The sequence below is a fragment of the Lontra canadensis genome, unplaced genomic scaffold (assembly GCF_010015895.1).
Source record: "Lontra canadensis isolate GAN:19392208 unplaced genomic scaffold, GSC_riverotter_1.0 scaffold42, whole genome shotgun sequence".
NCBI lineage: Eukaryota > Metazoa > Chordata > Mammalia > Carnivora > Mustelidae > Lontra > Lontra canadensis.
In genome coordinates this window covers 1,674,124-1,745,666 of record NW_022631036.1, presented here as the reverse complement: position 1 = coordinate 1,745,666, position 71,543 = coordinate 1,674,124, and the positions used below count along the sequence as shown (strand labels likewise).

Sequence of the window (71,543 nt, the reverse complement as noted above, 5' to 3'; positions counted from 1 at the left end):
TTACAAATGTGTTATAATTCAAAAAATATTTGATAAATAACTTTTAGAAGAGTTTTGAATGAATTTCTGAAGGAGTGTGAGCACTTCTCCTGGGATTCCCTTTCTTCTATCTCATCTTTTTTGTCATATATCAGAATTTGGGAGGCACTTCTTATATTCTTGTTCTTGTATTTTGGAATTCTACTTTCCATATGCTATTATGATGTTAACCTGACTTTACACCACTTACTCTGTCTCTGTTAGAGATCCCGCCTACTTTCCCTTTAAACCTTGCAGTACATTTCCAATGCCATTGTTTTTTATAATGTTCTCTGGAGCTGTCTTCCAGGTGAATTTCCCTACATTCTGTATGTTTTCAAATATTTTTTTCCCTCACTTTAAGAAGAAGATAGCTTGCTAGAAAAATAAAGTTGCTGGCAGAATCCTCTTTCTTTAGGTATTCAGTGAACAGTTCCCTAGGCTCCAGAAGATGTTTAAGTTTCAGAGGCACAGGTCATTCACACCATAATTTCTTTTTTCAAAGAAGAAATCAAAAGAAATTTTATTTTATTAAAAAATGTTTAATTAGTGTCAGGGATAGAATTTAGTGATTCATCAGTTGCATATAACACCCAGTCCTCGTTACATCAAGTGCCCTCCTTCATGCCTACCACCCAGTTACCCCACCCACCCACCTCCCCTCCCCTGTTTCTGAAGTTAAGAATCTCTTATGGTTTGCCTCCCTCTCAATATTCACCTTATTTTATTTTTCTTTCTCTTCCCCATGTTCATTTGTTTTGTTTCTTAATTTCCACATATGAGTGAAATCATATGATATTTGTCTTTCTTTAACTGACTTATAATACTTAGCCTAACACCCTTTAGTTCTATCCAATGCATTGCAAATGGCAAGATTTCATTCTTGATGACTGAGTAATATTGCACTGTATATATACACCACATCTTCTTTATCCATTCATCTGTTAGTGGACATCTGGGCTCTTTCCATAGTTTGGCTATCATGGACATTGCTGCTATAAACATTGGGGTGCATGTGCCCCTTCAAATCACTATGTTTGCATCAATTGCTGGGTAGTTCCACTTTTAACTTTTTGAGGAACCTCCATACTGTTTTCCAGAGTGGCTATACCAGTTTGCATTCCCATCACAATTTCTTTTAAATTAAGCTGTTCCTACTTTTGGTCATGCTAGAAGAAACTGACTATAGGGATTCTTCTCTTCATGGTTTGGAAATTTGAGAATGGAAAGACTGAGTACACTATTTGGCGGGGAGAGGTGGCTAAGCATAAAGGGCGAGAAGTGTACTAGAGGCCAAATTAGCCATTATGACTATGCAGAAGCTAAGGTTTCAAGGAACATGTCAGTGTGGTAGATATTGCCAATGCCTAGCAATCTGTAGGTATCTCATCCTTCCTGGGTACATGGGAGACTCTGCATCCCAACCCTTTGTTGTTGGGAAGACTTTGTAACCAGTTCTGGACAAAGAAATGTGTACAGAGGTGATGTGTGTTACTTCCAGATGGAGTCAGTGAAAAGCCCCTGCTTTTCACTGTTATGGAAAATGTGTTGAGATTTTGCAGAACCGTAAGATCAAAGCTGCCCAGATGACTGAATCACGACATGGGAAGACAGCTATCAGATTTGTTTCACTGCCTGGCGAACAATGGAGGAAAAATTAATTTTTGTTACTTTAAAGCCAGAGGTGTGAGAGCGGTGTGTTACTGTACCATAGCATGGCCTAACCTGACTGATACAGTATGGTAAAGGGAGATGAGTGGAAGACACAGGCAGAGACACAGCCCTTGAAAGAGACAAAACAGCTACACTGCTTATCTCATTACAGTTCCCATTAGGCCTGGCATTGCTTTGGTTTCTTTATTACTTTATCTGCTCACAAACCTAACAGTATCTTTATAATATACTTAACTTTTCTTGGGTAAAAGGGTGCCTGTTTTCCTGGCATTCAAAAGACCAAAATCAAATTATTCAGTTAGTCACATTTTAATTGCTTACATATTCAGATCTTCACTGTGGCAGATGTTGCTGGTGCGCTTCGTATGTACCTCTTTGTGCTGAAGGCAGCTTTGCGCAACAATCTGTGAGTTTTTGAAGGCTTTATCTCTATGAGGGAGCATGCTCAGTCAAGACACAGGGCAAACCAGAGTTGCTAGAGTCAATGCCCTTGGAAGCTGCCCCAACAAATGATGCTGGGTAGATGAAGGTTTTGGCATTTAAATACCTAAGTTCCTAACATCTCTTAGTTGGGATCATTTTGAGGCATATTCCCACGTTGTTTCCCAGAGTCCTCAGGTGATCAGCTCAAGATACCCAACATGGCTTGATAGCTTCTTGTCTTTCATTATTCACTTCCTTAATTGTGTTCCTTGGGATCATCCCCCAAATAAGGTATTTACACTTAAATTCATGTCCTTGGGTATGTTTCTCAGAGGACTCCAAACCAAGATAACTATTTTGAATGCATAAGTAGACCATGAAGGGAAGCTTCATCTCATGAAATTGTCATTTATTCCTCCATTTTTAGTGATGCGCTGCCTATTCTGCCTTTTATACCACTTAATTTCAGCTCCAGAATTTGCCCTTGGTTCTTTTTAGTTTCTATCTAGTTGTTTGTATTTTCATTTTGTTCATGCATCATATTTTTGTTGTTTCTTTTTTTTAAGATTTTTTTAAAAAATTTATTTATTTGACAGAGATCACAAGTAGTCAGAGAGGCAGGCAGAGAGAGAGAGAGGAGGAAGCAGGCTCCCTGCTGAGCAGAGAACCCAATGTGGAGCTCGATCCCAGGACCCTGGGATCATGACCTGAGCCAAAAGCAGAGGCTTTAACCCACTGAGCCACCCAGGTGCCTCTTTTTTTTTTTTTTTTTTTTTTTTTAAGATTATTTATTTATTTATTTGACAGACAGAGATCACAAGTAGGCAGAGAGGCAGGCAGAGAGAGAGGAAGGGAAGCAGGCTCCCTGCTGAGCAGAGAGCCCAATGCGGGGCTCTATCCCAGGACCCTGGGACCACGACCTGAGCCGAAGGCAGAGGCTTTAATCCAATGAGCCACCCAGGTGCCCCTATTTTTGTTGTTTCATTTAGTTATCTGTGTTTTAAGCACACTTGAACTTCTCTAAGACACTTATTTTGGTAGCACTTAGGTGGCTCAGTTGGTTAAGCGTCCAGCTCTTGATTTCAGCTCAGGTTTTGATCTCAGGGTCATGAGTTCAGGCCCCACATTGGGGTCCACACTGGGCATGGAGCCTACTTATTAAAAAAAAAAGGCACCTATTTTGAATTCTCTGTTAAGTAATTCACAGATCCATTTCTTTATGGTCAACTTCTGCAGCTTTCTGATGTTATTGTTCCTTTGATTAGGCCCTGTTTCCCTGAAAACTGCCACCTCTTCAAGTCTTTATGGGAAGTTCTGTGTAGAGGAAGACCTTCCCCAGTAAGACTAGCCAGAGATTCTGGGGACCTCTGAAACTTCTTCTGGGATGTGTCTTTTCTGTTGTGCACATAATTTCCCAATTAGAAAGGTTTGCTGGTTTGTTTTTTAGGAGCATATACTCTCTTGCTCCTTCTGGTCTGTTTGTGGAACCGCAGGTTCTCTGGGGCAGCAACAAGCCCCAGTACCCTCTCTTGTTCTCTGGCCCCTGCATCCAAAGTTTGCTGGTTTCATCATCACTCCAAATCAGGCAAGACAGAAATCAGTCTCTTGGGCAGCTGGAATATTTCATGCACATTCCACTCTTCTCTCTGTTCTAAGGGAGAAGTCCTGAGTTGGGCTTTTTCTCCTCTAGGGGTGGGGAGGGGCAACAACAGATAGAATGCTGGAGGGGAGATGGGGTAACTGGGTGATAGACATTAAGGAGGGCATGTGATGTAATGAACACTGTGTTATATAAAATGAATCACTGACCTCTATCTCTGAAACTCATAATACACTGTATGTTAATTAATTGAATTTAAGTTAAGAAAATAATTCGAAGGCTTTCCTAGACTCTTAACTATACAGAACAAACTAGTGGTTACTGGAGGGGAGGTCGGTGGAGGGATGGGTTAAATAGGTGATGGGTATTAAGGAGGACACTTGCTCTGATGAGCACCGGGTCTTGTATGTAAGTGACGAATCACTAAATTCTACACCTGAAACTAATATTGCACTATAAATGAACTAGCTGGAATTTAAATGAACACTCGGGAAAAAGCCTTATATCTACTGAAACAACATGTTATTTAAAAGAAGGTTTAGATACAGTGTAGTTCCAATGAGTGAAGCATTCGGCCATTCCCATATGATTCTACACATACATTTACTAAGACTTGTATTTTATTGAAAGCAGAAGTTAGCTCAAGGACACATTACATGCAGTGTAGTTGCAATGAGTTCAGCACACATTCTCATATGCTTCTACACATATATTTAGAAACACTTACATCCTAATGAGAGAAGATGTTAGTTGCAGGATGCATTGTACACAGTGTACTTTCAGTGAGTTAAGCCTACAGTTATTCCTTTATGTTTCTGCACGTAACTTACAAAACACTGGTAGCATAAAGAAAGAAGATGGTAACTGACTCATTGTACAGAAAGCAGCATTGTTTCAGTAAAATAAGCCTGTGGTTATTGGCTCCGCACCCACCGAATAAATGCAATGGCTTTTCTTACCCATTTTAACACAAGCTGTTCTTGGCTTTGCACTCGAAAAGTATCATGACTTAACCAGCTTCTAGAGTTCTCATAAAGGCATTTTGGTCCATATATTGTTGTTAAGTCAGTGTCTTTGTGGGGAACTAGGGCTAGAGCTTCCAATTCTGTTATCCTTCTGACATTATTCTTATCTTCTATTTTTAAATGGAATTTAGTTTATTGTGTTTCCAACCCATATAATGTAATTTTGTCTTTTAAATTTTAAAAACCTTTCAGGAGATCACAGAATATATAACAAAAGTGACTGTGTTCATTCAGAACTGTATAACTTATAGAAAATATTCACATTTATTACCTTCTTTGTTAAAACTCTGCAAAATAATTAAGGCAGGCATCTTAGTTTTACAGGTACAGAAATTGGGACTCAAAGAAGTCTATTGACTTCTCTAAGGTCACCAAGTAATGATTAGAGCCAGGCTTTCAGGCCAAAACTTCTGATGTCTAGTCCAATTCTCTTTTCCCTATGGTGAGCTAGAAGAGAAGCAAGAATAATGCTGTTATTTATATGTTTCTTAATATTGGCAAGGTAAGAGAATTTGTAAAGATCATGGACTTGAATGTGAAGACTTGAATGGACTGATTCTTTCAATCTGATTGCTCCTTGAAGATGGAAAGCCCAGATTCCAGTTCCAAAGTTAGATTTCTAAAGATGGTATGAGTTATATGATCTTGAGTGGGTCCTGTTCAGGTCCTCTACCTTGTGGATCCTAAGTTTCTAAGTCTTAAGAATGCCTAAATGGTTCCTTGGGTCCTTTGAAGCTCTAGAAAATTCTGGCTTTAACATCCACAGTCTATTTCTGGGAAGAAGGAGGAAAAAGAGAAGGAGGTGGGGAAGGAATAGGAGGAGAAGGAGAAAGAAGCAAATCTGCTCTGTAGTCTCCAAGGAAAAAAGTTATAGATCATTTTTCCCTACACTGATGATAATGAGGATAGTACTTAAAGCACCCTGTACAAGTTCCTGTAATACGTGAAGGTCAAAACCACTTGCTACATGATCTAAATAGGATAAATTAAAGCCCAAACTCATTTGGGAGAGGAAAACCACTCCAAGATAGCTGTAGTGCTACTAGTCATTTTATTACTAATTCCTATTCTTTGATATGAATTTTTATTTAATTTCTCAAGCAGAAAATACCTATTAATGCCTGTAAGTAAAAGTTAAATGTAACAAACATATTAGTTTAACCTGATTTTTCACTTTTATGTATTTGAGGTTGTTAGGTTCTCATGATCCTGGTGAGTAAATGACTTTATCTTTACAAAAGCAGAGGTTCTGAGAGGTTATGTAGGGTCCCCTTGGTCATGAGGGTGTCATTGGAGTAGAACTCAGGTCCTACATATGGGTAACCAAAGCAGCTCATAACAGAACGTTTTGTCATAATTTATAGAAGTAGCATTCTCCTGTGCAATGTTGTCTCAGGTTCAATGATATTTATAGGGTAGTTACAGAGAAAAATGAGACACCAATTTTTATGAAATGGCTAATACTTATTGCTTCATATTTCTTTTCCTTGATGCTGCCAATGGATACTATATTAGAACACCTTCATGCAGATTTTGGAATAATCTCTCTTATTTCTGGTTTTTGAGCCCTAGGTTTTTCAATTTTACTGAACTACTTCTGATAAGAGCCTGAATGAGCAAGATCATTTTTCTTGCCCCAAACTCATGATTCAAATCCCTTTGAATTGTATAATCACCTCTTAATTGATTGATAAATTATTTTTATAAGACTTCACAAGTTTGGGTGTACATTAGTTCTTCAGTGCAACCTTCAGTTCTCCTGGAATAATTCCTTATGCAGTGTAAATGACAAATAATTATTTATGGATTGAATGAAAAATCCTCTTTTATGTTCTTATAGATTCAAATTAACTGTAACATGGGGCTTTTATCTGAGAGGCATGTTTCCTTGTGGTTTTGAAAGTAGCTGGTTCTCTAAAATGGCAGTTTAAAAAATCTGAGTAGAGATAATTATTGGCTTAATTATAAAGAATAACACAATCAATTAAAAGTGTTTTTGCTGATTTGTTGATTATCAGAGACTTGAGAAAAGCATCCCTGCCCTCTCAGAGTTAATCTTTTGTTAGAGAATAAGACAAAAGTCACTCATGATTACAGTATAAGGCCATAAATACCAGAAAAGTGTTCCAGAGTGTCATGGGGTGGGGGGATCAGAGGAGGTAGGCAGCATTTGTGGGTGAGGTCATGAAGCTTCTATTGGTAGGATTTCAAAAGAAAGAGCTAGGGTAGAAAATAACATTCAGTAGAGTACATAGTAAACAGAGAAGTTGGAGTGTGGGGTTTTGAAGACATAATTTGTAGTAAAGGGAAATCAGTCCTGAATTATTATTTTACTGTAGAGGACACAACAGCATATGGATGATGGAAACAGCTGGACTTTTTCCAAAAGGGCAGACACATGTCTATGAGTCTTAGCATCCTCTGAAAAACTCAAAATACTTCCTTCTAACGAAAATCTCATATTCCCCAGAGTCTAGACAGGAGAAGGGAACTTAACAATATATTTGTTAGTGGAAAAAAAAAGAGTTCATTATTTTAAAAAGTTGACACAATTTAGAACCAAGAATTGAAATTTACTTTTTGGGTACTCTCCCTTAGCACCATATAACATGTATTCCGATTACTAAAATATTGCAGTCTTCTCTCTCTGATTTCTTCCGTTCCAGTTGCCATGTGCAGCGAAAAGAGCATGAATATTCGGATGTGACAGATCTGTATGTAAATCTGCTGACTAGCCAGAAGGACATAAATGCCATGAGGACCTTGTTTTGCTTACTGTTATATATCCCCTGCATCTAGAACAGTGCCTGGAATATAATGAGTACTAAAGCCACAGGGGTGGCTCAGTCAGTTAAGCGTCTGCCTTCAGCTCTGGTCATGATCCCAGGATCCTGGGATGGAGCCCCACATCGGGTTCCCTGCTCGGCAAGAAGCCTGCTTCTCCTTCTCCCTCTGTCTCCTGCTCCCCCTACTTGTGCTCTCTCTCTCTTTCTCCCACTCTCTCTCTGTGTCAAATAAATAAATAAAATTAAAAATATATATAAATATTTGTGAAGTGAATTAATGACCCTTTTTGAACCTCAGTTTCCTCAGGTTTCCAATAAAGTGGAAAATGTAATACCTAAATCTAAGAGTTGTACTGAGAAATTACACAGGAAAATGCTAAGGATAAAAACCATTGGATCATATACTTTATTTATTTATTTATTTATTTAAAGATTTTTTTATTTATTTGACAGAGAGAGATCACAACTAGGCAGAGAGGCAGGCAGAGAGAGAGAGGGGGAAGCAAGCTCCTTGCTGAGCAGAGAGCCCGATGTGGGGCTCGATCCCAGGATCCTGAGATCATGACCTGAGCCAAAGGCAGAGGCTTAACCCACTGAGCCACCTAGGCACCCCTGGATCATATACTTTAAATTGAAAATTTTATATGTAATTTATATCTAAATTAAAATCTGTTAAAAATATTTCATAGTTTAAAATTTAAAAGTTACTGTTTTGAGAATTTATTGATAGTGATTGTAGGAAGAAAAGATAATTTATGAAGCTAGTGCAATAGGTCACGTAAATTACTAATATCAATTGAGATAACAATGTAGTAGGAAAAATTATATAATACCCAGTTTGGGTGGGGCCTCCATTAGGAAATTAACCTCTTTTATTGTTGTAAAATGTTGATGATGAAATAGTAAGTAAGAATAGTTTGGGAGTATGTCACAGAAGTCTCAAAATATAAATGTTTGACCAAAGAGAACCAATTAAATAAATGTATACTAAAAAAGAAAAGAAAAAAAAAGAAAGGAAAAGAAAAGAAAAGTAAATGCTAAGGAAAATAGTACAGTCCCTTTCACATACTAGGTTTCTAAAAACATGACATTCTTTATATTCTCAGATCAAGGTGCACCAAACTATAGCTTTCATTAATTAATTCCTTTTTTATTTTTATGACTATATAACTGGTTTTTAAGAATATGTGGCTTACAATTTGGAGAACAGTGTGGAGATTCCTCAAGAAATTAAAAATAGAGCTTCCCTATGACCCTGCAATTGCACTATTGGGTATTTACCCCAAAGATACAGATGTCGTGAAAAGAAGGGCCATCTGTACCCCAATGTTCATAGCAGCAATGGTCACAGTCACCAAACTGTGGAAAGAACCAAGATGCCCTTCAACGGACGAATGGATAAGATGTGGTCCATATACACCATGGAGTATTATGACTCCATCAGAAAGGATGAATACCCAACTTTTGTATCAACATGGAAGGGACTGGAAGAGATTATGTTGAGTTAAATAAGTCAAGCAGAGAGAGTCAATTATCATACAGTTTCACTTATTTGTGGAACATAAGAAATAACATGGAGGACATGGGGAGATGGAGAGAAGGGAGTTGAGGGAAATTGGAGGGGGAGATGAACCATGAGAAACTATGGACTCTGAAAAACAATCTGAGGGTTTTGAAGGGGCCGGGGGTGGTAAGTTGGGTCAGCCTGGTGGTGGGTATTATGGAGGGCATGTATTGCAGGGAGCACTGGGTGTGGTGCATGAACAATGAACTCTGGTACACTGAAAAGAAATTTAAAAAATTAAAAATTAAAAAAAAAAAGAATATGTGGCTTAATTTCAGTAGGTCTAAGAACATCATGAAAATGTGACTTTACATGGATTGGGAAAACAAACCATTTATTGGCTTTGATGCTTTTTGCTGGCCTAGCCAAGCAACTACATTGAAAGAAATGGAGACGACGCTCAGAACGACATTGGGATGAATCAGTGCTTCTCTCCACTGTAGGCCTGTGAGAATACCAGTGGGTTCAACTGTTTTCAGTGACAGGATCAACCAATTTAGTTTAATAAAAATGAAAGCAGGCTAGTTGAACCAGACTTTTTCCACGGGTGGAGATCAAGTGAGAAGTAAGTCACTTAAGGGCTTGCTGCCTTTATTGAATATAGATAAAACTCCTATATTGATAATTCCATTGAATTTTATGAATATTCAATCCAATAAAATGTGTGTTAAGAGCTAGCTAGATGCTAGGGATACAAAAGTGAATAAAAAACTTAATTCTACTTTTATATTCAGAAAAAGATTTGCAAGTGACAAAGACGATATAGCGAAGCTTTGCCTTGTATATATCACTTGACTTTTGAGAGTAGTTCAGTTACGCCATCAAAAGTGGCTACTCTTAGGCCCATGGCAGGATAGATGTTTAAGTCACAGAGGTTGGCTCAATCTCAAAAATTAAAATCTCCACCTGCCACCATACCCTAGATGGCCAGTCTAATCTCTGGCTCAAGAGAAAGGAACAGTTCCTTTCTCATCCTCATTGCAAGTCCCATCTGTATTCCTGTTCAAAGATGACTGGCAATGGGCTGTCCTCTTCTGTCCCCAGAGTTAGACAGGGGAAACCTCTATTCCCCTTAGGAGTAAATCAATATCAGTCACAGCTTCTGGCCCCAGGTCTAGAGAGCCCAAATAGTTGATGGTATCTTTCCTAAAATCTGGCCTATTTAGTTTTTTAAAAGTACTAGAATAAGTAAACTTTTCAAAGACAGTAGTGTCTAGGGCCAAACGTAGGTAAACATTTTCTTCTACAAGGGCAAAAATAGAGTCAACACATTTTTTTTTTAAAGATTTTGTTTATTTATTTGACAGAGATCACAAGTAGGCAGAGAGGCAGGCAGAGAGAGAGAGAGGAAGAAGCAGGCTCCCTGCTAAGCATCGAGGCCGATGCGGGGCTCAATCCCAGGACCATGGGACCGTGACCCTAGCCTAAGGCAGAGGCTTTCACCCACTGAGGCACCCAGGCGCCCTGAGTCAACACATTGTTAAACAGAAGACCAAACATCTCTATTGAAAGTATGTGAATTTCAGTTCATGTTGACAAGGCAGAGTTTGATGTCAAACAATAGGTATGTATTAGCTTCATTTGGAGATCTTAAGACAGAGAGAAGTTCCATCGATGTTGCCACTACTAAAGATGAAAGAAGCTTCCCCTTTAAAAAAAATTTTTTTTAATTTATTTTAGAGAGAGACAGAGAGAGCACACACATGGTAGAAGGGAGAGGCAGAGTCTGCTTTAAGACTCTGTCTTGAGCCCGATACAGGGCTTGATCTCAAGATCCTGAGATCAAGAATTGAGCCGAAAACTGAGAGTAGGATGCTTAGCAGACTGCACCACCAAGGTGCTCCAAGAAGCTTTCTCTTTTAAGTGACACTTGCCTCGTTCAAGTTCTCCCCATCACCTGGGGCAGGGGATGGTGAAGTCTTGCATCCTGAGTATCTGCAGCTGGTCAGTGACTGCATTTTCTGAAGGTGGGCACCAAGTCACATTTTGGTACCTTCTTTGTCTCTTAATCTGTTAACGAGTATCTACTACATGTTTATAAGGAGCATTGCATTATATTTGCTGCTCTTAATGTCATTTTTAACCTCTGCTTTTATTCCTTTAGTTACTATTCTGGGAATTCTGTGACTATGCTAGTCAAAATTGCATGCTCCAGTGGTTTCTTTCCCATGTACAATAGAATAGATCTGCCTGTGAAAGCATGAGAAGATTTTACCATCTGCAAGAGATGTCCCCGATGCTCACAGAAGCTGCCACATCCAGCAGTATCAATCCAAATTCCTCCATGAATTCAGATGATTGCAACATTATCAGCTTCTGTCTTCTCTCATCAGTATAGCCTAAAAGAATTTTTAAAATAAAACACACTGGTCGATAAAATTGATTGACAAATTACAATGTGATGAAAGAGACAGCCAGTAGAGTCAGGTCAGATACAAAATCAGTGATGTGGGGAATTGGTGAATCAAAGACTAGTGGAGAGCACTTGCAAAGCTAGTTTACCCATGAATAACAAAGCTAGCCTATGGAGTGAGGTCACCTGAACCGGCAGAAAAGCTGGGAGATGGAAGGAGACTACACAAAGGAAATAAGTGTGGCCCTGTCTACCACCTCCATGATTTACCATGAGCTGTGAGCACAGAGAAGCTAAGCTGAATAAATCTATTGATTTATCATTACTTAAGAAAAGCATAAAAAAATTTAGTTTTCTGCTGGGCCCAGCAATTTCGTGAGCAAAAATACATGTGCAAAGACGTTTCCATTATACCATGTATAATAACCACAAGGCAGTCTTTCTTTTCTCCTCTGCTGGACAATGGGAAGGTGCCACCCTAACAGACGCTTAGAGAACACGTCCCTGTGGTAATTTCTGTGCTGATGGAGATGCTGAGAAACAGTTTTCTGCAAGTCTTGTGTACATAGCCATTCATAACAGAGAATTTCACTTCAATTCAAAGGAAGTTATCTTGCTCTTATTCTTCTTGAAGAGGAAATCAACTGTAAAAGAAGCCCAAAAAAATCACGGGTCATGTGGGTGACTGAGTTGGTTAAGTGTCCGATTCTTGATTTTGGCTCGGGCCATGATCTCAGGGTCGTGAGATTGAGACCTACATTGGGCTCCACACTTAGATCCACACACAAGATCGTGGAGCTTGCTTAAGATTCTCTCTCTCCCTCTGCCCCTGCCTCCCCCCAAAATGCATATACTCTCTAAAAATAAATAAATAAATAAATGAATATTAAAAAAGAAGTCCAAAAAAAATCAAACTTTTGTCTATTTTTCTTTTGTTAGGCTACTTCTCCAAAGATTTTAATGTGTATTTATTTGGGTCAATTCTAGATTTGGGGAGGTTTAGATTGACAATCTAATGATATACTCTTAACAGCTATGCTGCAGGAACTCCCCAGAGGCCTGATACAAGAGTGGGACCAAGGTCTCCCCCTCCTCTCAGCTTTTCTGCTCAGGATTTCTTGAGTTGTGATCAGCCATATTGCACCAGAAATAGGTAAGAGATAGATAATTGAGAAGAGGAGGGTGTGGTGGGCTTTGGGCACCAGAGAGTGGAGGAGAGGGCCTAGCAACAGGAACAAGGGGGACAGACTCGAAAATACAGCTGCAGGGCTGGTAACATGGGCTTAAGATAAGTGAATGGAGAAATTTCTTGCCATAGTTGGGGTAGAAAGACAAAGAGGGGACAGCTCACTGATGCTAGGAAGGAACAGCCTGGGATAGAGTGTGCACATGGGGAATGAAACTCAGAAGGAAGGTTATATCAGTTTTATATTTTGGTGTTCTGTACCTGGCTGGTTCAATTTCAGCCTTACTTCCACTAATTGCTAAAATCTTGGGGAAAGCATTCAAAAATGCAGTTGATGCTATTGTGCTTGCTTCTAAAATCCTAGAACCCAGAGGTCCAAAGAGGTTCTATTCCTGCTTGCTGGTATAATGCAAGGCAACTTGACACATTTGTATTGACTATGGAGAATGCTTTGTGGGTAAATATTTTGAGTGATCTGTTTTAGAAACTTTTTGTGAAACTGTAGGGTAAGGGATATGGTATTAGTTTTACTGAGGTCTTCCCTTCCAAGTTTTGATTGCTAGAGAAGCCATATATACTAAAAGTACTTCAAATGTCAAAATTCATAATGTTTTTTTGAAATTTAATGTGTCTGGGAGCACCTGGGTGGATCAGTTGGTTGAACATCTGACTTTTGATTTCAGATCAGGTGATGAGCTCAGGGTCCTGGATCATCCCCAGGATGGGCTCCACGCTCACTGGGGAGTCTGCTTCTCCCTCTCCCTCTGCCCCTCCACACTGCTCATGTTCTCACTCTCTCAAATAAATAAATACATCTTAAAAAAATAAAAAGAAATTTAATGTGTCTGACCTGAAACAATAATTATCACATAAATATTCTACAAGTCAAGACACTTATCTGAGAACCTACATTTAAGAGGCTTTCTCCGAAAGTTATTTAGAAACAAGTTCCTTCCTTATTAGTATTAATCATTTAATAAACAATTTGTCTAACCATAATCACTGATAGTTCTATACATTTAAAATTTATTTCATTTGTTGGTGCAGACTCTTCTCACCTCCTTTAGTGCAGGGTGGACTTTGCTTATATTTTTACACAATTCTTATCTACATTTTGAAGATCAAGGCCACCTGTAGCTTACAATGCCATTTGTAAGGGAATTAAGGGCCACTTAGAAGTGAGAAGCCACCAGGGCAGTGTGATCCAGGATATAAATATTCAGTAAGTGTTTGCAATAGTGTAAAGACAAGTGATGGTATAAAAGTACAAATCTCATCCATCTATATCCAGTTAAAATTCCAGTATAAAAGTAGTAATAGTGATGATAATAATACTTGATGAAGTGCTAAGTTCCAGACACTATGCAGGTACTATGCTTACCAGTAACGTAGAGTGTCTTATAGGGAGTGCTCCCTATAAGCACTCCATGAGGTAGGCATTGTCATCTCCATTTATAGTTGAGAAAACTAAAGCTCCAAGAGTTATCTGTCTGAGATTTCACAGTTATTAAATGGAAGAGTTGAGATTCTAACATAAGTTTGACTGATTCCAAATCTACTTGTATTGGTCTGCTAGGGCTGCCATAACAAAATAGACTGAGTGGCTTAAACAAGAATCTACTTCCACGCGGTTCTAGAGGCCAGAAGTTCAAGATTGAAATGCCAGTTTGGGGCACTTGGGTGGCTCAGTTGGTTAAGCGACTGCCTTTGGCTCAGGTCATGATCCTGGAGTCCCACGATCGAGTCCCACATCAGGCTCCCTGCTTGGCAGGGATTCTGCTTCTCTGTCGGACCCTCCCTCTTCTCATGCGCACTCTCTCTTTCTCATTCTCTCTCTCAAATAAATAAAATCTTAAAAAAACAAATAAAAAGAACAAAATATAAAACAAAAAAAAGTGTCAGTTTGGGTTAACTTCCTCCTTGGCTGGTAGATGGCCATCTTCTCCCTCCATCTTCAAGTGGTTTGCCCTCTGTGTTTGTCTGTGTCTTAATCTCTTCTTATAAGGACATGACTCATATTGGTTAAGGCCCACTCCAATGACTTCATCTGATTACTGCTTTAGAGACCCTATCTCCCAAAACACCAATTTCTGAGTTACTGGGGGTTAGGACTCTAACACATAACTTTGGTGGGGACATAATTCAGGCCATAAGTCTTTAAGCCATGAAGTCTGTGTATTGTTATAAGAGGAAATATTAACACACAAAACATTTCTACTCTGTATGAATTAGCTTTATCCCAACTAATTTCCTGGGGGAAAATTTGATGATGAAACTGATGGAGAAAGTTGGGGCACTGGTCCTTCAGGAAATAAAACTGACCAAAAATGGGAATAAGAAAGAAAGTGGAAATAAGAAAAGAAAGTGGGAATGTGGGAAAGTTGGCATTTCCTAATTTGTTTTTTGGGGAAGAGCCAGACTTGACAGAAGTAAATTAAACACAAGCCTCACTTTCAATTTTTACTTCTATAGTTTATCTTTTTAGCTCCTTCACATTTTTGTTCTGAACATATTGCTATCCATCCAAACCATCGGGCTCCTCAGCTATGTGAAAAGCTCCTTAATAATCTCATTGTCACTTCTAAAATGGTACCAAAAAGGTATTAATCTGCTGGACTCTCTATCATTTAAAAATAAGTTAATGAAAATTATAGTCCTCTTGATATTGATTAGAATCCAGAAATTGTTAGGAGGCATCTGGAATATTTAATGAAAATTCAAAGGGAGCCAATCATGAGGGATAATTTCTTCCAATTTTGGTCAGAGTGATTACATCTAAAGGAATATACCAGAGAGTAAATTAGAGCACTGCTCACAACTTGCCTTCTGGTGGTCCTGATTTTATAATCTCTTGGGAGCCAGACCAAATGGGAGGAGGCAGGGTTTTCCTCTCCAGTCTCAATAATCAAGAACAGGTTCTCCCATTACTATTCTTTTTTCCATGTTAATGGGTTTGTTCATGGATGTATATTGCTGAATATACCACTTGTCGAGAAGCGAAATTTACCAATCTCCTTTTGAACATCAAGCTCAATGTTAATAATCCTGTCTGACAGCTTGTTAAGAGTTTCCTGAATCAGGACGGGCTAATAGGGTTCCATTTGCACCCCAACACTGAATGATTGATTGGTAGTGACCCTCTAGGAGAAGGTGTTGTTACATGAAGGTTGAGAAACCTTTTCTTTCTTTCTTTTTTTTAAGAGAAAAAATGGTATAATCAATTAGTGGGGTCCATCGTGGGAGAGGGACTAGTGGCACGAGTATAAATTATCTTCTATCATTAATAAATTCAGAACTACAATTTATTCAGAGCTTACCTTGTGGCAGGCCCTGGGCACAGCCCGCTACATTCATTATCTCAGTGAATTTTCACAACTCTGCAGGCAATGTGCTTTATATCCCGTTTGTCAAGATAAAGAAATTCCGGCCTAGTGGGATTAAATAATTAGCCCAAGATCATCCAGCTGCTAAAAGCTGGCACAGGAATTTGTACCCTGGCAGTCATGACATTGACTCCCTGAAACAATGCCCCAGGTGTGTGGATCAGGATTTGAGCTGAGGCTAAACCACAGACAAAGCTATAGTCCCTCCAATTGCCAGGAGACTATAGGGTACTGCCAAGGGCCAGGGAGCACCACTCCCTTGGATATACTATTCAGTTCCAGGCCTTTCTGGCATGGAGATTGGGGAGGGGGTGGGGTGAGGTTTACAGGGAGGAGGACCTGTCTCCCCACAGTTAAGTCCACACATATTTATTAAGCACCTGCAGTGTCCCAAGCATCTGGGGATGTGAGCTGCCTGCCCTCCAGGAGCTTATGCCCAAGTTGATGGAGATAGGTAATAAACACATAAGCAAATAAGATATCTTCAGGCCCAGAGAGATGTTGGGGAGATGCTTTAATAGGCTTACTGGGTAGGATGGAGCAGGAGACTACTTTAGCCAGGAATGAAGGCCTCTTGAGAAAGAACCTGAAAGATGGAAAAGACGGAGCTGTGGGGGAATATGGGGACATGCACCACAGACAGAAGGAGCAAGAAAATGTGAAGACCCTGATAGATAAAGAAGTTGTCATGTTTGAAGGGAAAAGGCTCAGTTATTTGCTATTACCCTGTTCGAGACTAAAGATATGGCCATGCCACAGGACTGTCTGGGGTTCCCCTGCACAAAACCACTTGGTGGGGAAGACAGAGGCAAGTGATCGATCCTCTCTTTTCTCTCTTCCCTCCTCTACCCTCTGAAGGCCGTCTCAGTTCATATAAATCAGTGAGATCACCCATGCCCAAGCCTTCAGCTTTGAGAAGGATTGAATTAATTTGCTTGGAGAAGAACGTGAATTACAGTGTGTCTTATAGCAAGCATGTATTGATAATATAATGGTCACACATTAGAGTAGAGAGAATACCTTAATCAACACAATTTAGAGAGTTTATCTTTGTAGAGAACAGGTTAGGAAACTCAAGGAAAGGGAGGTCATTTTCACTAGTCCTGCTACATAAATCACATATTTCCCACTAAATGGACTTTCCTTCTTCTAATTACATGATCCTTTGGAACAGCTGTGGAGGGACAGACACCTCAAATGAAGGGATTTAGTGGAATGATGGGGCTTTTTTAAAAATTTTTTTCCTATATTGATTTGATTTACATTAGTTCATGTATCATTTTAAAGTAAAAGAACATATATGTATTTCAGAATTATTATAAATAAGACAACTATTGGCTAAAAGCCTGAAATAGCCTTTTGCCAAATGGGTTAACCAAGCTTCCCCTAAGACAAAACCTCTGGCATTGTTGTCCCACATGCTTACACTTATTTAAGAACTTTTATTGGGCTCTAACTATGTACCTAACCATATATCCAAATTCTATGGGAGATAAAATTGCAAGCAGAGAAGTCATTATTTCTACCCTTGAGAAACTTGCATTTTGTTGGGGGTTAGGTAAGTATTCGAAAGAGCTAAGGTTCAATACTTGAGCAATTCAGAAAAGATGATAGTATCTAGAATCGTCTAGTACATTATAGTTTGCAGATCCTCTTCATACCTTTGTTTCAGCCTCACATTTGTCTTTTGATATAGTAACTAATATTATGCCCATTTCACAGATGAGGAAAGTGAAGCTTAGAGAGGTCAAATACTTAAGACAGCGAGTATGGGACAGAGGCAGGACACTGAGTAGTTAAGACCTCTGGGGTCAGAGAGGTTGAGCTGTTCATTTTGGCTTCAACTCTCATTAGTTTTGTAAACTTGGGCAAATTCTTTACCCTCCTAACTCTCAGTCTTCCCATTCATGAGGATAACAATAGTATTCACTTCCTACAGGTGTTGTATTAAGTGAGAAATGTATTGAAGGTGCTTAGCCCTGGGCTGGACCACAGCATGAGCTCCATGAATGTAGCCCTTGCTATGACAGAGTGGCAGAGCGAAGGCTGAATCCCCATCTCCAGCCTCTCAGTGCAAGGTCCTGCATATGGTGTGGACTCCAGCATCTTGCTGCTTAGGTTTAAAACATGGTACTGCCACTTATTTACAAGGGTGACCGTGGGCAAGATCCTTAACTGCTCTGTGTCTCTGTTTCCTTGATTGTGACATAGTGTAAACACAGGGGCTGCCTCACAGGCTGATGTGAAGATAAAGTGATAGTTACATATACTTTGAGCAGTACTTGGCACACGGTGAGCTCCCTAGAGGAATTCACTATAAAGGTTGAAAGATGGAGGTGGGAAGAGTTTAGCTAGGACGGCTCCTTCCAAGCAGTCTCTTGTCATTTACATCCTGATGGGACAAACGCCAGCACATCCTAGTGACTATCCACGTCATGTGACTGGGGGAGGCATTGAGGCATGGTGGCTAGATTTGCAAACCTACCTCCACCATCTCTCTTGCACCTGTCAAAACTACAGGGGCTACTGAGCAACACATGAAAAACCCAACTTGCAATAAAGTAATTTTCCCCCCAAATACATCTGTCCACACCTGAAGGGGGCAAAACACCCTTGAGAATTTGCAATCCCGCATAGAGGGTATGAACCTGTCAGCTTGTTCTGTGAACAGGCTTGATGTCTGAGCATTGTTGTTGTCACAGAGCTGCTTGTTATCTGCCAAGCTTGACTGCTTCCCTCTGAGATGGGAATTGGAAGGTTCTCTAATGGAGAAGAAAGCTTTACCAAGCCCCAGATACAATTAAAAGCCATAGCCCTTGACTTTGTAAAGTGGGAGGTTTAGTCTCCACACTCCCAGATGCGTTTGACTATGTGGCCCTGAGGCCCCTTCCCCTTTGTGTCATTCCCCCACCTTCACTTTTCCTTCCCTTTCTCCCTTTCCAAGGCTGTCTAATGGGGGGCAGGAGTCAGGTCAGCTTTGTTTGCCACTCAGTAAATAGTTGTCAGATTTACTGTTTGTCTCACATTTATCAGGGGCTTACATACAGGACCTTTTTTAGACCTTAACAACCCCCTGAGAATTTGAATATTGGCCTGCTTGATGAAGGTATTTAAATCCTGCTGTGGGCAAAGAGCTTGCCTGTCTTGCCTGAAAGTCAGGGAAGTTTTGGGTTGTGTAATAAGGGACTGTTGTTTAATTTTGTTACTTACATTCTGGTCACCTAAAAGGGGTCAAAGGTAAGCAAGTTGTGGATTAAATTGAAAAAAGAGGAGAAAACAATCCTAGATCCAGAAATTATATCAGATGAATCTCGGTGGTTTCTCCTAAATGTCATTCAAATAGGTTATATTAAAATCTGGGTAATAAGAAGAAACAGATCACTGGCCTTGGGGCCAGACCCATGTGAAATCAAATGCTGGCTCCATACGTGGCCTTGGGCACGTTATCTCATCCATTAGAGAAACTTAATTTCCTGAACTACAAATCAGAAATGATAATAGCTACATTACAAAGTTGTTACAAGGACTAAATAAGCTAACATATGTAAAGCACCTGGTTCAGGTTACCATAATCTAGTTTGTATTTCCCTCTCTTTGAATTACACCTCTCTCGAAGGATTATTATTTTTAAGTAATCTCTACACCCCATGTGAGGCTCAAACAAACAACCCTGAGATCAGCTATCACATGCTCCACTGACAGAGCCAGCCAGGAGCCCCTGAATCATACCTCTTTTTAGTGGATATAGAAGGGGACCTCATCCACCACTTGTAGAACCACAAAATGAATGTGATTTTATTATTAAAAAACAACTATTTAAAAAAAAACACAAAAAACACAACTATTTTGCCATGATGTGCCCACATGGGTAAAAAACAAACAAACAAACAAACAAACAAACAAACTACTTTAAAAATGATAACAAAGGAGACTAGTGAGGGTAAAAAAAAATGTATTTTTAATGGTGGCATTCTACCATTGAGTAAGAGTGATGTGGGGCTGAAATTACAGCCTTCTCAATTAATTTTTTGGGAAACCATTGCCAAATAGCAAAAAGAAATTAAGGTCAATTAATAAGAGTTTTCAGCTTCTTAGAGGAACTCCATTGGTATACAACATAATTGCCAGAAGTGAGGGTACCTTTTGAGTACCATCAATGGCCTCAGGAGATCGAGGCTGGACTTAAAGCAAATTTTAAGGTCATTTTGCTATGGAGGGTTCTGGTTTCCTGCCTAACTGGTGATACCCAGTTCCCAGGTCTACTATTAAAAAAAAAAAATGATGCATAAGTGAGCATCTTCTTGTATTTGTGTGTGTGTGTGTGTGTGTGTGTGTGTGTGTGTAAGAAGGGCATGAGCCATTCATTGATAATCTAAGGACCATAAAAAGTCACTTGAGAATATTGCTTTTTCCATAGACTGGCTTTGGAACAGTTATTTTGAAAACAGCTCTCTCAAAGTTATTCAGTTGTAGGTAAAAGAGTAAGTGAAAATGTCAATTGATGTCCTGGTGGAAACAGAATCAAACTTTAAAACAAAGATATGTTTAATGAGGATTCAAGAACTATTTTTCTTTCCTTAAGAATTACTGTTTATCACTTCCTCTTGGCAACTTCTGCCATGTCAGTTTTAGTAATGACATATGGATAAATTATCAAGTTTCACCCATTAGGTAAATGTGATTTATCCTTTAGTTTTTTTTAAACCAAATGGCTTGGTGGTTTCCACAGAGGGAGATGTTTTGCTTGTGTTAAATGACTGATGGTACAATTTGTTTTACATCCCAAAAAAGGAGAGTAATTGACTTGAGAGCTTGTTTGCAAAGGGTTTTTGAAGAAGTATTTCATCTTCTGAGAAAGGGGCCCCTGAAGCACGAATGAAGGTACTAATCAATCCTCCTCTGTTTTGAAAAATTGAAGACTGTTTAAGGAAAAAAAAAATCAGAATTCAAGGAAGACAGATTTTAGAAAAGATGCTGAGCAGGAAAAACAAAACAAAACAAAACAAAACAAAACAAAACCTGATGGATTTAGAAGTCTTTTTTCCATAGGCTTTTGAAAGTATAAAAGTGGGTTAAATCAATTTGTGTTATGCAGCAATGTAAAAAAAACATGCTCTATTTTTTTTTCCGTATCAAAATAAAAGAATATTCATCTCTATCTAAAAGGCTCCTGCTTTTAAAAAATCTTCTCTTACCATGGCTGATTGGCTGTGGGTATACCTCATTCTCCTGTATTTGAAACCAGTTCTGTGTCGGCTGAAGTCCTAAGCTACTGAGGAAACGGGGACAGGATGGGAGAAAAAAGAAGGCCCGAAACTGGTGACTTTAGGGACTCCTCTCCAAAGGTTTTTCTCTTTACTTGGTTCATAATCATTAACCTTTTGATAGCCACACTATTGAAAATAATGTGGTTTGTTCTAAAAAAGACTAATGGAGGGGTGCCTGGCTGCCTCAGTCAGTGGAGCATGCCACTCTTGATTACCTGGTTGTGAGTTTGAGCACTCCATTAGGCTTAGAGCCTACTTAAAAAAATTTTTAAAAAGGAAAAAAAAATTTAAAAAGACTAATGGAAGTTGATTTAAGAAGATTGAAATAAACAGCTAAGTTCTAAAAGAAAAAAAAAATCCAGGTTTGTAAAAGATATAATAATTAAACCACCATAAAGATAGCAGAGTATCCTGAACTTAATGGTAGATTATATTTTTAGAATATTTTTTAAGATAGTGAACGCTAATTAAGAAGCATGAGTAGCTTGGGAAAACCTAAATATTTTTGAAAAAGTTAATTGGTGGGTGTATTGCTATATAACAAACAACGCTGTATGCTATTGCTGTATAACAAACAACTCCAAATTTTAGTAGTTTAAGACAACAATCACTTATTATTTCTCATGAATCTACACATTGATTGGGTGGTTTTGTTTTTACTCACTGGCCTGACAATTATTAAGTGGCAATGTGCTGGTCTATGATGGCTTCAGCCAGGATGACTGGACTCCACTCCACATAACGTATTCTCAGCAGTCTAGCTGAGGCATGTTTTTTGGCAATCACAGTGGTCCACCAGAAATGTGTACACAGAGGAAGCAGAAATGTGCACACTCTTGTTGCAAGTCTGCGTGTGTATGTGTCTCAGATTTGCTTTTTTCCTATTGACCTAAACATGTCACATGGCCACAAAATTCAGATTTAAACTGGGCAAGAACAACAGAGTTATAAGGCAGAGAGCATGCATATAGAGTGGTCACTGACTGGGACATTAAATACCATTAATACAATCAATCTACCACTTGAGGGTAGTAAGAGTGAGTGAAAATTGGTATTGTAGGTAATACCTTAACAGCTACTAAAGAAACCATTACTAAAATATGGAGTAATCTGAGGTTTCCTGAAGGAGGAAAAGGAAGGGAAGGAAGCCCACTTTCAGGTGGGAGAAAGCTATATTGTGGTAATGAATAATATTTAATGGAGATATAATAATTTATGTTACCGTATTCCCAATTGATAGACATGTAAATTGTTCTACCTTTTCTCTATTTCAATTAATGGTGATCTATCAAGAATCTACATATCAATCTATCTTTATAACATATAAAGATAAATGGTGTATTCACATACACACACACACCCCATATGCAAACATACTTAAGACATATATCCTTAAAATTGGATTTATTAATTTAAGTAGCTCTATAAGTTATTATGGATATTGTCAAATTGACATCTAAACAGGCCATAGAAATTTATATTCCCACCCATGCACGGTGTAAGAGACTAACTGTTTTCCACAAGTTTACACTGGACATTATCAAACTTCTAAATCTTTGCTGATCTAACAGGTGAGAAATAGTATCTCATAATTCTTATTAAATGTTTTGGTTGAATGGAGATGAAGCTCCTCTATTTTCACAGATACAGGCCATCTATATTGCTTGTAAATTCTCAGTATGTTTCTTTACCACATTTTTTTTTAATTAAGCCTAACTTTTGTGATACTTTGGTTCAACTTTTAAATTTTTTTTCAAAGATTTTATTTATTTGACAGGAGCCCCTCAACTTTTAATTTTCAATGTGATTTCTTTGAAATTTTGACCTTTATTTACTTTTATACTTTGCACTCTTTCCATACTACTATTTTTCTTTTTTACTCCTAAAAAATAGCTTGTTTCTTTTTCTATGTAAATGTCATTATTTTGTTCCTTTTAATTTTTAATTCTCTTGTTCTATAACTAAATATTTGGTTTTAACCTCTCCTTAACCTGCTATAAACTTTCATTCTTGAGTCAAAGCACCACAAGGCAGAATGGAAGCTTCTTTTGTTGTTGCCCTGCGGTAACCCTGACCCCCTTAATAATCTCTCACCCTTTCACCTTCAACTTGGGTACCTCAGAAAACTAAATAGCTACACTTGCCCAGTATAACTCCTATTTTCTCTTGGACAGCTGGCGCTCTTGTTTTACTGAAATGGCGATAGTCTCAATAACTTGCACTGTCCAGAAACTATTTCCAAAAATTACTTCTGAGGAGGAGTAGTACCGGAAAATTTGTAAAGGGGAAGGAGGATCTCTGCTATGTACTTACGCTTAGCTGTCCTGTTTGGAACGTTTCCATAACCATGCAATACTTTTATAAAATACACAAATGAAAAAAACTAGTAAATCTTGTGTTCCTCTATACTTAGTATAGTCAATGGCTATAGGACAAATCATGTCACTAGCACACCAAAGGTGATATGGGAAGTCCATATTCTGACACTGGGGAGAAATCTCTTGATAGATACACCTGGGATGTAGCATTACAGAATGTCTGTACCCAGGCAGTGGACAGACCCTAAAGTGACCCACAATGATACCTGTTTTCTGGTATTCATGCCTTATAAATACCACCCCAACCCCCTCTCTGAGTGTGATTGAGAACTAGGACCTACTAATAATCAACAGAATATGGCAAAGGTGATGGGATGTCACTCCCATGATTATGTTACATTAGCTAAGACCCCTTGTTGCTAATTCTTCTCTTTGTCTCCTGCTGGCTTTATAAAAGCCAGTAAACTTTGCCGTTTCCTTCGCAGTCCATCCTGCATCCCTGTCCCTGAACCACACGGCCTACGGTTTCAGGTTGCTGCCCTGGCTGCCAGTGACCCCTTTTCTGGCACAGGAGATGTGCCTATGTTGTGTATGTGTTAATTTGGCTTTGCTTTCATAAGAATTTTTATTGTATTTGATAAGCCTTTTCTAGGAGCTGCAGTGAAGATTTTTCAGGTTTCTCAGTCTACCATATTGCTAAAATTGGATGAATTACAAGTAGATTTTTCTAAAGATCTAAGTGGGCCATATTTCCTATCTCTAGGTGCCTTAAAGTTTGGTTTGGTAACAACCACTTAAATGCCTCAAGGAGTCAGAAAGCACTCAGCAGTCACCTTCCTAACTCAGCACCTCTCTGCTCCTACATTTGACCACAGATCACCAGAACAGACACTGCCTGATGAAGTCCCGTTGCTTCCTCCCCTGAGATACAAGTCCATATATGAGCACATGCCTCCAAATACACACATCTTCCTCCCCTATCTAGAGTTTCTGAGGGGACACCCAATAGGCCAGATACCAGGGAGCAACCTGGTATCAGGGAGCAGCCATAAGGAACTATATGTACTTCATTCCCTGAGAATGCCATGTTCTCTTGGGTCTTCTCTGAACTTACTATTTCCTTCTTGGGCTATTCTCCTTCCTCCCATCTGGCAAACTCCTATTCATCCCTCAAAACTGAGCTCAGTGATCCTTTCTGCAAAGTTTCTCCTGCCCTTTTATTGCCTTGCACATCCTTCTATTACTGGATTCATCACACTACACTTTTGCACATAAATGTCTGTCATCCTCACTAAGCTATGAGCTCTTTTTATCTCTAATGCTTGGTACATTGCCTTGCTCATAGCAGGCACACAACAAATGTTTACTGGCTTTAAATTATCAGGGTTTTGGTGTAACATCAAGGAAATGTATTAACCATTGACTCATGGAGTTGGCTCTACTGGCCATCTTCCCCCAGCACTTTGAAATCTGGGAAAGTAACAAAGAGGTTTTATCTTCCCAAAGGCATTCAAAGGAGACATTTGGTGGTAATGTAAAATGGTAGAGCCAGGGTCATGCCAACATGCACTGCCCCACCATGTAAACTGTGGAAAACAGCTTGGTGGTTCCTCACAAAGTTAAACAGAAATACCATATTCCACTTCTGGGTATATACCCCAAATAATTGAATGCAGGGACTCAAACAGATACTTGGCACTCATGTTCATAACAGCATTATTCACAACAGCCAAAAGGTAGAAACAAACCAAATGTCCATTGACAGAGGAAGAAATCAGCATAATACACATACAATGGGTTTATGTTGTACATACATACCATGGAATATCATTCAGCCTTTGAAAGGAGGGAAATATCTGATACAGGCAAGAACATGGAAGAATCTTGAAAGCATTATACTGACAGCCAGCCATAGAAGGACACATATTGTATGACTTATATAAGGGACCTAGAATAAGCAAATTCACTGAGACAGAAAGTAAGTACAACAGTGGCTGTCAGGGGCTAAGGAGAGGGAGTAATGGAGAATTATTTTCAGAGATTTATCTATTTATTTGAGAGGGCGAGCATGCCCCTAAGCATGGGGAGAGGCAAGGGGAGACGGAGAGAATCCTCAAGCAGACTCCCCGCTGAGCACAGAGCCTGTCTCGGGGTTCCATCTCAGGACCCTGAGATCACGACCTGAGCCGAAATCAAGAGCCCGCTGCCTAGCCAACTGAGCCACAACAGGTGCCCCTGGGGAGTTATTTTTTAATGGGTACAGAGTTTCTGTTTGGGATGATGAAAAAGTTCTGGAAATGGGTAATTCTGATGGTCAGTCACACAACATTGTGCATGTGCCTAATGCCTTTGAATTGTACACTTAAAATGGTTAAAGTGGTAAATTTTAAGTTATATATATTTCACCACAAGAAAAGAAGTAAGTTGATCTTCTCTGGGGTGTGGGAAGGATAAAATTTATCCAGAGAATAGGCCCACATCTCAGGTCTGGCCTCTTGTCCCGGGGAAAGAGTTGACCTCGGCAATGAAAGCCTAATTGTCCTCTGCAAGTCACTTAAAGGAATAAGGAGAAAAAGAAATATTCCCTTGTTGCTTTCTCTGAAATAAATTCAAATTCAAAGAACATTCCCCTGTACTATCTGGAATAGTTCTTAATATTTCCAAATAATAGTACATAGTGACCAAATCAGATTTCTATTTTCTTTTGTTTTGAAGTAGGCTCCACACCCAACATGGGGCTTGAATTTACCACCCTGATATGGAGGGTCAAGCTCTACGGACTGAGCCAGCCATGAGCCCCGTGACCAAGTCAGTTTTAATATTAGATCAATCATTTTGCAGGTAGAGACTGGTAAATGTTCTAGTGTAACTGGAAATTTCAGCAAACCAGGCTAAACCTGCCACAGTGATTGGCTTATGCTACATTTCCTGCTCAAGCCAGGAAGAAAGGCCCGAGCCTTCTTTACTGACCACTAACTTAAAGACCCAGGTCAGACAGCTCATCACACTTGCCCCTCCAGAATTTCATCAGATAATCATAATGTAAACTGACTGAGGGAGTAGGAAAACGGACTATCTCTGTCTTCATCCTGATGTGGTAAACACAGACAGTGTGGGACTGCATCACACACTCTTGAGACAGACCTGTATCTGGAAACCTTTTCTAGGCCTTTTGCCGTTGCCATGGCAACTGCTAGAGCTTACTGCCTCTGCCTTGGCCCTTCCTCCAGCACTTGACCCCTGAAGCGTGACTTCTCTTTAGTGCTCTGGAAGCTCAGGTTCATAGACTGTGTTGCAGTCTTTGAATATCATAAACAGAATTGTGCATTCCTTCTGTTGCTCACAGCAAAGTTGTTATTTGGGGTCTGACGTCCTCTCTCTGCGGGTGCTGCTCAGAAGATCTGAGCTGCTCCCTTCGGGCTGGGTGCTTATGTCACCTGGAGGTGGGGTGGGACCTGCTCTTCTTTCACTGTATGACCCCTACATTGGAGAGAGAACTATAGTCATGGTGGTAAGTAGCAACGAGTTCGACTACTTGCTGCTCTGGTGTCACAGGACAGACAATCTTGTTTGGGGGCTGGATATCAAGGGGTAGTGCCATTATAATCTTTCTGGACAGAAGCAGCAGCCAACACTGAGAAATATCAAGCAACGATTTAGAAAATGTTCCTTTCAACTTCCAATTACATTAACATGATTTTCTAGGCTAGAGGATTAACTAGAATACATAATCTTAACAAATCAATTAAAAAATATTTTTAGGCTTTGTTTTAATAGAAGACATTTATAAGTCATTGTGATATGTGACAATTTTCAATGCTAGAGGACTACTGTTCAATAATATTTTGTATAAAGGGAAATGATTTTGTGAAAAATTAGGAATAAATCTTTCTATTTAAAATAACTCCTTTCTGGATGGACCTAGAGGGTTTTATGCTAAGTAAAGTAAGTCAGACAGTGAAAGACTAATGCCGTGTGATTTCACTTATATGTGGAATCTAAAAAACAAATGAACAACATGGAAATAGACTCATAAACACAGGAAACAAACTTGTGGCTGCGGGGAGGGGGTGGGAGAAACAGCTGAAAGGGATAAAGAGGTACAAAATTCCAGTTATAAAATAAATAAGTCCATGGGATGTAAAGTACAGAATAGGGAATACGGTCAATAATATGGTAATAATTTTGTACGGCCATAGACAGTAACTATACTTCGTGAGCATTTTGTAATGTATATAAAAGTTGAATCACTATGTTATTCATGAAACCAATATAATATTTTATGCCAACTAGTCAACTATACTTCGACTAAACATAAATAAATAAAAGTTTAGAAATGACTTCTTTCTTCAGATTTTAATTATATACTTAATTAAAATTCATAGATGTACTCAAAAGGCACTGGATCTGGGGGGGGATCAGATCTTAATGCAGTAAGAAGAAATCCGTTTTCTGCATAAGGGTTTAGGAATTTATAATTTGTGGACTTTATCACTTTGCTATGCTTCATAATTTTGCACTGCTTATCACAGTGTATTAACGAATATTCATTAAATCCCTGTGAACAAAATCCAGTGAGTTAAAAGACTGATATCATCACTGTCTTACCTACTTTGTCAGAGGAGAAAAATGAAGATGGATTGAATTTACTCTTTCCTTCCTAGAAGAATTTGGCCAGAATAATAATTCACTTGCCTACCGCTGGCTGGAAAATGTGTGGGGAGGTGAAAAAGAGGCTGGAGGGGAAGAAGAAAGCATCTATATTTTAAGCATGTGTTCCACACACTGGCGATTTGAAGGCAAGGCTCCTGGCTTTGTCTTGATTTTAGATCATGTTGCTTCTGCGGGTGACTGTGTAAATGAATTCCTCATGTTTAACACATCCCAGCTCACGTGCCTCTTCTGTTTTCTTCACACTACATTGCAGATCTGCTTGTTTGTGTTCTCTCAGTCTCTCTGAGGCATTCCCCTCAGATGGCTTAACACCAGTGAGTCCTTCCATTAAAATGGTGGAGGGTGCAGCCTGGAAGCTGATATCAGGCCTCAGGGAAACTGGCAGCAGGGAGAAACCGTGACCACATGTTCCCAGCACAGTGGTTACTTCACCTACTATACAATGGACCTGCTGTTAGGTGACCCCTGGGAGAGAAGGCCAATACCTGACAAAGCAGTTGCCAGCATGAACTATCAGTTTATCAAACCCTCTAAGGTCACCATCATCCTCCCTGGAGTCAACTTTTTGTTGTTGCTGATGAACAAGAAGACTTCACTAAAGACTTGGTTACATTCTGTATTTGAGTAGAATAGCTCTCTTGAAACCAAAGTTTAATTTTACACTTTTCTTACAAGATTCATTTACCTAGAAAGGATATGTGCTGATGCATATTTATGTGTGGTGGGAAAAATTTACTATTTTGAGACTTTATGGAAAATTAAAGAGGCACAGGAAAAAAAAGGAAGAGATATCACTTTTGAGAGAGTGGAGAGATGGAAGTCCTGTCAGAGATGGCAGGTGACTTTAGAAAGAGTGATTTCTGAAATATACACTACACATAACAAAAAGTCACATGGTTCAAAATTAAAAAATTGAAAATTCCCTCCCACCCCACCCCCAGTTCATTCAGACCAACTTTCCCACTTTCCTTGCCCTAGTAATAACTGTTATTATTTTTTGGGAGGTTTCTAGAATTTCTCTGTGCACATACAAGCAAAGGCGAATAAATCTATGTATTTATTTGTTCATTCAACAAATTATCAACACTTTAGGCAAAAAACAAACATGGATTCCTGTCCCCAAAAGATTACATTCTAGCTGGAAGAGACAAACAATAATCAATGGACATAATAAATTTGAAAACAGCATATCTTATTAAGTTAATGGGGTTAAGAAAGAATAAAACATTAAGGAAGAGGAATCAATATAGGGAGGGAAGTGGGTTGCTATTTTCAAAACGGTAGTCAGAGGGGCCCTCCATGAGGAGGTGATAATTAAGAATTTGAAAAATCCTCATGGGGGGAGAAGAGTTCAATCCCATTTATGAGAAAAATGATTTCACCTGTTTCCTGTGGGTACAGAGGTGGGTGGCATTCATTCTCAATTACATGGCAGTGGCCAGCACTTGACATCACAGAAGTGGATACACACATTTCTCCCTAAGCAATTCTCCAGAAAACTACCTCTCTTTCTTGGTATCTAACTAGCGTCAGTAAGGGGGACTCACGTACTTTACGTTGCTGATGTACAACTTTGGTTCTCTAGGAAGAACCCAGAAGGAACTGCTCCATTTCAGCTGCGGTGACCACATCTATGAGGCAGAGAGGCAAAAGGGGAGCAGTTCAGTTCCTTTCCCTCCCACAATGGCCCACAGTGCGTGCAGAGCGTAATACAAAGTCCTCTCGTTTCCGGAGCACTTATCACCCACTGGGCACACTGTTAAAGCACATTATCTCACTGGACCTTTCTAACAATGTTCAGTTGTTGTGGGGTAGGTATTTCCATTCTGTTTTTACAGGTTACTTTTGTTAATTTTAGACATAAAAATTGTGGACTCAGGCTATGGAAACCCTGAAGCCTGAGGTTCTGGAGTGGAATAGACTCATGGTAGTCCTTGCTTTGCAAAATAAATAGCAGGCAGGTGAGCCATTGTCCTTCAGTCCTTCAAGTTTAGAACAGCTTGGTAGTGGCTTTGGGTAGTCTAGGTAAATATGTTTGTTATCTCCCAGAAGGCCATTCTGTGATTATTTACAGAATGCAAGGTACTTGGCATTTGGCTCAATATTTTCCCCCTTCTCTTATAAAATACCATATCAAACCCACTCTTGTGAGGCCAACAAATGTCCTCCTTGGTTGTCATATCTCTAAGCCTACCTGTAGATTGCTGGGCACTTTTTAAAATGAATTACAGGGTTCCCACATGGAACTCACAGAGTCATCATTTTATTATTATGATAAAATAGTAGAGTTGTCATTTGAAAGTTAACAGTTTTAACAACATACAATCTCTACAACACACACACAGCTTCCACAACACTCTTTGTTAGGTTTTTAAGTTCCTTAAAACATAGTCCCAACATAGTTGGCAACTATGTTGCCAACATAATTTATAGGTGAAGAAACAGGTTTTTAGTAAAGTAGATCCTATTTACAATAATGTTGACATTAAAATTATATCTCCGTTATTCCTCTCTCTACCTAAATTGTAAGTACTCATTGGTCAGACATAAAACATCTTTATGGGATAAAACCCATTCCAGGCCAATGCCAGGTGTCTTATCTGAGTTGTTGGAGCTAGACTGTCAATTCTATAATTGAGACATCAGTATTTGGTCCTTCAAAACTGTGGTCATTTTAATTTTCTGCTGTCATTCTCTTTGAGTCTTAGAAAGCGAGATTTAAAATAAATTTAGTTTGTAACCCAGGTAAAGAGTTGATCCAGATACTTCTTTCTGTCGTTGAAGATTTATTTTAGTTATCAAAATGTCAGCCTTAGAAGTATTCCATTTTGTAGAAATGAAACTGAGAAGCTTCTCAGTTAGGATACTTTTATGTGTGACTGATTTACCAATCAAATGCACGTGTGATTTCAAAACATAACAGTAAGAGATCTATTTATTTAATATTTCTCAGTATGCCCCATAGTCATTGTTCACTGTAAGATGCTTCAACCATAAGTAATGCTCATATAGGAAAAATTAGGGGGTAGCACAGAGAGAAAAAATGAGTTTCTGGCATTCTGGTATATTTTCAAAATTACTTGGAAGTAATACTGAGAAATATTCGCTAAGTAGTTGCCGGCTTTCAGCCTGCATTTTGTAGCGAACTCTAATTTCATGTCCAAAGACACCTCCCTACAGGAGGAAAACACACAAATCCTAAGTATAGATCTAGATGACACTAGCTGCCAAATGGTCCTATCCTGTAATGCAGAAAACAATGGAAGTCACATTGTGGGGCTGGCTGCAAAGGCAAAAAATGTCCTGTCTTACTATTGTCATCAGTACAATCACTGAGACTCAGTTTAGGAAAACTGCTTTCTCTTGGCCTTAGGTGTGTCTTTGGTCACTGACACATGGTAGATGTTTGATAACCACTTTTTGAATGAATGAAGGAGAGGTCTATGTTTCTGACTGAAATGTGGAAAGAGGGGAGCCTGGGTGGCGTAGTGGGTTAAAGCCTCTGCCTTTGGCTCTGGTGGTGGTCCCGGGGTCCTGTGATCGAGCCCTGCGTCGGGCTTTCTGCTTAGCGGGGTGCCTGCTTGCTCCTCTCTCTCTCTCTGCCTGCTTGTGATCTCTTTCTGTCAGATAAATAAATAAAAATCTTTAAAAAAAAAAGAAATGTGGAAAGAGCTGGAGGATCTTGAAGCATTTAAGAGCTGTTCCACGAGGCAGCATTGCCGCATGCATGCTAAAGAGACTCTTTCAGAGTTCATCCTCCCCCAAGTTGTTTCCTGCATGAGTCATTCGAAAGTTCTCCTAGACACAGTGGGGCTCCCAAATGCCCGTGATGTAAAGCCTCTGCAATGTGTGAACGTGTAGGAAGTGTTTTTAAGATTTTCTTTCCCAATCATCTTGCTTTTCGGCAGATGACACAATTGAGGTACAATATGTAGGTGGACATTTTCTAAATTATAAAATAAAGGAGGCTAGTGGGTGACTGCAGAGGCACCGACATTAACAAAGTAGAGAAGGTAAGGTCTGAGAGTCAGAAAAAGCAAGGATTCTTTCACAATTAATAAAGAACCATGAAACATGATACTAGTAGAAAGGATAAAGCAACCATAAACATACACCCAGCATGCTGCAAGAAGTGCTAGAAAGGCAAAGATCATTTATTTTTGAACCCCAACTTTTATTTTGGTTGCTCTTCCACTAACCCAACTCCCATTTTCAGATCCCCCCCACACCACACACGGCTATATACAAAAGTATAACGTGAGCATATGTGATTTATAAAATAAAATTAGACCACGAAGTACCTTCTAAATATAAAATGAAAATTGGACAAGGTCCTCTTTGCAGAGCATTCCATATGGTGACGTTGGGTAGTTCAATCCCAAGTCATGGATCCAGGGTGCACGCCACTGTGAAATTAGCAGCAGCGGTGTTTCAATCTTCAGCCTTGAAGATGACATCAACATGACCAGCTCATTCCTTCCCTGTAAAAAAGACCAAGAGGAGAAGTCAGGCTGACACCAGCAGATTGTATGAGCGTGGAGTTAGCATGCAGAAGTGAGACCAGTGGACTAGTGGATGGTATTCTGCAGGGGGGCAGGGTGTGTGGCCAACATAGATGACTGTGGGGTCCAGGCAGGTAAGAGAACTGAGTGAAAGTGACTGATGGGGGAGTGAAGGTGACAGTTTTACTCAGTTCTAGCTGATTTTTTCCACATGAGATTGTGGGCTTTTTCAAGAAAAGCCATAAATGGAGAATCTTGCACAAAATCTTAAAAAAAAGTTTCTAGTTAGTTTGAATATTAAAAGAAAACAGGTCCAGACAAATCTGTGACCTCTGCCTTGAGTTTCCATTGCCTGAGGCCTCGAGTAACTGAGTCACTAGTTAGGGTTCTCTGTCCTCTGAACGGTGTTTAGACTCACCGTTCTAAACGGTGTTTAGACTCAGCCAAAACTTACCTTAGTGACACTCGCTTTTCTATATTTCTGTGACCCCTCCCACACACTTTTGGATGAACACATTCTCTAGGTATCATAATATATTCATTTTTCATAGCTCAGTCTTGCTGACCTGACAGCTGCTTGGTCTCTAAGCAGATTTTCACTATCAGCTCTGATCACTATATATTGATTGTGTGGTTTAGCACTCAAGTCAATCTTTTATTTCCTGTATTTGCAAGTTCCAAGGAGACAGAGCATTGTATCTTGAAGAACTGACAACACTGCTCTATAAAACACATGTCATTTTGTCAAATTCATACTTTCTTTTTAGTCCTGCTCATCTGACCTGGGACAAACTATTTTTTTCTACGGCTTGATAGAAACAATGATTTCCCTGGTGGCTTGTTTAAAATAGAAGCTGTCAAATGGACCATCTGTATGATATCTGTATTAGAGTTCTGTAAAGAGAGAGTAATATTTGAGAACTGTTTAGGATGAAACAAACTGCAGAAATGATTATTATTATTATTTTTTTGTCTAATCACAGCTGGCTCATTAGATATGTTATTTTTAAAATCAGCAGCACGGTCATAGGAGCATTTTCTTCTCAATTTGCCGCACCAGTAGGCATATGGTGCTGATGCCTGCATAATAAAATTGAGGCAGCGAGGCCTTAAAAAACAACCCATATTATTATGTTTTCCTTTGGGTGCTAACTTGAGATTGAGCAGCTGTTCAACAAGTGTGGGAGGTGTTTCAAAGACAGATTTTGGGTCTGGGCCTGAAACTCCACAGAATATGGAAGGTTCTGTCCTCTAAGGTGCACCAATCTGGACATCGGCTCCCAGACGGTACATTCACTGCATTTTAGTCTGTGCTTCATAGTCTCCAGACCTCTAGAGAGGAGTTAATACGTGTTTTATTTTGCCAGTCTCGTCTGAAAGAAGCCCTGGGATATTCGGTATTCACCTGGCTGTGAAGTTTTGGTTTTACTTAAATAATCATCCCATGAAGACAGAATTTTCACGACAGTTCATTAAAAAGAGAGGAAGCTGCTCCTGCAATCGACACACAGCTCTTTTGTGTCCGTGTCTCATTAGCTTATGAACAACTCATCCAAATCATGACAATGAAAGAATTTTTTGTTATGGAAAACTTCAAATATGCACTAAAGTTGAGGGAATGGGGATGTGTGGGTGGCTCAGTTGGCTAAGCATCTCCCTTTGGCTCAGGTCATGATCCCACGGTCCTGGGATCAAGCCCTACACTGGGCTCCCTGCTCAGTGGGGAGTCTGCTTATCCCTCTCCCTCTGCCCCTCCCCCTGCTCACGCTTGCTCTCTCTCAAATAAATAAAATAAAATCTTTAAAATAATTAATCAATTTTAAAAAGTTGAGGGAATAATATAATGAACCCCCATGTACTCTGAAACCAGTCTCCCCAATTAGCAACATTTGCCAATTTGTTTCATTTATACCCCTACCTGCCATTTCTATCCTCAATGGATTAAAAATCTCAAACGTTATCTAAAATATTCCAGTGTGTATCTTTAAATAATACTCTTTTTCTAAAACACACAGTAGTATTATCACATCTATAATTAAACAATAATCCCAAATGTTATCAAAGATCTAGTCAATGTTCTAATTTTCCTGATTATCTCATAAATATTTTATAATTGGCTTGTTCAAATCAGGATCCAAACAAGGGCTACATATTGTACTTGTTGTTGTGTCTCCTAAGTATCTTTCTCTCTTTTAAAACATGTGCTATTTTTGGAATGTAAAATAAAGATATAGAAAACTACACGAAGTGAATATATGGCAATGAATTTTTATAAACATGAACACCCTTGTAACTACAACCCAGGTAAAAATGTACAACTTTGCCTTCCACTGCAGGAGCTCCTTTCCATGAGATTCATCCCAATGATGAACACTGTCTTCCCCCATTACTTCTATAGTAATTGCTGCTTTGCAAATAGTTTCACCCCCCAGTTGTGATAAAATGTTCTAGACATTATAATTTAGATTTACCCATTAAAAAAAAAAAGATGTCCTTTAAGTTTTAACCTAATCATCTCTGTCTTTTTCTTACTTTCTGTTTGGGTCCTTTGACTGGCAGAATCTCCCACAGACTGAAATTTGCTGATTATAAATTCAAGGTATAATTCAACATGTTCCTCTGTCCTCTCTGTTTCCTGCTAATTGGCAGCTGGATCCAGGGACTGGACCAGTCTCACGTTTGATCCTTTAGGCAAGAGCATACGAGGTGTTGGGCAGTTCTGTAGGAAGCACATCTGATTGTCTACCCCCTCAGAGTGATGTTAACAGCCACTGAGGATTAGTGTCTATATCTAGTAGTTAATTTTGTTTACAAAATGGACATATTCTAATTTTAATAATTTCTATTTCATTTGTTAAATACTATTAATAAAGAGATATTTCCCCTAATCTCTTATTTGGCTACCCAGTGGTATAGTTCATATAGGAAAGCAGGATAGATCCTTGATTCTTTGCTTTTATTTATTTATTTAAAAGATTTATTTATTTATTTTAGAGAGAGACAGAGAGAGTGAGTGAAACAGAGTGAGAGAATCTCAAGCAGACTCCCCTCTGAGCATGGAGCCTGTTGGGGGCATAATCTCAGGACCCATGAGATCATGACCTGAGCTGAAATGACAAGTCAGATGCTCGACAGACTGAGCCACCCAGGTGCCCCTCTTTGTTTTTACTTAAATAATTTTTCAGGATAATGGACTGACTCCAATCACATTCTGAAGGTGATCAATTCTTTATATATATGTATATATTTATATAAATATATATGTATACACATATTATGTAAGCACATACACATATATACATATCATTATGACTTCATAGATTTAAACATATTTAATTAGTTTCAATCCATCAAAATTACTATTATCACGATTGAAGCTCCACTTGCCCCATCTTTGACCAGTGAAAACTTTATGTTGTCTTCTGAATTTTTCTGAGGTGACCCTAGCAGTCTGATAATTTCTTTGGTATTGGGTAAACAAGATATTCCAGGATCATCTTGTCATTTTCTGTCACAGACTTGGATCAGCCATTTTTGTCCACAGACTCCAGTTTCTTCTAGTGAAAAATATTATTTCAAGATCACAATTTAGGCACTAGAGATGCTTATTGTTACTAGGTTGGTCATTATTTCTATTTTCTGTCTCTGTCTCTATTTCTATTTACATGTGTAAATAGCACTTCAACATGCTACATATGATACATAAAAATATTCTATTAATCACTTAAAAATAAGTTGCAGGGACACCTGGGTAGCTCAGTTGGTTAATCATCTGTCTTCAGATTAGGTCATGATCTCAGGGTTCAGACTAGGTCATGATCTCAGGATCTCAGTGAGGAGTCTGCTTCTCCCTCACCCTCTGCTCCTCCCCTGGCTTATGATTTCTCACTCTCTCTCTCAAATTAATAAATAAAATCTTAAAAAATAAAAATAAGTTGCAAATATAATACACTCCACTCCACATGACATTCTCAGTGACATTCCACCCATTATCATTTACAAAAATTTAACATTGATTTGACAATATCACCTAATATACAGTCCATATTTAAGTTTCCACTTACCCCGCAATGGCATTTATATTATATTTTAAAAATCCAAGATGAAATCCAGATTTATGCGTGCTGTATGACTGTTAGGTCTCTTTAGTCCTCTTTAACATAGAATAGCTTCCCTCCACCTTTTCTTTTTCCTTTCCTGACACTGACATTTTGAAGTCTGAGCTGTTGTCTTGTAGAATGTACCATAATTCTGTGTTGGCCCTATGATTAGATTCAAGTTAAACATTTTGGCAAGAATACTACACAGATGATACTGTATAGTTTCTTTTGTAGCTTATGAGAAAGAGGTGTAGAATGTCAGTTGTTCTGTTATTAATGAGAAATTTTGATAACTTGGTTAAAGTGTGTCTGTGAGATATCTTCATTGTAAATATCTTCCCCCCTTTTTAATTAAAAGAGTCTGTGGGGTGATAATTCGAATAACCTAACTATCTTCTTCTCCAACAAACTTCCACTGAATGGTGTTAGCATCCTCTGTTTATCCTTGCTTGAATCAGTTTTTAAAAAGGGTTGCAAAATGGTGATTTCTCACTAAACCATTTCTTCTATACTTACTATCTTCTGCTATATATATTATTTTTCAATAAAGGAAATCTTTTTCTCTTTTCTCTTTTTCTATCCCTCTCTCTCTCTCAGTTCCACTATGGGAGTTATGGATATTTAAGTTTATATTATTCAGTGTGGCCAATGGCAGCACCTTTGAGCTAGCTCCTTCAAAATATTTGGTCCACTCTAACTTTCTTGTCACAATCAGAAGAACACTTTGTAATATATATAGAAATGCACAATGTAATACATCATCTATCAATATTGGGCACAATGACCAGTATCCTATTGAAATGAACCAAACTTGCAACACTCCTGAACGATGTCCATTCTTAGTGGGAGTCAGGCCAGTGAAGAGCATTTTCATCTTCTCAAACTCAAACTCTGTACCCATTAAACAGTAAATCCTCATTCTCTTCTCCCCCACTCCCTGGTAACTACCACTCCACTTCTGTTCCTATGAATTTGACTACTTTAGATACTTCAATAAATGGAATCATATAATATTTATGTTTTTTAGTTTTTAACAGTTAACAATCCTATTTTATTATTTAAAAATATTTTGTTGCAAAAGGGAAAAGATGCAAGGCAGTAAAAAAGATTGACAGCATCACCAAATTTACTAGTTTTCAAGTTATCAGAAAGACAAATCACTGACAACATGGGAAATGAGGCGAGGCCTTTTTTTTTTTCCTTTTTGCTGTCAGAAATTAAAACTAAAAATTGTGTCTTTGAGTAAAAACAAAACAAAAAATGGGGAGAAAAAATTTCCCCACTTTCTCATATTCTATATATTTTTTTCCTTAAACTATCAACTTACTTACTTGGTTGTCTCTGTAATTTAAAGAGGCATGAGATGCTTATAGTGGATTCCAGGGAGAAAAGGAGGGACTCCAAGTCTTGAGGAGGGAGGTGGTGGGGATGGAACTGGGAGTGGTGGCAGATGCAACAAGTGAAGGGCTGAAGAAGGGCAAGTGAAGTGGGCAGCACACATGGGGCCTATTTCCCAGGTAGATGAGGGTACAAGGTTCTGAAAGTGTGGTCCTACCAACAGCAGAATCACTAGAATCTCAGGAGTGGTTCCATGGAGATATCCCCCCTCTTGAGACTCAGACACACATTTCTGACAGTATGCCTCAAACTGTGACAGGCTCTACCAAGTGGCTGGTCCCACGTCCACTTTTTCTCTGTTAAGAACTTTTCCTGGGAGAAGTCAGTAATTTGTGAACAGAGTTTTCCGAAGCTTTTACCACCACAGCATACCCATTCGGATTGGCCATTTGTGCCATTCTCTGCAAATTTCAACTCTACCACATCATAGATTCCTAGCAAGTGAATGACTTGGATCTGTTGCTGGTCTGTGGTCCACCAGGAGAAGTTGCGCACATAGTTCATCTCTTTTGTAGGCCACTATAAGTATGCAGAATTGCGGGGGTCTTGTTGCTGGGCTTGGAGATGGCTCCTGGCAAACAGGAGAAGGTGACTCTGTGTTGCTGCTCCTGTCATCTGAGGGCTATGAGTTGGCCATAAACACATCATCATTTGATCAAATCTGATCCATATTGCTGAATTCCAGGTTCTGACTGAACTCTGTGTCAGTTATATCAATTGAGTTCCCTCCTTCTGAAATGGCTCCAGAAGGAAGATTGAGAACACAGAGAGTGGCTTATTTCACTTAGCATAATGTTCTCAAGGTTCACGCACATGGTAGCATGAAAAAGGATTTCTTTCTTTTTTTAAGGCTGACTAATACCCCATTGTATGTATATACATGTGTTTACCCATTCATTAGTCAATGGACATGTGGATTGCTTTCACCTCTTGGCTCTTGTGAATGGCACTGCTATGAATATAGTTGTGCAGATATTTCTTCAAGACCCTGATTTCAGTTCTTTGGCTACATACCCAGAAGTGGGATTGCTAGAGCTTTCCTTCTTAAGGCTGAATAATATTCCATTGGATGTGTACACCACTTTTTGTTCATCCATTAATCTCTCCATGGACATTTGGGCTATTTCCATGTTTTGGCTATTGTGAATAATGGTACCATGAACGTGGATATACAGATTTGTTTCTGGGTTCCTTCTTGATGAATGCCTGTGGCTCCCCCTATTCATTTGTTCATTATTCATTTATTCATTCATTCATTCATTATGCCTACCATGTGCCAGGAACAGTTTTAGGCATCAGAATACTCAGTGATCAAATCAGACAAAAGCACCTGCCCTACTAGAGCTTAAATTTCAAGGAGGGAAGGCATTCCATAAAAAAGAAATATAATAAATAATGTATTAAGTGAGATTATGATACATGCCTTGGGGAAAAATAGGGCAGAGTTAGAGTGATAAGATGAGATGGATGGGTTGCAATTTTAAATGGGATGCTCCAGATAGGCCTCACTGAGAAGTGACATTTGGGCAGGAACTTGACAGAACTTAGGGAGGAAAGCCCAGAAAATAAGTTCTTTCCAGCCGTCAGGGAGAAATGATAAGAGCATCAATTTAAGTGATTTCTTAACCAAAATTAGAATGTGTAAAGAATTGAGTTTTTAGGATTATGTCAGTGGTAATCTTTTCTCTGGTGGACATCATTTAGTGCAATTATATATAGAATACAGCTTGTGGCAGAGACATTTCTCTGTATTCACTGGACTCTTTCACTTCCCTCCTGGGCTCACAGGAAGACTACTTTTCCCAAACCCATGTCTAGGTGGGACCATGTGACTAGTGCTGGGTAAAAGAATGTAGATAGAAATCAGGTCTCCACCTCCCAAGTGGTCTTCCACCCTCACTCATCATTCTCTGTCTCTCTCTCCCTCTGCACTTGGGCTGGATGGAGGCAGAAGATCTAGTGGAGGACTTCAAGGCTCAGGGAACAGTGGAGCCACAGTATGAAAGAAGTTGGGACCTCTGAGTCCCTGCCAACTTGATGGCATTATGAAATGAGCAAGAATTAAACCTTTGGTGTGGGTGTAAGCCATTGAGATTTGGGGTGGTCTGCTAGAGCAATTAGCCAATCTTAACACATATCCTATCCTAACATAGAGCTGCAGCCAGCTGGAAGCTATTTCTTTTCCAGTTATGTGTAAAGCAAACATCCCTACGTTGAGTCCCAGGTAGACAGCTCCTTGGACAGATGGTGTTGCTGCTTTTCTTACACAACTTTCTGCTGCTCCCACCTGAGGTTTGCTGGGGGTGAGAGAACAAGGTCCTCCATACCTTGAATAAGACTCTAGATTCACAGGCTTAGGATGCTATGAATGCTTTGCCCCTCTGTGCAGGACTTTCCACACATGGCACCATGAAAGGTGTTTCCGCCAATGGCAGGTCCTTCTGGGTAAACTATATTCAAAATAATCTTAAATACACAGACTCCTAGCTTCCCGACTTTATTAGTGTACCTCAGAAGTAAAGAATTGCCTGGTATCTTTCCAGGCACTGCCTGTTCTTTTTCATCCCACTCAGTTGGAACAATCACTGTCCCCTCTTTCTAGTTTATTCTAAAATGTCTGAGCTATGTCTTTCAGGCAATCTTTGAGCATTTTGTTTGTTTGGTCCCTGGGAAAGTAAAACACTTCTCTCCATGGGTCTTAGCTTTAAACCACTGGCATACATTCTTTTGACTAAAGAAGTTACTTTAATGAATTTTATATATATATATATATATATATATATATATATATATATATATGCATATATATACATATATATATTTTTTTATTTATTTGACAGAGAGAGAGAGAGAGAGGTCACAAGTAGGCAGAGGGGCAGGCAGAGAGAGAGGGGGAAGCAGGCTCCCTGCTGAGCAGAGAGCCCGATGTGGGGCTCGATCCCAGGACCCTGGGATCATGACCTGAGCCGAAGGCAGAGGCTTTAACCCACTGAGCCACCCAGGTGCCCCTATTTTAATGAATTTTATATGTATTCTTCTTTTGATGGTTTTGGGGAGATTATCCAAGGGTCTAAAATGTCTGTTGGTTTTCCTGAGTTCCATCTAGTTCACTAATATCTTGTCGCAGCCCATTGGAGCACCCTGAGCCACACTCCTGGCCTGCCTGATTTCAGTAGTCATATGAACAATTCCATGCATATGGACAACATCCTACCTCAAGTGTATGCATGGTATCTCTCTACTTTTCTTAATGCTTTCTCAGAAGCTGTGGAAGTTTGCTCAAATGATATGTCAGTTTAGGGGAACCTAAAGCAAGACAGTTGGAAATGGAAGTGCTAGAAAAAGCAGGCCCTCAGGATAGGACACTGAAACTCGTGAGATGAAAGCAAGGACCCTAGTGCCAGTGGTGTGTGGCATGGAGAGAACCTCTGGTGAGCTCATCCTCATAACTGCTAAGAATCTCACTAGCGGAGAGCTGGCATGAGGTTTAGGTAGAAGGGGGAAGCACTGACTTCCACAGTAGCTCTAGTAGTTATGAGGGTAAGTATGAAGATTGAGAGTTGGCCGACTTTTATTATCTGCTTCAAAAACCTGGAAGAAAGAGAATGGTCTATCAATTCAGGGCATGCTGTGAAGCCCAGAAAGTGTTCTTGGTAGCATTATTGAGCTGCTTCTCTTCAACTGGTGGGTGACAGATGTGCTAGTAAGGAGACTGCTTGTCATTGACAGGTTTTCTTTTGGTAAGATCAGAGGTCTCATAAGGAAGGAGTAGATGTTGAGACATATTTCATGGATGTGCCTGAGAATTCTGAAGCCCTAGATTCTTCAGAGTGGGAAGAAACATTCCCCTCCATCTTGCTAGAGAAGAGGAGCCCCCCCCCAACCCTTTGCCAACAGATGACATGAAGCCTTCACCTGAGGTGGAAGTAAGATGACACCCATCCTTTCCAGGTCTACCCACACCTTTCACCATTGCCATCAGATGAATAGTTAGGGCCAGCTGTTGGCATAGCTCAAGCAGTGCCTGCTGCAGAAGCAGAGAGCACACTCCTGGAAGAACTGCAGGATCTTACCAGTATGTCCTGGTAGGAACCTAGAGATGTGTGTGGGAGTAGACCTTGAAGACGCTCAATCAAGGGCGTGGGACATAAAGTTCTGTACGGAAGCAATTACTGACCTGGAAGCACCTTCCCATGATGCAGGATTAAACTTCCTGGTAAGGACCCTTAATAGGTTGCTAGCTGGATTCTTTGATGGTTGGATATGACAATAGCTTACAATAAACACAGAAGAGATGTTGCAACTGCCTAGATGAAGTATGGAGAGAAGAGTCAGAAAGGCCATGTTCAAACTGGTTTACTAAAGGACACCAGAGAACCTACCAGTGACTGTGTTGCCCAGGAAGAGGGACCCTTTGCTAATACAAGAAGGAACACACTAATGAGAGTGGCAGTGACCATATTAAGTCAATGGTGGCCATGCTCCACAGGCTTCAGACCATGGCCCTCCACCCCTCAGACCTCAGGATGGGGCATGGGAGCTGCTCAGTGGACAGTCCCTGTAAATGGCCAATGTCTTACCTCAGGCACACACTAGGGGATCAATCTGCGTTTTGCTTTAGCACTTCCTCCTAAGTCTTTTTGGTCCAAATAGATGTGATCCAGAAGTGTGGGGGTAATTAATGCATTAGAAGACAAACTTCACTGAATGAAGAAGTTAGGGAGTCAATCCCCAGTCTCCTTGTCCTTCAGTGGGATAATTCTGAGAAACATTCTCCACAGCTCCTCTGACGGTCTGTTGTGGGACTGAGACCCTGATGTCCACAGCAGTAAGAAGTCTCCTGTTCTGGCCTCTTTTTCACTCAGGAAGTCACCATGCATTATTACTTCTCCTGTCTCTCTGTCTCAGCAGCTTCACTCTTGCTCCCTGCAATCACCTCCCAATTCAACTACCACACCCCAGTTCTTGTTTCACACTTTGCTTTTAGGGAAGCTCAAACTAAGGCTCTTCTGTGCTAGAATTTCAAGTTCCTAAAATTAATGTCTGGGAAGCATAGGACGCTGGGCACCAATTAGCCTATTAAAATATCCTCATTTGGAAAACATATCCTAGCTTAGCATTAGCTGGTTCTTGGTAATATCAGCATTCTCAAAATGGTAGTACATTTCACTCTCTCTACCTTAAGTCCATTTAGGGGGTAGGCGATATTTTTCTTAACATTTCCCAAGCCCCACAGAGATTTCTTGATTGCAAAGCTGAGACAATATAGGGAAAGCCAGAGGGACTTAAACTCCTGTAAATTCGCTAGTCTGAGGCAAGGGTTAAAATTTCCATAGGCTTGGGCTGCCTGGGTGGCTCAGTGGGTTAAGCCTCTCTGCCTTCAGCTCAGGTCATGATCTCAGGGTCCTGGGATCGAGTCCCGCATCGGGCTCTCTGCTAGGCAGGGAGCCTGCTTCCTCCTCTCTCTCTCTCTCTCTACTTGTGATCTCTCTCTGTCAAATAAATAAAATCTTAAAAAAAAATTTCCATAGGCTTAGGGACAAATACCTCCTTCTGAGAAAGAAAACAAATGACAGGTAACAGCCACCAGGGAGTAATGCTTGTCTGGGCAAAATAAGAAGTAACAATTCCAAGCTGGCTTCCACAAGTATTTCTATTTTCCAGGAGCCCTAAAGAACATCAACCACAAAGAAAGGCATCCTGCGACTGTCTTGTGTCCACTAAAAAGTAACAGCTACAAGATAATAACTGTGGGACTGTAGAACGCTTCCCTACTCACAGCCCCTCACCCTTTGGAAAAGTGCTTTTATAAGCCTTGCAAGCTACCCCTTTAGGGAGTGACATTCCTCTCTCATTGGCTTTCTCGTATATAAGTTATCTCTAAAACTCCCACCTGCTTTCTTTGTATCATGGTCAGTGTTCATTTCTATGACATTGAGACTCAAGAACCTGGTCTTGGGGGTCCAGTAACAAAGCCAGATAAAACTCACAATATGAGTGAGCAAACAGCTGGAACCACTGTATTTCATACAGAGCAGCTGTTATTAAAAGCAATAAGGGGATCTCATTAGGTCCAGTGCAGTTGAAAGTGATTGCATTTTTTCAGGTAAGCACTTCAGTGTGTCCACTCCCTGAGCCGTAGTTCTCCATGCTAACTCCCATCACTTATCTGCACAGCTGTTTGCTAAGACCCGCTTCACCCGAATTATTATCATCCGTTGGAGTTTATATCTGACTTACTTTTGATCTGTACAACATCAGATGTCTCTGTTTCCACCTATATCAGGAAAAGAATCTTTCCTGATTTACATCCAGATCTTGAAATATTCTCTCTGGTAGACCTAAGCCTTACAACTTCATTGAAAGCTTCCAGAATCTCATTTCATCCACAGTATCTTCTCTCTTAGGAATACAATATCTCACTGGTTTCAGCCTCTCCAAACTCAGAATTCTTTAGAGCCCTCCTTTCCCAATGCCCCAAGAGAGGCCCTCAGTGCCAGGTGGGCAGCGAGTTTCAGACTGGTTATTTAGATGTTCCTTGTCCTTACTGTTGTGGTTTTCCACTAGAAATTCCTTGATGTCAAAAATAACATCTTGGTAATTCAGTTCCTAGTACAAGGTCATGCACAGAGAAACACTTAATACAATCTTTTTGTTGTTGTTGTTTAAGCAGGGAGAGGGAGAGAGAATCTTAAGCAGGCTTCACGCCCAACCTGATGCAGGGCTCGATCTCAAAACCCTGAGATCATGACCTGAGGAGAAACCAAGAGTCAGTCACTTACACTGAGCCACCCAGGTGTCCCCTAATATAGTCCTTTATAAATAAAGACTGAGGGGCACCTGGGTGGCCCAGTAGGTGAACATCTGGCTCTTGGTTTTGGCTCAGGTCCTGATCTCATGGGTACTGGGATAGAGCACCAGGTCTGGCTCTGTGCTCAGCAGGGAATCTGATTGATGATGCTCTCCCTCTACCCCGCCCCTCCCCTTCAGCTCTGTCTCTCTGTCTCTCTCTCTCTCTCAATAAATAAATAAGTAAATCTTAAAAAAAAAAGACTGAGCCAGATTTAAATTTAGAAAACACAAAAGAAAAAATTTAAATGTGACATTTTAATATATTCTAACAAATGAACAATATTTTTGCCTTGGGTTAATATTAGAAGGCTGGTCAGCAGGTTCACACAGCTATACTTCTTAATACTTAGAAGCCCGAAGTAATTTAAAAACACACAAAAAATACTAAGTTATATGAGTTGGAGAGAGCAGAGTAACAGAATCAATCATATTCCTATATAATGCGTAGTGTTCTCTATGGTATAAAGACAGTAAAATAGTAATACCCAACATCCACTACCAGTGCTGTTCTTTTGTGTTACATAGCTCTAAAAGGCATAAGAATTATGGTACTGGGTAGGAGTGAGGTCCACGGAGCAAATGTTTAAGGAATATTGAACATGGATGGAATGAGAGAGATTATGTAATTCAACTCCCTGATTGTACACCTGTGGACTCAGAGGTAAAGAGACTTGCTTAGGGCACCAAGGTAGTTAGTGGAATAGTGAGTCTTCTGACTGCTAGGACTGTGTCCTCCTACCATGCTGTGTGGATATAGGGAGTAAGCCTGTTGGTTCTTCTCAGCTGTAGGCTTATCAGGAGGTCAGGAAGGGGGGAAATCCGAAAGGCAGACAAAAGTTTTATGAACAAAGATATTCATTATAGACTGTTTACAATAGCCAACAAATTAGAAATTATCTGAATTCCAACAATAAGGAAATAGTTAAGTAAATAGTGAGAGAGTGGAGTAATAAGATTAATGCACAATGGAATACTGTGTAGCCATTAGGAGTATTCTATAAAAAAAGTTTAATACCATGAGGGAAAAGAGGGATACTAATTTATATGTAGTATTAACTCATCTGGGTAGACAGAAATATAATGCATAGAAAAGATAGAGACAAAAGCATACTGAAATAGTAACTGGCTATCAACATGTACCTTTGAGTGCTGAAACTAGGTGGTGATTTTTGTTTTTATTTATTTTTTTTCAAGACTTTATTTATTTATTTGAGAGTGAGAGTGAGTGCAAATGGGCAAAGTGGCAGAGGGGGAGGGACAGGAACAGGGAGAGAATCTCAAGCAGATTCCACACTGAGCATGGAGCCCCACACGGGGCTTGACCTCATGACCCTGCGATTATGACCTGAGCTAAAACCAAGAATCTGACGCTTAACTGAGTCACCCAGGTGTCCCTGATTTTATTAAAAATAATAACAATAATAATAATAATGTTCTAAGGGTGCCTATCTGGCTTGACTAATAGAACATGGGACCTTTGATCTCAGTGTTATGTGTTCAAGCCTCATTCTGGGCACAGAGCTTACTTAAAAATAAACAAACAAATAAATAAATAAACAAACAATGTTCTAAACGTTTCATAATGATTTTTCTAACAGGAAACACTTTTAGGTAGAAACAATGATGATCTAAAATGTATTCCAAACCTATAAATTTTTACATGAGAGTATTCAATATCTCTGCATCAATCTTTGAGTAAGAGAGGGTGCTTATCAGGAGAAGCCAGACATTTCATCATAGTAATGTGCTGCTGTGGATATTTGCCAAATACAAAGGAAGCAATATCAGAAAATATCAACTGGCCCTACAGCTGATCTGTGACCCTGACAAGAAAACTAATAAAGAAAACTAGTAAACTTTCAGATTTTGTGGTTTTTACTCTAGGTCTGACACTTTCCCCCTATTTATTTATCTATTCATTTATTTTAAAGATTTTAGTTACTTATTTGAGAGAGAATGGGAGAGAGGTCATGAGCGGGGGTGGAGGCAGAGTAAGAGAGAGAAGCAGACTCCAGAATCCACATTGAGCAGGGCACTTGACACGGGACTCAATCCCAAAATCCTGAGATCATGACCCGAGCCAAAGGCAGATGCTTAACCAATTGAGACACCTGGATGTCCCTCTTACCCCATTATTTAAAATTCATTCATAAACATCTTGATTTTATCTTGTGTGATAGTATGAAAATCATTGTCTTTATGAGTTTAGGTCCTCTGAGAAGCAGATTCCAAGGTGGGGTTAGATGTGCAAGAGAGGTTAATAGCTGTGAAGGGTGAGGAGGGGAGGGAGGACGAGGCAGGAAGAGCCTTCAGATGGAAACAAACGTCCAACTCCTGTGGAAGCAGAGAGGAAGGGGAGGTTCGGTAGTAAGAGTCTCAGACTGTAGTACAGTTCCAAGAGATGTGGAGCCAGGCCTATAGGGAGTCCTCGAACCAAACTACTAACTGAATAAGTTTTGAGTTTCAAGTGAATAGGTACACATTTGTACAGCATTGTGCTCAGTCATTGCCTGGGGGGATTGTGACCTTGGAGCCCAGTGAAGTGGTACATTCTCAGGGGTGGCCATTAGGGCCAGAGTCAATTACGCTCACCTCAGCTGGGTATCTGGCCAGCACAAGTTCAGGGCTACCACAGTCATTATGATGGACATAACAAGAAGATGGATGGCTGAATGGTTCCCTAAGTCTCTGAAACACAGAATGGAGACCTTGACATTTTCTTGAAGTTCATCACTATCTAAAGATATGCCATGAGGCAACGCCTCAAGTAACTTGAAGGGAAGCACATCTGAATTTGTGGGCTGATAACGCATATCACTTTCCAGTTGCCTCACGTATGCAGAAATAGTTATCTTGTGCATATTTAACTTCTCCAGATGAACTTTGGCTGGGGATACACAGCTCATCTATTCTGCTCTACTTTGGTTTTGTTTTCGCTAATTTTCTATTTCAGGTAAATATAATGAAGATAATAATATATTGCAAATGAGATACCAATTCAGAACATTTCACAGTATTTCCTTTGGAAGTATTGGCTCAACAGAGATTATAATTACTTGAAAGCAGAAATGTAAAGCTGTCATACAAATTGAAATGTTTCTACTATTTCTCTGAGGCATGTAATCAATTCAGCTGAAGCAATCCACAAAACCAGTTGTTTATTGTTAGGTGGTCCAAACTGCTTACTGGCTAACTGGTTTCTTCAGATTTAATTGACTAGACGTTGAACTGCTGTGATAACATATACCAGCATACCCAGATGGCTTTTAAAGCACCAAGACTGCTGAAAAGTTACTATAGCTAATTTTAATGAGTAAAACTCCTTTCAATTATTCTGCACTTTGAAACAAAAACACTATCGAATTGTAAAATGGTCAAAACATTCAGTAAGCTTGGATAGTATATACGTTTATTAATTTTTAAAATTACCTTGCAATAACTGAGGAGGGAGTTAAATTTTTGTCTCTGGAATCTTCTTTTTCAGTATGCCTTTGTGTTACGGGGGCAGAATAAACCAGTACGGCCTGCTCACGGTATAAGTTCAATGACTACTACTACTTTTTTTTTTAACTCAAGTATGGTTGATACATAATGGTACATTAGTTTCAGGTGTACAGCATTGTGATTCTACAATTCTATACTTTATGCTGTGCTCACCACAAGTGTAGCTACTGTCCGTCCCCATATAATGCTATTACAATACCACTGACTACATTCCCTAGCATGTACTGTTCATCCCTGTGAATTACACACTCCATAACTGAAAGCCTGTATCTCCAGCTCACCCATTGTGCCCTTTGCCCAACCCCCTGCCCTCTGGACCACCAGTTTGTTCTCTTTATGGGTCTGTTTCTGCTTGTTTTGTTCATTTTTTTTTTTTAGATTCAACATATAAGTCAAATTATATGGTATTTGTCTTTCTCTGTCTGACTTATTTTACTGAGCATACTACCCTCTAAGTCCATCCATGTTGTTGGAAAAGGAAAGATCTCATTCTTTATTATGGCTGAGTAATATTCCATTTTATATATATATATATTTCACATCTTTATCATTCATCTATAGATCAACACTTGGGTTGTCTCCATGTCTTGGCTATTGTAAATAATGCTATAATAAACACAGGGGGGCATATATCTTTTTGAATTAGTGTTTTTGTTTTCTTTGACAAATACCCAATAGTGGAATTACTGGATCATAAGGGATTTCTATTTTTAATTTTTTTAAGTAAACTCCATACTGTTTTCCACAGTGGCTGCACCAAATTACATTCCCACCAATGGTGCCAAGTGTTCCTTTTTCTCCATATTCTCACCAATACTTGTAGTTTCTTATATTTTTGATACCAGATGTTTTATCTGGTATAAGGTGATTATCTCATTGTGGTTTTGATTTGCATTACTTTGATATTAGTGACGTTGAGCATCTTTTCAAGTGCCTGTTGGCCTTCCATATGTCTTCTTTGGGGAAATGTCTATTTGTGTCCTCTGCCCATTTTTAATCTACTTATTTGGGTTTTTTTGGTGTTGAGTTGTATAAGTTCTTTATATATTTGGATATTAGCCTCTTAGTGGCTATATCATTTGCAAATATCTTCTCCCATTCAGTAGGTTGCCTTTTTGTTTTGTTGATGGTTTCTTTTGCCATACAAGCACTTTTTATTCTAGTCCCAACAGCTTATTTTTCTTTCATTTCTTTTGCCTAAGGAGACATACCTAGATAAGTGTTGTTCAGGTCGCTGTCAGAGATTACTGCCTATGTTTTATCTAGGAGTTTTATGGTTTCAGGTCTCACATTTACGTCTTTAATCCATTCTGAGTTTATTGTTGTGTATGGTATAAGATAGTGGTCCTTTAAAAAAATATTATTGTGGTAAGAACATTTAACATGAGATCTACTCTCTTACATTTTTAAGCGTACATTATTATCAATGACCATAGGCACAATGTTGCACAGATCTCTAGAGCTTATTTGTTTTGCTTAACTGCAACTTCGTGCCTGTTGATTAGTAACACCTGGTCCCTGGCAACCACCATTCTACTCTTTGAGTCCATGAATTTGACTATTTTAGATAATTAATATAAGTGGAACCATGCAGAATTTGTCTTCCATGATTGGCCTATTTGACTTAGCATGTGTTGCTGCATACTGAAGAATTTCCTTCTTTTTAAAGGCTGAATGATATTCCATTGTATGTATATACCACATTTTCTTCATTCTTTCATCCGCTGAATGCCATTTAGGTCGTTTCCACATTGTGTGACTAGTGTGGCAATGAACATGGAAGTGCTAGTATCTCTTCAAGATTCTGATTTCAATTCTTTTGAATAAATATCCAGAAGTGATGAATCTTCATATTGTTTTCCACAGTGGCTGCACCATTTTGCAGTTTGACAAAACTGTCCTTTTCCCATTGTGTATTCTTGGTACTTTTGTTGAAGGTCAGTTAATCATACACTCATGGATTTATTTATGGGCTCTCTATTCTGTCCCATTGATTTATATACCTATCTTTATGCCAGTATCATATTGTTTTGGTTACAGTTGCTTTGTAATATATTTTGAAATCAAGAAGTATGATGCCTCTGGTTTTTTCTTCTTCCTCAAGACTGATTTGCCCATTCATGGTCTTTTGTGGTTCCATATGAATTATAGAATTATTTTTTCTATTTATGTAAAAAAATCCAATTGGGTTGTGATAGGGACTGCATTAAATCTGTAGATCATTTTGAATAGCTATGATATTTTAACAATATTAAGTCTTCCAATCCATGATCACAGGGTGTCTTTCCATTTGTGTCTTCTTTCGTTTCTTCCATCAGTGTTTTGTAGTTTCAGCATACAGGTCTTTCACCTTCTTGGTTAAACTTATTGCTAAGTATTTTATTCTTTTTGGTGCTATTATAAATTGAATTTTTTCACTTTCCCTTTCAGATTGTTTTTGTTCATGTCTAGAAACACAAGTCAATTTTGTATGTTGATTCTGTATCCTGCAACATTACTAAACGAGTTTATTAGCTCTAACAGTTTTCTTGTGGAGTCTATAGGGTTTTCTACCTATAATAAGATCAAGTTATCTGAAAACAGGGATACTATTACTCTTCCTTTCCAAATTGGATGTGCTTCTATTCTTTTTCCTGCCTAATTGCTCTGGCTAGGACTTCCAATATACTATGTTGAATAAAAGTGGCAAAAGTGGGCACCCTTCCCTTGTTCCTAACATTTGAGGAAAAGTTTTCGGTTTTTTACCGCTGAGTATGCTGTTAGCTGTGGGCTTTTATATCTGGTCTTTATTTCAATGACAGTACTTCTTGTAGACAAAGAATGGATCAGACTCTTTCAGTCTGTGATTCATTCTCAAAGTGTGGCTCCTGGACCTAGCAGCAACCCATGTACCCAGGAATTTGTTAGAAGTGCAAATCCTCAGACTCACTCCAGACCAACCGAATCTGAAACTTTGGGAGTAGAGCCGGCAATCTGTGTTCCAACAATTTGTCCAGGTGATTTTGATGCATGCTAGGAGGAAGACTGGATAATATCATTTCCCATGTATATTCTTCAGAAAATATTCTGTGGCATATTGATAAGTGTTATGCAACAGAGGAGGTCTTTATTTTGAATACATTTGGGAAATTCTGAGCGAAAAAGCTAAGTAGAACTCACAGACCTTGCTCACAGAGGCCCCTGCATGTCATTCCTCCTGATCTGTCACTATCACAGGAACCTGCTTATGTCCCACAAACAGCACATTCCATGTCCTTTCTCTTAAGAGCCTAGTTTCCAACTCCTCTCAGCCATTCAGAGTTCGTTCTCCTTCTATCATTCCAAAGCCGACTTTTTTTTAATCCACCCCCCTATGACTGACAGGGGGGAAACACAGTGTGCTCTGATGTCCCACACACTCTCCTGCAGGGCAATCACAGTATAATTAATGAGCAACATATTAACTAAAGAGTAGGTTATTCAGTCCTAAATAACTACTCTTCTGGGACATAGTCAAGTATATATTTAGAAAAAAGACATTTTTCTGCAAGGACACAGTCTTGCTGAAGACATAGCCAATTCCTATTTCTAAACTGAATGAAAACATCTCAGTCTGAGGCATCTATATTTGAGCTATTTCAGTGGTTCAGTGCTCCCAAAATTAATGTGGAGTTATTTGCTTTACATCTATCTGCAATGCAGAACCTAGCAAAGTCCTGCCCACAGAATAGATTCCAGTTTCCATTTTAAAATGCAGAAATTGGTTATGAGACCCCAGATAGCAGCTTTTTCATTTCAGCAACTTAGAATTCAAACTCTCCCTCCAGCAACAGGAAGAAACTTCAGGCAGCTTAAATATACTGGTTTGTCCCTGATATAGGACTTCCATGAGAGAGTCCAAATTACTTTTTCACTAAAGAAAAAAAGTGAATATACTCCAATGCTTTCAAATTTTAGTTTAGTTTCACTGTCAGTTCAATGGTGTAAGCCAAAGAGCAGAAGGAGAACATCCAGAAAAAGGGATTATTCCAGACTCTAAAAAACCAATACTGCATATCTTGTCTGCCTTCACTTGAATCAAGATATATCCCTACACAATAAAGTACAGACCTCTAATGGCTGTGTAGGAAAGAAGCCTTCCAAAGCCCGGACCCTACAGAAAGTGGATAAAATCTGCGTAAGACAGAACTTGGAAATGAACTCAAGCATGACTTCAGATTTAAAACCTCTTAAGGGAAAAGACCAAGTTATGCCAAGTTGATTGTGCCCAGTCCTAATGAGAATAATCCAGTTCCAAAGGAGAAGGGGCATTGATTTAAGGACTGTTGGCATGGGGAACAATAGATGACGTATCATCCCTTTATATTCTATAATAAGTGTGTGTCATCCCAGCCTTTCCTCTAGTTCCTCTGACTCAAATTCATGCATTGTTAAAAACTTATTAAAATGCACTGAATCAGGGCATTGCAGACAACAAAAATAGAGACAGTTTTTGACGCCAAGCCAAATAATTTTGGCTCTTCTTCCCAACGTTCATGTAAACAAACTGTCAGACACCCATACATACAAATGGAAAATTATTCACAAAGGGGGCTGATGACTGAGGTTCTCAGAACAGTTATAACAGCAGGGAAATAATTCACTGCCATGTTGCCTGCAGAGAGCTGTTCCTTCCCTTAGTGTCATGTCATATTAACAGGTGTTTCATCTCATGTTGTCCACCACTAAACACAAAACTCTCATGTAAATTACAGTAATTAAAACCCAGGTCTTTCTAAGCAGAAACAGTAAGGATTTCCCCTGTGCTGCTGTTTCTCTCTCCATGAAAAAAAGGAGAAAGATTCAGAATAACTGTCCTGAAAGTTTGGAGGTCAGATCTTGGAGAAAATAATCATCAACAAAGCATTTGCATCTATTGAAAAAGGAGTGATGAGAAAAAGAAAGCACCAAAAGCTCATACAGGAGTCTGAAGAAACTCAACTGAGGGAGATGACAGCATTACAAACATAGGGATTATAAATGTATTCAATAAATACATGCTAAAGGTTTTAACTGGAAGACCGTTACAGATCGTAATCGATCCTTCAAGCAAATTAAAAAAAAAATCAAAGTTTTAGTTGTAGTAGGGATTGTCAGATGCTCCCAATTATCTATCCTCTCATCTTCTGTAGTATAGGATTTGTAGCTGACTATACAGCCTGCCAGCTTGCTTGCATATTCCAGGCCCCCAATAAACCAGCTGAGACCTAGGACAAATTACTGCTAAGACGGATGCAGGTAGAAGTGGTCTGTGCATCTCCCAGGCTGTCCCCTGAAGAGAAGAAGCATGCCCTCCACTTCTGCTTCCCCCCGCATCCATAGGCTGAAATGTGGATGAGGACGTAGGTACAGTTAGTTGAGGGTGACACCTTAGCGATGAGGACCAGTAACACAGAATCCAGGGTCCTGAACCACATAGCATCCCCTGACTACTCACATATAATTAGAGAAATAAACTATCTTGTCTAAATTATGTTGTTTAGATTACCTGTCATAGAAGTTGAATGAATAGTCTATTGTTGCAAGGTATATTTGTTTAAAATGCAGGATGTAGAACTTTTAATCCTCTACGACAAAGATTGGTAAATGACAGCCCCAGGCCAAATCTGGCCTGCTGCTTGTTTTCGTAAACAATGTTCTTCTGAAACACAACCCTGTTCATTCATGTATATATTGTCTCTGGCTGCTTCTGCACTATAACGTCAAAACTAAGGAGCTATGACAGAGACCGTATGGCCTACTGAGCCTAAAATATGTATTGTCTGGCCCATAACAGAAAAAATGTCCATGCTATAGAGGGACAAAAAAGAAAATCTGGTTATCCAGTATAAGTCAGGAAAGACAGGGAAACAACAGCAAACAGCAAATCAAGAAAAAGAGAACTTAAAATAAAAAGTCAGGAATATGACTAAATGGATTGGTGGTTAAAATAAATGCAAGTGGGCTGAAGTCCTCCACTAACCATGTTGACATTCATCAGGTAAGACAATGAGTCAAGTCTGGAGTTGTCAGGAAATCTGGGGCATTTGGATTAAGAATTTCAGAGGAGCGACAACAGAAGGGATTTGGTGTAGGTAGACTTTTCCCAGGAGGAGAAGAACTTTACTTTCAAGAAATTCTGTGTGAAAAATTCCAGGTAGCTGTTAGTAAGCTGACTAGAGAATAAGTAATCATTTCAGCTGGAGAGAAAAAGACGGGGAGAAAGCCCAGTTGGCTTCCTCAGTGATCCAACAGCCCACGGTGAAACAGTCTCCGGGCAGAGCTGCTATAGGAGAGGTAGAAGTGACACAAAAGTCAGTTCTATCAAAAACACATGCCAAGTCTATCGATAGGAATAAGGGTTGGGAAATCATCTAATTAGTATATACGATCTGCTGAATTTATTCCTTTACATTTATTTATTTTTTAAAAAAGATTTTATTTATTTATTTGACAGACAGAGATCACAAGTAGGTAGAGAGGCAGGCAGAGAGAGAGAGAGAGAGGAGGAAGCAGGTTTCCCGTTGAGCAGAAAGCCTGACTCGGGGCTCCATCCCAGGACCCTAGGATCATGACCCGAGCCGAAGGCAGAGGTTTTAACCCACTGAGTCACTCAGGTGCCCCTATTCATTTACAGTTAATAAAAAAAAAATTGTATACTTAAGTATCCTAAAGAGCTCTTACCATTAGAAAAATGCTGAGAAGGAGCCACGATTCCAGTGATAGATAAAGGACAAACTTGTCCTCTGGGGTTACCCAAGGGTGGAAATGGTGGAAGCCTTCTGTCTTGGAGCTTCTCTAGGCTTCTTCTGGGTGGGTGCTGCCTGAGAGAGCTAGGCATTCTTGTCACTGACTGCGGCCTTGGTCATGCCTTCTTTCAGGGGGCACTCGACTGGACTTCCTCCTAATGCCAGCACCTGCTATGATATCATCTCCCCAGCCTCAACCCTTTCTACCAGAAAATATTACATAAACTCCCCAATTATCTACAGAGCCAAATTAGGGGATGGTGACATGAGTGGAGCAGCTGCTGGGACAGGCAAGGGGTGGGGGATGGAGATGCAGAGAGGGCACCTTGACTCCCCTCTCCTGTCTCCTTAGAACTAGGAGTCTTCTAGATTTGTGATTCAGTAACACTCTAAATCCAGTGTCAAGGTGAATTTTTCTGGGATGTTAGAGGTTATAATTTGAAGAACTGCTCTTATTATTCGTTCAATTCAATAAGTATATCCTAAATGTCACCTGTTTGTAAGGTAGTATGTTAAGTACTGAAGATGCCAAGATGGATAAAATGTGTCCCCTGCCTTTGATGAACTTATATCTAATGGAGAGAAAAATATTCAAGGATAAATCTCCCTCCAATCTCTCCCCACCACTTTCCCCTAACACACAAATAGAGACAAATATGCACAGGTGTGCCAACTGGTGGTCACCACATTTAGTTCTATAGCTTTTAAAACACTTAGGTTGGAGTGGACCCTAGAAACCATGGGTCCCTTCTTGCTTCCAGAATCAGTTATCTTTGGAATCAAGGGGACAGAAATAAGGGTCTCATGCCATTATATGCTAAATCTGTTTAGCTGATATTTTAGCATTACTAAAAATTAGGGGTAAAAGGAAGATTTTGTCTGATTAAAAAAAATAAAATTGGGGCATCTGGGTGGCTCACTCCACTAAGCCTCTGACATCAGCTCAGGTCATGGTATCAGGGTCCTATGGCTCCTGGCTCAGCAGGGAGTCCGCTTGTCCCTCTGCCCCTCTCCTGACTTATACTCTCTCTCTCAAATAAATAAAATCTTAAAATAAATAAATGAAATCAATTATGTGTCCATTAACGTCAGTATTTAATTTGTGCTATTTTTCTTGAAACCAGTTCTAACGTTTTCTGGCACCCAACACATACGGACCGAGTAGCATACTAATGAAAAAACACATTTTAGTATGGAAGGGACTTGAACTTACTTTCAAGTGGTTTTAGAGAGTTTTAGCTTAGGGCGCCTGGGTGGCTCAGTGGGTTAAGCTACTGCCTTCAGCTCAGGTCATGATCTTAGGGTCCTGGGATCGAGCCCCATATCGGGCTCTCTGCTAAGCAGGGAGCCTGCTTCCCTTCCTCTCTCTCTGCCTGCTTCTCTGCCTACTTGTGATCTCTCTCTGTCAAATAAATAAAAAAAATCTTAAAAAAAAAAAACTGCTAGAGAGTTTTAGCTTATTTGTTTCTGGATTACTAATGGCTTTCTGAAAAAACAAACAAATAAAAAGCCCTCCCCATCCTCGTCCCCCAAAACCTCTACTTTTAAACTTTCAGTGAAAGGAAGGTTAATCAAGAAGTTTTGGGAGAAATTTTCCTTAGAGGTGCAATTTTGAGTTTCGTTTACCACTTTCAGAGTCCTATTTGACCCACAACCAATGTGTTTTATGCTTAATAGAGCTGAGTGAAAGTCATTTGAGTTATGGTGCTTGTCCCTCTGCTGACAACTGTTGAATTTTTCATCAAAGGGTTGAATGTTGTAGGGATGGCCTTGGGCAAAATTACCAAGGAAGTATAGGCTATCTCGGAACCCTCTCACTTCCTCTTTCCAGTCCTCCCTCCCATTCCCTAGTTACCCTTCACCCTTCTTTAATATGACCAGGCTTTCCATGCCTGGCTGCCACCCCCAACTCTACTACATCTCGGCAAACCCACTGATTGGCTTTCAGTGCCACTTGCTCCTACCAAAATCTAGCTTTTTACGTCATACTCGCTTAAAGCCCATTCTCCAACATTCCTGGAGCCAATCAGCTCAGGTAGATTGGGTTAATGCCTTTGTGCCTGTTTAATATTTTAAAGCACTGCATTGGTGGCCTCACTGAGTTTTAATTTGAGGTTATACCCTTAGATTTGATCAACAGTCAGTATAATAAATGACCATGGGAGAATGATTTTGTACCTTTTCCTAAATTACTGTTGAAAAAGAGTTTACTTGGGGAGCCTGGGTGACTCAGTCGGTTAAGCCTCTGCCTGGTTAAGCATCTGCCTTCAGCTCAGGATCCCAGGGATTGAGCCCCTCATCAGGTTTCCTGCTCAATGGGCAGCCTGCTTCCCCCTTTCCAATGCTTCCGTCCTCTTGTGTACTCTCTTGCAAATAAATAAACAAAAGCTTAAAAAAAAAAAAAAAGAAAGAAAGCAAGCAAGAAAGAAAATTCCCCTTTCTGTTTCCTAAACACAGGGGTCTATTTTTTTTTTTTTAAATGTAGTATCCGAAAAATGTCTCTATCCTGAAAAAATAGTGTCTTTGAACAGGCAATAATCAAATAATGAATCATAATAAAAAATTCATTTGACTAGTTTCAGGAAACTTGGAGCTCAATCAATGTGTAAGCATAGTCTAGGCTTGGGGCATATTTATTTATTCCTTTTTGTGGTCTCTATACTAATGGTCTTAGGAGAAATGGCCTTTTTATTCTGTGTTCCCTCATGTTTTCCTAGAAGTAAATGGAATATAAAATATAAAATTGATTGTTATTCCTCCCAGAAGCACATTTGCAATTTCCCAGAATCACACGGCAGCAAATGACTTAACACAAAGCCGTGGTTATTATCATACTGGGGGACATGACAAGGCCTTGGAGATTATTTTGGACTGCTGGTTTTTGGTGTCTCCCAAATCACAGTCCCAGGGTGCAGCCTTAACAGGTCTACTCTTAGGCCTGGCCCAGGTAGATTCTGCCTTTTTTTTATCTGTGTCAGGTAGGGAAAGTTTGGTGAAAGCCTCCTTGGAGCTGGGGTAGTTGGCTTGAAAGAGCTATTCAGGATGAATGTAGAAAGCATGTTAATTTATAATCTAGTCTAGTCTAGAAGGCTATGCAGGAAGACCCTGGGGGGGGCAGAAGAAGGGGAGGTTATCAACAAACTTCTCTGATATAAATATTCAAACCTAGTTTTCATTGGTCTAAGTGCTATTTTTGTGTCTAAAATGATACCCTGTGGGAAAAAAATCAGGGCAACTAGGGCATGGCCATGAACACCTGGGACTTTATAACAGTTCTAGTTCTAAGAAAAGGTTCTATTTCTTTTATGCACCCACCCACCCCCCAACCTAATTCCAAGCTAGTTTCCACTTAACACAGAAGAAAATCTTCATTTAAAAAGCATCTTCACTGTGGATCTCCTTTACATGATGTAAAATGGTCTCTTTTAGAATTTAATTCTGCACAGCTGGACAAGCAAGGGGGCGATGCAGGTTGCCACAGAAACTGCTGTTGGTGCTAGGAGTCTTTATACTTTGCTCCTAAAAATAAGATGTAAAATGTACCGAGGGTGTGATTAGCGCAGCACAGAAGGGAATTTCTAAAAGGAGAGCCAAGCCTCCCGCCCCCACAGGCACGGGGGTGTTCTTCATCGCTGGAGGACAGGACAGAAATCTGGGAGCAGATGCTCAACACGGCTCCTCCCTCAAAAGGTGCAGGGAGAAACAAATGGGAAAAGTGGCTTTTGAAGAAGAACACAGTCTAGAATCAAGCATAATTCACAGAAATTTCAAGGTTGAAATGTCCTGAAATTACCCAGGGAGGAAATAGACTGTTCTTCCTAACCTACAAAAAAGCCATAGAAACTTGGCCAAGAATCTGGATCAGACCACTGTAGCCTGGTGTCCTGCCCAGTACAGGAAGCTATCTTGCCCAGTATGGGAGGCTATGTTTTGTCAGATGGTCCCCCAGTCAGTCTGGACATGTTCAGTAACTTTTATTTCCTTAGGAAACACCTAAAAACTGGACTTCTCCTTCTAAATATTGTTGGAGTCTCCCTTCGTATAATGTCCACTCACTTGTTATTGTTTACTCTCTGGAGGAAAGTCAATTGTCACCTTATTTTTTTTTTGGTCCTAACATGATAATTCTTCACTTACTACCAACATGGAAGAATTAACCCAAGTGTCTACTTGTTCTCAGGGAGGCTTGACAAGCTGAAATTTCTGTATCGTTTATGGTCACATGCAGAGAATGTGTATGTGTTTTCAAGTACATTCAGCATCTACCCTGTGCCAGGCACTGTGCTAAGTGCATACGTTATTTTATTTTATCCAGGTCCACCAGGTGTTTATTATCCCCATTATATAGAGGAAGTTCAATTTAGTGTGAATGGGAGCATCCTCATGGGCGTGTGGACACAAGACAGTGGCAAGGGTGTAGACTCTGGAGTCGGGGGAGGGGGGTGAGCTTGAACATCAGTTCCTCCACTTGCTAAATTTGTGAGCTTGGACAAGTTATGTAACCTCTTGAAAGTTCAGGTTTCTAGTGTCTAAAAACTGGGTTAATAAAATGTCATGAGTTAGTAAAAGTCAAGAAAAGTAGATGCTTAAAATGTCAAATGTATAGCAGATGCTCCATAAACCCTAGTTCCCCTTCCCTTCCCTTGCAATCCTAGAGGCCTCCACCAGAGTTGTATGGTAGAGCTGTCAATCAGAAGTCACCTTAGATCCATGTGCAATCAAGCCTGGAGAAGCTACCTGTAGAGATAGCAAATAGTCTGAGCAAATGAACCATTAAACAACTAAATCTTTTGCAAGCAGCATACAGTGGGATGATGTGAGCTGCTGACATAAAAGAATTTACCTCCTCCAAGGAGGTAATATGGAAATCTCACAGACTGTTAAAAAGGGAAGGAAAAAATAAATATGTACATGCCATAGAGATGGAGGTTGAGTCTTTGTATTATTCCCTGTTGTGACTACTACTTCTCATCCTTCTATCTTTCCCAGCTTTCACTATGTCTCACCTCTTTTTTATATATCCCTAGAGGGATAGGCAACTAGCCCCTGGGCTCAAAGCCCTTCTGTCCTTTTGCTCTATCTTCCTACCTGGTTGGACCCCACAGACAGCCTGTTCAGTGAGACTTAGATTCCTCTCATGATCACCTCCCTGTGTCCCAACTCTAGAGACAATGTCACCTACCCCCCCCCCCCCATTACCCTGACTGCTCATTTCAGTCCCTGGGATAAAAAGGACCCCTCTTGATCTTGAAGGGCATCTAATAATTACAAATTCTCAGGGATGATAATGTTGCTTGGGGCCTCATTATTTTTATATAAGTGTGAAACTTGTTTAAGTAACAGACACATGTATTTTGAAACTTCTAGTTCTACAGACCTGCATTTTAATCCTAATTCTGACACTCTGAATGTAGCCACAGGTCAACTGCTTAATCTTTCTGGGCCTCAGTTTCCCCACATGACTAAAAAAAAAGGACGTAATAGTAGCTACAACCTGTATAGTACTTACCTTAAGCCAGGTACTGTTCTAAGTTCTCTGTAAAATGTATGCATTTAATCCTTGTAATAACTATAGTTCATAAGGTAAAAGCCAGAGTTGCTGTGACAAAGAGTCCCATTGATGTAGAGAATTAAAGAATAAAAACATCATGATGGTTAACTTTACTTCATTGGGCTAAGAGATGCCCAGAGAGCTGGTAAAATGTTTGTAGGTGTTCCTACAAACTGTCTGTGAGGGTATTTCTGGAAATGATTAGCATTTGAATCAACAGTCTGAGTAAAGAAAATCTGCACTTATTAATGGGAGTGGTATCATCCAATCCACTGAGAGCCCAAATAGACTGAAAAGGTGGAGGAAGGGCAAATTCTCATTCTCGTGAGCTGGGATGTCCATCTTCTCTTCTTTTGAGAGAGAGAGAAAGAGTGCAGGAGCAAGGCAGGGAGTGGCAACAGGAGAGGGAGAGAGAGAATCTGAAGCAGGCTCCATACCCAGTGTAGAGCCTGACGTGGGGCTCGATCTCATGACCTGGAGATCATGACCTGAAGAGAAATCAAGATCAGCTGCTTAACTGGCTGAGCCACACAGGCACCCCTGGGATATCCATCTTCTGCCCTGGGACATGAGAGCTCCTGAATCTCAAGCCTTTGGACTTAGACTAAACTGGATTTAGATCATTACATTCCCTCAACCCATTCTCAGGCCTTTGAACTTGGACTGAATTGCTGAAAACTGGTTCTCCAGTTTGCAGATGGCATATTATCTCATCTCTCAGCCTCCATAATGGCATGAGCCAATTCCCATAATAAATCTCCTGTTATCTATCTATACACACCCTATTGGCTATTTCTCTGGAGAACTCTAACACAGACATTGATTTCTCTTACAACAATGCAGTGATGGTAGATGGGCTGTTCTCCACAGAGTCATCCATGAACCCAGTTTAGCAAGATGGCTCTGTTATCCTCCATATCAGGGTTTACCGTTACCATTCATCACCTGTAATCACTGTTTGCAAAAGCTGGGAGGAAAGGGAAGACACAGTGTAAGTCCGGGACAAGGAATTTCTTTTTAACCAAGTAAAGCCAGGGCTGTACATACTGCTTCTGCTCTCATTGTAATGGTTAACACTTAGTCATATAGCTGCACTGAGTTAGTTCTAGGGGAGACTGAAAATACAATCTTTGATTGATCAGCTGTGTGCCTAGAAAGAGAATGGATGTGATAAGACAATCAGGATTCTACATCATGAGACCATATAAGATAGTTTATATTGTTATCCCCATTATACAGATAAAAACAAAACAAAACTAAACAAATCAAAACTGAAGCATAGAGAGGTTAAGTAACTCGTCCAGGTAAACTAGGTAAGCAATGGTGGGGTCAGGACTTGAACCCCAGGTAGTCCATAGGGTTTGCTCTTACCTACAACACTCAGAGTCTACTGTATATTGTGGTCATTTACTTTTTTTTCTCTCCACTGGGCTATATACGCTATATAAGCTCCTTGATTTTTAAATTTCCTGCATTTTAGCTTTGCATATGAAGGGTGTGGCGGTTAGTTCTTAGTTGCAAGGGGCAGAGTTGCAAACTCTAGCTAGTTTAAGCAGAAAATAAAGGTATGTGAATAGCACACATACCCTTCCTGAGGACCAGAAAGCAGGTCGGAGGTTATACAGACTGAAGCAATGTGCAAATCCTACCACAGGATGGTCCTGTGGGATTCCCAGATGGAGGCCACGCCACAGCTCACTGCTGCCTGTGAAAACAAACTAGCTAGTAGCTGAATGTTGGCCCTGGCTGCCTCTGGATTACCCATGCTTTGCAGTCACATTACCCAGAATGAATTTGTATAGCACTAGCTTAGGCAGGGCACCAGTTTCTGAACTGGTCACATGTTTCTGATCGGCAAGGCCTCTATAACTCTCTCACATGCTGGTACCTGGCTGCATGGAGGGTGGGAAAGAGCTCCTGTCTTCTGTCATGAGAAGGATGGGACTCAAGAGATGAAGAATTTCCCAGCATTGGAAGGGTGTTCCAAGGAGTAGGGCAGGCAAAAATATATCAACTGTCTACCCGATGGGAGCTTGAATAAGGCGTTTTTTTCCTTCTAACGTTCCTAAATCCTCTTTTGCCTGAGAAGTAGATTGTCTGAAATATTGAGATGACTTTTCAGTGGCTGATTAAGAAGAAATTTTTAGAGTTCAAAGAAACCTCAGAAGTTTCCAATTCTACAGTTTTTTGGCATCAATTTAGTAGGACATGGACGAAGGTAACCTGGCCTATTTAACTTCTATAAGAAGTAATTAGCAACCTAAATGGTGCCAGATCTTTAAATGGACTCCAGTCTCTCCTCTGTCTTCCTCACCTCACTTAAAAAACAAACAGGGGCACCTGGGTGGCTCAGTGGGTTAAAGCCTCTGCCTTCGGCTCAGGTCACGATCTCAGGGTCCTGGGATCGAGTCCCGCATCGGGCTCTCTGCTAGGCAGGGAGCCTGCTTCCTCCTCTCTCTCTCTCTCTCTGCCTGCCTCTCTTCCTGCTTGTGATCTCTGTCAAATAAATAAAATCTTTAAAACAAACAAAAAAAACATATAGTTAGGGATTTCTTCCTGTCCTATCGTCTAGAGTTTACACCTAGCAACCTACCAATTGTAAAGTTTCACTACTCTTGTTGATGTTTAACTAATTTATAAGTTGATCTAAGAAAGAAAATATAAATGAATGAAGGAATACTGAGTTAGCATAATAAAAAGCATTCTTTGAAAACATTACGTGTTTAAAAGAGCAATTATTGTTATGCACAATACCATATTATCAAAGTATAATAAAATGAGATTTATTAACCAAATGCATTCTAATAATCTGTTACATTGAGTAGAAATTTGGAGATACAGCAAAATTCTGAAACTCTGCCTGAGTTTGGGTTCCCCTAATAGCAGACAATGACTCAAGGACTCGTAGTTGATTTGATCCAAGTGAAGAAATGAGGCAAAGGGAGGGCAGCCAATAAAAATTGTGTTATCAAGGCAGCTATCAGTGTGGGAGGCTGAGCTCAATCCCACTGGAGGAACTTGGGGAGCCAGCTTAGATCACACACACACACCTCAGAGTTATCCTACCTAAGGAGTGAGGGAGTGCTTGAGGGCTGCTCCCGGAATGTTCATCTTCCTGCCTGCTGAATTCACAAAGTGATGATAGTAAGGTTCATCTGGCTGCTTCTAGCAGCAAGAGCTCTTGTCTTCAGGTAAAGAAGTGGAGGTGGCAGTTGGAAATCATGGTAGAGGAAGTTGCTGAGTACAGGGACTGTGGCCAGGCCACCAAGAGTGTCTGCTACCGTGATTCCGAACTGAACTCTTATAATTCGACTTACCTAAGATGTTGACCTAGTGTTAATCTCTTTATCTGTCAGGAGCAATATGTTTCCGTCAACAGTTTTCCAACTTTCTGTGATATTCTTCAGTTTCTTCATCTGCTTAAACTCTGCCGGCCAGAGTTAAAGTCCACTTGTTACTATTACAATATAAATGGAATGCCTAATGCTTCTGCAATGAAGGAAAACTCAAGTTCTAGGATATTATTTGTGGCATATGGTATCAAAATATCTGATTTCTTGGTAGGATCTTCTGGGATGTTATTATGATGCTATCCCAGTACATTTTATTGCAATAGTTTCCTAAGCTGTGGGTAAGAAAAGATGTTTGTTAAATGTTTATAGGGACTCATTTTGGAGGAAGTGGATACTGGGAGATGTTACAAAAACCTTTTCCATAGTAAGAAATCATTCTGGGCCTACAGCTTTACCAGAGAGCACAGATGTGAATGCTTGTCCAGTTATTCCTTCTGGGGGCTGAATCATTAAGTTTGTCAGATTCTTCCTCTGATGAGCATCTGATCATGATTTTTTGAGATGGGAGATGTCTTTGCTTTGGAGCCAGAGACAGAATGGCCATGTGGTTCCCTTCTGGTGGGCACAGGCTCTGTTCTCTTGCTGAGCGGGTGAAATGGCTGTGTCCTCACCAACAATGTGGTGGCTCCATCCTCCTCTTCCTTTTAGTTTCTGTCATTCCTCTTCTGTTGACTTACTTTCTTGTTCTCTTTTCTCTTCCTTGTATTTCCTTCTATCTTCTGTCTTCTTGGCTTCTCCCTCTTTTTCTTCCTCTACTTCTCCTAGGGTTGGGATACTCACCTAATCTGTTTCTTCCATTTTTACCAATTAATTTCAGTCCTGGTAACATCTGGAAAAACTCCCAGCTTAGTGCTAGTTTTCTGTCTTTTTTTTTTTTTAAGATTTATTTATATATTTGAGAGAGAAAGAGAGAGAGAGAGGAGGAGGGAGGGGTATAGGGATAGGGAGAGAAGCACAGTCCCCGCTGAGCGTGGAGCCTGAGGCAACGTGGGGCTCAGTCCCACAACCGTAAGATCAGGACCCGAACCAAAATCAAGAGTCTGATGCCCAACCAACTGAGCCACCCAAGGTGTCCCTAATGCCAGATATTTTTATCTGGGTTACATTTTCTTTCTTGGGTAAAGTGGTTGGGATTGTTCTAAGGCTTTAGAAAAACAAATAGACAAGAAATTTTTTGGTTTCTCTTCTTAGAAAGGAGGGTTGCCAGATTTAGCAGACAAAAACATAGGACACACAAATAATTTTTTAGTATAAGTATGCCCTGTGCAATATCTGGGACATACTTATGCTAAAAGTATTCATTGCTTATCTGAAATTCAAAATTAACTGGACAAACTATATTTTATCTGGTGGCCCTAGTCTTAACCCACTTTAAAATCTGCCTTTGCTTTTGTTATATGACTCACCTACTAGCAATAACTGCAGTTCAATTTCCATTTCCATCTCTTAAGGCCAAGGAGATATGGGCATAATCTCATCATTTACGGTGAAAATGCAATTATTACAGCAGACGTACTTCATTTTAGAAAGTTTTCCCTTGTCTTTTTCTTTTGAAACTGAAGTATTTCCAGGATTATATGGAATAATAAAATGAAAAGTGCAATTATTATGGTATTGAGTTGTGGAATGGAAATTAAAAAGCTATTACTAAGGGCAATTCTCATCCATCGCATATGCCTTTATGATTATTTTGTGTGTGATTTTATACTCAAGGAATTTTGTATACTGTCTGTTACAATACAGGTAATTTAATGTCGGCACCTGGGTGGCTCAGCCAATTGAGCATCCAACTCTTGATTTCGGCTCAGGTCATGATCTCAGGGTCGTGGGATCAAGCCCTGCCTCTGGCTCTGTACTCACTGGGGAGCCTGCTTCTCTCCTTCTGTCATAAAAAGACATTAGGAGGCATAGCTGGTGTCAAGTTGGAGGTAGACGCTCTGTGATGAGGGGGTGCTATCCTTCAGGGTGTAGATCAAAAGCCATTTTGAATCCAAACAGGGAGACCACATGGGGTAGGAAGCCAAGGGATAGTAGTAGAAACAGCACTGCCCTCCATTATTACCAATGACCCATTTGGGGACTTTGTGCTTCCCATTCTCACAACTTTTGGCCCTGTGGGTCTAGAAGTCCTTCACATAAAGAGGATGTTTCCAATAGGGAGTATATCAAGATACCCATTAAATTATTGCTATGGCTGCCATCTGGTCACTTAAGGCTCCTCATGCCAGTAGACCAGCCGACATACACAAGAGTTCTCATATTACCAGATACAGTTGACCCTGCTCTTTATGAGGAGTTAAGCCTGATACAAAATGGGGGTGGAAGGAATATAGTTGGTACTCGGTGCTCTACCAAGGCATCCTGTGGTTCTCCCACATCCAAAATTTTAACTGAAAATGGGCAAGCATAAGAAAGCAAGGTGGAGCCCAAATCCTGCATGATGTGGATCGAGGGCACTCCACCAAGCAAGCCACTTAGTAAGTAAAAGTACTAGCCACGGACGAGGGGAACCTAGAATCAGTGGTAATGAACATCAGTTATAGCTTGGGACCAATGCTGTAGCAGAAATCTGCTTTCTTCCTCTAATCTTCCTCGTAGAAGCTTCCAAAGAAATTGTGACCAACTAGCATCCTGGAGAAGTTGTATCTAGATGGAATGAACTTAATGTGGGAAGCCAGAGTATCTGAGCACTGCGTAGGATGAACTGTGGTAGATGCTGCTGGCGCTCTGCTCAGATAACCGATACTAGACTTACGCACACATATTCTGCCTTCATAGAGTGCCATGGCTAGGATGTGTGGAAGCTTATATACCTCCTTCCCGGGGACAGACAATTATAGTTTGCTATAGGCAGGACAACTCTATGTGACTTTACTCCAGAGCACCCCCCCCACCTTGATCTACACACACACACACACACACACACACACACACACACACAGTGTAATGAATCAGGCCAAAGTGAGACTACCTGAGACACATTCTAGCTCAACTCCTTCCCCCTCCCTATCCTGTGTCCCTCTGCCCTTACAGACTTTTTCTTTCCTGAAGAGCTTTCCCTTAGTAAAACACTTGACTCAAGCCCCTGTGGCAGGCTCTGCTGTTAGGGAACCTAACCTGATACTGTGTCATTTCTGACTCCAGGAGACAGAAACTATTTTTGTGTTGACTTATACCAACTGCAAGACTAATTCAACCATGCGTGGATTTTAGAACAGAAGAGAATCCCATGGTATAATTACAGGAGATAAAAAGAAATACCTCCCCTCCAAACAGATACTAAACCTACAGAAATATAGGTTCAGGCTAAACACTGGAGAAGAAAAGAACTAACAGTTGATCTCAAAAACCAAATATTAATTAGCGATGACAGTGCTATTGTTTAAAATATTGTTAAAAACAGAGCTATGTCGGGGGCACCTGGGTGGCTCATTGGGTTAAAGCCTCTGCCTTCAGCTCAGGTCATGATCCCGGGGCCCAGGGATTGAGCCCCGCATCAGGCTCTCTGCTCAGCAGGGAGCCTGCTTCCCCCTCTCTCTGCCTACTTGTGATCTCTGTCTGTCAAATAAATAAATAAAATCTAAAAAAAAATAAAAAAAGCAGAAACAAAAAAAATCCAGAGCTGTGTCGAAGAAATTTGATGTCTGAACCATTAAGAATAAGTCTTCCAGTACTTTCTGAATTGGTCAGACTCTTAATAAAATAGAATACCCTATTTGGTTAACACAGAATGTGGAGAAACTAGAGACCATGCATGATACAGTCGCAAACTCAACTGAAGTACAAACAGTAGGTTCTGTGTGTGTGGAAAAGATTTTTGGGGGGAGAGAAGTATCTTTTTCAAGGAGATTTTTTCAATGACATTGTTTAGAATTGTCAATGATCAAATGGTAACTAATAATAACCAAAACTGGACTGATTTTTAATCAGTTTTATGATTGTTTAATACAACTTCTATTGCATATGCCCAGGTGGTCTGCTCCCTCCTCCCTGCTCTTGGCATGACAGTGATGCACACACATGGCAAAAGACTGAGATAAAGTCAGAAGAATGTTCGAGAATAGTGCTATGTAAGACACGGCCTATGTTATGATGCTGGTTTATGATAAGGTAAGTACAGAAATTGAGAGTAAGATCTTAGCTGTTTCTTACAGCAATTTGATTTTGCTGATATCCAGTATTATCTTCTAATAATTAATTTTCTTTGTATTTCACAGAACTACTGGCCTCTATCAATGTGAAAAATTTTTTTTTAAAGATTTTATTTATTGGGCTGCCTGGGTGGTTCAGTCAGTTAGGTGTCTGCCTTTGACTCAGGTCATGATCCTAGGGTCCTGGGATGGGGCCCTGCACTGGGCTCCCCAATTCTCCTCTCCTTCTGGTGCTCCTTGCCTGTACCCTCTCACTTTCAAATAAATAAATAAATAAATAAATCTTTAAAAAATCTTAAAATATTAAAAAAATATTTTATTTGAGAGAGAGAGATCAGGAGCAGGGGAAGGGGCAGAGGGAAAAGCACACTCCCCACGCACCAGGGAGCCCGATGCAGGGTTTGATCCCAGGACCCTGAGACCATGATCTGAGCAGAAGTCAGATGTTTTACTGCTTAACCAACTGAACCGCTCAGGTGCCCCACAATGTGAAAAATTTCTAAAATTATTCTTACTCCAGATACTTTGAGAAAATTAGTTTATGTTTCCTGTTGAAATACAAAATGTACACAAAAGTCTCTTGATTAAACAAGATGGTGAATAAATCTGTGAATCTAAAAACATACTAAATGGCTGGGCTTAAGAATGGACTACAAGTCACTGAAGGTGATTATATTGGAACACAGCATGTTATGTTAGCACAATTTTGAACATCAGACCCTATCCTGGAAGAAACTTAACATGGTTCTCCAAGTGCAGAGCTTATTAGTATGAAGAAGATCAAGATTTGAATGTTTGGATGGCTGGCTTTATTATTTATTTACCTGAAGGCAATAGATTGGAACCAGATAATTCCTTGGGAAGAGTGCTCTCCTTGACTTCTTTCATAGGGTAGAATCTGGGTAATTGGAAGGATGCCAAAAATAAAATTAGTACTACATGGATGATAATGTGCAGAAAAGAGTAGGAGGGATTCAGTGTTAATTCCAGAGCAGTGATAACTGAGTTGACTAAGGCAGTGTATAATGGAAGACATTTCTGATGGAAATGATTAGAAGATGAATGAAAGCATCAATGTCTTAGTGACAGGGATTTCTTTCTACCCCAATTTTAGTCCTGATTCTCCCTTGGTTCTTCTGTTGTCTGAAATCTTCTTAAAACAGTTTGGCATTTCCTTTTCAAAAATTCTACCAGTCATGATTCAAATAGCAACTTAGTCCCACAATGTTAATTTTCTCTGTAGCAGAACACAGTGGAGAAGGTAGGAATGTTTATCTCACAGGAGATTTTAAATCTGTGACTTTTATAATTTCTACGATAGATATTATGGGGTATAATTATTAGTCATCTTCACTTCATTATTCACCCATTCATTTCATACCTTATGGTGTATTAGGATATAATCCTTTGGCAAATGAATGGACTAGATGAATAAAAAATAGGTTGGAATAAATTTAAGTATGAGGAATGCTAGATATCCTTGCCTAGGCTAAAAAAGAGATTTTTTTCTTTTTCGAATCTATTATGTTTAAAAAATAGTCTGAGAAATCCATTGTTCCAATCATTCAGCAGTCAATTAGGCTAAAAAAATGGAGGTCCATCAGGGTCCAAATGCTTTATGATTGGAATGTCTTTTATGAACATAGGCAGGTTTTACTAGCTTTTTGAAAAAGAGAAATCAGAGATATTTTTACATAATCCTATTTATTGCAAAAAACCACTTTTGATCTGATAACCCATTATCCAGTGTTCTGCCTGTAGTCAAGTTGCTACTATGGCATAAAACACTGTCATATTTTTAATAAAACTCATATTAAAAAATGACTTCTATTAGATAGCTATCTCATGACCTTGTTCAACAGCCAGTTTCAATATATAATCAATCTTGCCTTCATGAAATTCCTTGTATCCCTAGCTTGAAGTTTTCAGGTGATCATCAAATCCCTTTATATAACTTCTTCTTTTTTTTTCTCTTTAAAGATTTATCTGAGAAAGAGAGAGACAGCATGCACATGTGCTTGAGAGGGGGGAGGGGCAAAGGGAGAAGGAGACATGCAGACTCCTCACTGCGCAGGGAGCCCGACTGGGGGCTCCATCCCAGGACCCTGAGATCATGACCTAAGCAGAAATCAAGAGTTGGTGGCACCACCCAGGTGGCCTCTGTACCTTCTTTCAAGAATGACTTTGGTCACATGTGGCTGTAGGACAACGTATGGGACCTATATTCACAACTACCTGATAATTTTCTGATTGAACCTGAAACTTGCTGGACTTTTCTTACCCATCTATATAACACAGGAGGCAAAGCAGGACTCTCCTTACGGAAAAAGCAAAGCAGAACTTGTGGGAAGAGACAGAAGGAAATAAAGATGGCAGAGGTGGCTCTGTCTCCTGAGAGGTTAGCTCCATGGAAGGCTTTAAATCTCTAAGATTTTGGGGTGCCTTGGTGGCTCAGTGGGTTAAACCTCTGCCTTTGGCTCAGGTCATGATCTCAGGGTCCTGGGATCGAGTCCTGTGTCAGGCTCTCTGCTCAGTGGTGAGCCTGCTTCCTCCTCTCTCTCTCTCTCTGCCTGCCTCTGCCTACTCGTGATCTCTCTCTGTCAAATAAATAAATAAAGTCTTTTAAAAAAATAAATCTCTAAGATTTCCTTTCCATAATCCAATTCTCCCCTGTAGCTAATAATTTTTGACAGTTTTTCATGTATTATTTCCAGAGGGAACATTGCTCTAACAATAAACACCATGTTATATCAAAAAAAGATCTGTAAAAATGGCAAGTGGGTGAATGTAGAATTTACCAGCTCACCTATTAATTATCCCTGGTGAGGGGAACTGTGGGTGAGCTGAATAAAACTTTTCAGAACTAAATTTCAAATGGTTGATAGGTCTCCACAGACTCTGTCAACATGTATATTGTATAATATTTTCATTTATCATAACTTATGGAATTTTAAGAAAGTGATTTTAAAAGTATGCAGCATAATCTACTGAACATAAAACACAGGAACCTTTCTTCCCATTAACTAAGTTAGAACTCTTTCATTTATAGAACCTTAATAAAGTGTTCTAATTTGATACTAAATGGCAGAATAAACTACTGTATAATTTTCCTTCT

The 71,543-nt window shown here is 39.7% G+C and overlaps 1 long non-coding RNA gene and 1 pseudogene across 2 annotated transcripts; both read right to left on the bottom strand.

Annotated features, from left to right (window-relative positions):
• Positions 1 to 10,909: 10,909 nt before the first annotated feature.
• LOC116875558 lies at positions 10,910 to 32,752 on the bottom strand. 2 transcript variants are annotated; one of them, XR_004384223.1, is made up of 3 exons: positions 32,573 to 32,752; positions 29,823 to 29,902; positions 10,910 to 12,087 (listed from the first exon to the last, which is right to left on the bottom strand). It is a non-coding gene; the product is annotated as an uncharacterized LOC116875558 (long non-coding RNA). The 2 variants fall into 2 exon arrangements; XR_004384224.1 differs by having other exon boundaries at positions 10,910 to 11,429.
• Positions 32,753 to 38,221: 5,469 nt separating this feature from the next.
• LOC116875643 lies at positions 38,222 to 48,029 on the bottom strand (annotated as a pseudogene).
• Positions 48,030 to 71,543: the final 23,514 nt, after the last annotated feature.